General features: G+C 45.2%; 2 protein-coding genes across 2 annotated transcripts; both read right to left on the bottom strand.

Annotated features, from left to right (window-relative positions):
* Window positions 1–19,633: 19,633 nt before the first annotated feature.
* LOC148184518 (uncharacterized) lies at window positions 19,634–24,041 on the bottom strand. The gene is made up of 7 exons (XM_088054643.1): window positions 23,990–24,041; window positions 22,504–22,755; window positions 21,368–21,445; window positions 21,207–21,275; window positions 20,434–20,565; window positions 19,955–20,102; window positions 19,634–19,780 (listed from the first exon to the last, which is right to left on the bottom strand). The coding sequence occupies exons 1-7, from the start codon at window positions 24,039–24,041 to the stop codon at window positions 19,735–19,737; spliced, it is 777 nt and encodes a 258-aa protein (XP_087910769.1). The 3' UTR covers window positions 19,634–19,734.
* A 5,565-nt stretch (window positions 24,042–29,606) lies between these two features.
* Window positions 29,607–39,410, bottom strand: LOC148184517 (uncharacterized). Its single transcript, XM_088054642.1, has 5 exons — window positions 39,290–39,410; window positions 31,421–31,513; window positions 30,660–30,785; window positions 30,185–30,332; window positions 29,607–29,997 (listed from the first exon to the last, which is right to left on the bottom strand). The coding sequence occupies exons 1-5, from the start codon at window positions 39,408–39,410 to the stop codon at window positions 29,607–29,609; spliced, it is 879 nt and encodes a 292-aa protein (XP_087910768.1).
* Between the last annotated feature and the right edge of the window lie 32,123 nt (window positions 39,411–71,533).

Here is a 71,533-nt window from a genome sequence, read left to right as displayed (position 1 = left end):
CAAGGCCTGCAACCGCATTGGGACTGCTGAGCATGTAGCCATAGTACAATCCCAGACCCTCGGGCATGGGGTTGCAGAAGCCCTAGAAGCCATGCAATTCCCTTTTGAAGAGCCTCGGCAACATCCACAAGGTCCAAGCACATGTTTTCAATGCAGTAAACAAGGACATTTTAGAAAGGATTGTCCACTGAGTGGGGGGAGGACGGTATGCGGTTCCCAGTAGAGGTCAACATTGGGTTGCCAAAATTATCTCAAAGGCAACTACCCCAGACCACAGCCAAAAAACTACTGATGGAGGCAACCTTGCTCAATGACACAAGTGCTCAAGCCGACAATGCCAACCACTGCAGCCCAGGCAATCACCAGCAACCACATGGCACAGACCTCCAATGCCTCATCTCCCAGTTACCAACCTCCTTACCACCAGGGGCCAAACTGGAATTGGTAAGTGCACAATCTGTTACATTAACTGACTATTTTGCTCACACCTTACCAACTGGACAGTTCAGCCCTAAAGTCTGGCCCCATGAGTTATTAATTATGGGAAACTGTCGAGCCCAGATGGAGGGTGTTACCGCTGAAGATGAATAGATCACGCGGACACAGATCGAGGTGTGGTGAAGAAAGAGCAGAGTTTATTTTTCCTTCCAGGATTTATAGGCTTCCTACCATGGCCAGGGATTGGATGGTCAAGATAACACTTTCTCACTGCACTGGCCATGAGAGATGCCCATCACAAGACGTGTAACAGAAAGAATGTACACATATCTATGTTTACAGTTACTGTCCTGGGAAAGTCCTTAGAAAACTATGTTAGCAAGCTCAGAAGCTGAGTTTTCAGGGTGACATCTCACCCTTTTTGGTTTAACAAAAAGAAAATAAAAAAAAGAAAAATGAACAAAGCAACTAACAACATTATAAACAACCAAAAAATAAATAATAGAAAAATACAATACTCCATACAATCAGAAGGCTGTAATTTCAGGGTGATATCTCACCCTTTCGTTATTACAAAAAAGCCAAAAAAAATCAGAAAAACAACAAAACCCCAAAAAAATCAATGAAACAAATGTCCAGCATCAACACCTGCTTGTGGATGGCTCTCAATTTGGTCACAGAGGCAGAATCCATGGCCAAATTGAAAGGTGCCTGGGAAAACCTATGAAATGCTATGACAGCAGTCTGTAATTCTATCAATTGGGCTGATCCAGCCTCATGACTCTCTAAAAAGAAACCCAAAAAACAAACCAGCGACATCAATGGAAAGATTAATGTAATAAACTTGAGGAGCAGAAACTGCTCACAGAACCTCCTCCAGCATCTACTGTGCCTGTGGGGTCAGTTTCAGAGGTGACTTTAAAATCAGAGTCCCCCTTTAATAGACCAAACAAGGGAGACAGTTCTGTCGTGGTCAGTCTCATATAAGGACACAACCATGTGAAAGTCCATTAATATCTGGACACCATTCATGCAGTGTCTGCACTGAATGCAAAAAAAATAAAATAATTGCACCTCCAAATGCAGGACTGTTTGTCCCAAAATCATTTTTGACCCTCAAATAATTTCAGGGAGGTTGTAGAGACGAGCAGCAGGAAACTGCTCGCAAACTTCAGAGAGGGCTGGAGCCCCATATCATCAGCAAATGCCGGCAAATTTTGCATGCCTTATGGCAAAATCTCCATTGATATCTCTGTGTGGGCTCAGTATTAATGACAGCTGGCACCAAAAAGACAAATTTCGGTCTGTCATTGGGATGCAAAGGAATTGCAAAAACAATGCTTCAGATCCACAATGAGGACTAGCCAATCAGCAGGAAGCATGGCAGGTGAAGGCATGCTAGCCTGCAACATCCCCATGCTTTCCATCATAGCAGTAACTTTCTGGAGGTCTTGCAATAACCTCCATTTCTCAGACTTCTTCTTGATACAGAAAATTATAGCAACCCCCATTTCCCAGACTTCTTCTTGATACAGAAAACAGGAATGTCCCAGGGACTGGTTGAAACTCCAGATCACTGTGATCCAACTGTTCTTGCATCAAGTCACGGAGGGTGTCTAGCCTATCATGAGAGAAGACAACAGAAATGCTGAACAAAGAGTCGGTCTGAAGTTCTTCTTTCTGTTGAATGTGCCAGCATTGGGTCCAGGGGTCACTCCGGGGGCCTGTCAGCACACCTGACAATCGTGATGTCCATGCCAGTGTCAAAACCCACGGAAGCTAATCTCTGACAGCATCTCACCAAGGATGGACCGGGTGCAGACTCGTTCAGGATGATCCCTGCCTGTCAGAACAGCAGTCCGTGAACCCAGGGAGGTCCAGGGAACCCGAAGCCACCATCTCCCCACAGCTGGGTCTCAGCTCTGCAAACATAAAACTCAAAAGGCACAAGGTGAGCAAATCCAGGTCCCACAGGGATAGGAACAGGAGGGGTGAGTGTGGAACCCATGGCAGAAATGCACCCCAGGAAATCCGAATCAACGTCCCCTAGGTGAAAAATGGTGCCTTGGGCAGTGACATTCAACCACGCCGCAAGAAGAGCACTCAAGCCCTCACCCACTGGATCAAAGCATTCGGAAGCACATGGAATGCCTGATACACTCAGCTGCAGAGTCATCTGACAAGAGGACAAGGTCCACAGGCCAGCCGAAGAGGCTCCAGCAGCCTGGGACCCCTGGCCCGTCAAGGTCACTGGCTCCGTCCCCGCAGCATCACCTCCCGAGCCAGTGGTAAACAGCTCAGGACCTTGCTCTGCCACAGCTGCAGGAGGCAATGGGGGAGGGCCAGCTCCAGCCGCAGGCTCGGGTGATGCCTGGGAACCTGAGGCGGGGGGGGTTGGAGGCAGCTCGGCACAGCCCGCTCCCGGCATGGGGGGGTGTCGTGGTTTTAAATCAATAACTAAGAAAATTACTTATTTCTTGCTGTGAGATATGGATTAGAACAAGAGCAAAATAGGCATAAAACTTAAAAGGGAAAAAAAAGAAAGTTTATTGACAAACTACAATAAGAACACCAGAATAAACTTCCAGAAAAACCTTTTCATCCCCTGTCTACCCACTATTCCCTTGTTCACATGACAAAAGAGACAAAACCTTTGGAACTTTGATGGTTAAAACAGTCCCAATTCTTGCTACAGTCTTTTCACCAGTCTTTATAGAGAAACAGAAGTTTCTTCCTGTTAATTTATGGAGTTTCTCACAAGAAAAACTATTTTTCTTATAGTTTTCCATTGCTCTAATGTTAGCTGCCCAGAGCTGCTGTTATTAGAGCCCACTCCTCCCATTTCCACATCCCAAGTGTGTATGGGCCATGAGTCTAGGGATGGGATTTTTAAGGATAAGTTATTCAAAGGCAAAAAGTCTTCTTCATCTGTTTCCGTGAGCTTCACCAGAAAACAGTTTTCTCATTGCCTCTCAAGGCTTCAAATCTTCCAGCACTTCACTGTACCATAATTACTCTACTTTTTACTCAAAATTTACACTTTGAACACTCTATTCCTCCCTATATACTGTCATGAATTAAAGGAGCGTTTTCAAGACCTTATTGTCCATTTCCATAGTTTTAACAGAAAGATATTTCAGCTTAATTAAAGCATCTTCTTAATTCTCTACCTTTTCTTTTCTTTCCTGTCACTAGTAGTTTATAAAGTCTCTTTTCATGTTGATCACTCTCTTTTCTCTGTCTGGATAAAAAGATCAATCCGCAAGTCTCATCTGGGAAATGAAAGAGTTAAAATCTTGCCCAGGCTGTTGTAGGTAGTTCTGTGGCCTCGGCCGGTGCAGGAGCTGGAGCCGTCTGCGATGGAAAGTGCCTCATGGCTGCTCTGGAGAGTGTAGGCGCCGCGCCCAGCCCGCTGCAGGCCCAGAGCCCTTCTCCTTCTTCACTCAGCAGTCTCCAGTGAATCCAGCCACAGCAAAAAACCTGCAGCCGAGCCAGAGATCGGCTCGGCCCGGCCCGGCCGGAGCCGGGAGAAAACCCCCTCCACAGGGCCCGCATCCCCCGGCCGGGAGACGCTGGGCCCAGCCCAGTCCCCGCCCGGCCGCATGGCCTGGGCAGGGAGCGGGAAGCCTGGGGCTCTGCCGCCCTTCCCAGCCAGGAAAACAAAGAGAACCAAGAAAGCTCTGGTTTTACACTTTAAGGTAGGGTTCACAAGTTGATCCCACTTTTCAATGGCCTAAACTGCTGTCAATTCTCAGCAATGACCGATAATTGGTCAGGAGAAAAGACGCCAGGCAGATCCCAGCAACTTAAACTTTCTTAAAGGTAAAGTAACTCCATGACAGGGGGGCAGCGCTGAGACCCACCCCTAACAGTGGTTCCTCAGGGGCGAAAGGTCCAAGAAGCAGTGCCGGCTGCCCCTGCAGGGGAACAGCGTGCGTGGCTGCCGGCGTGGGGCCTGGGCCTGGCCCGTCCCCCACCACGGGGCAAGGCATGGCCCAGCCACAGCAGGGACACGGGATAGACCCTGAGGCATCCCCCAGGGCCGGCGCCGGCCCCTGTTCAAGCACCCCCCCATCGGTCTGTGCCGGGAGGGCACGCGGAGGCGGCGACCCCACCCCGGGCTTCCACCGCCGGGGTGCGGGCCGAGGCGGGGCTACACCCCTCGGGTCCGTGGTGCCCCTGATGGCCCTTTGGCAAGGCTCCAAGGCCGCCTCAGGCTTACACCGCCGCGGCACTGGCCGAGGCGGGGTCACGCCCACCGATCCCGTGGCGCCCCCGTTCAACCTGCTGGGGGCCCCGGCGATCCCGGGGGAGCTGACCTCGGGACCCGACCTCAGAAAGCCGCACCTTCGCCAGGTCCCGAGCAGCTGGAGCAGCCAGCTCATATGGGGCTCATAACCAACCAGCAGAGCCTCGAGCAGGGAATCACCTAAAGCCTCCCAAGCCGACTGCGAAAAAATTGCTTCAACCACAGGGAAGAACCCCTCTATTCTGCCATACTCACACAGTCGCTGAAAGTCAGCATATGAAACATCAATCCCTCTTTGATCAGACACCACATGCCATATTTCCAGAACCAGGCCCTCCGTAAGAGAAAGCCCAAAACCATTCATAGCCACAGGCTAGACAGTACCCTGCAACACACGTCGGGGTTCACCAGATGTTACCGCTGAAGATGAATAGATCACGCGGACACAGATCGAGGTGTGGTGAAGAAAGAGCAGAGTTTATTTTTCCTTCCAGGATTTATAGGCTTCCTACCATGGCCAGGGATTGGATGGTCAGGATAACACTTTCTCACTGCACTGGCCATGAGAGATGCCCATCACAAGACGTGTAACAGAAAGAATGTACACATATCTATGTTTACAGTTACTGTCCTGGGAAAGTCCTTAGAAAACTATGTTAGCAAGCTCAGAAGCTGAGTTTTCAGGGCGACAGGAGGGTTTCTTTATTTTACCATCAGTGCTCTCAGTAATCTTCCAGCAAGAGATTACAGTATTGGCAATGTCTCCTGATCCACCCAGATTTACACCCCAGGGATTAATCATTGCACAGGCCATACTGCCCCCGGAACATGACATCGACAACACCTCTGAAGTAATGTGGACACAAGTAATCAGCCACGATAGACCAAAGATCACCTGGAATTAACCATGAAAAAGTTATTTTAACAGGTCTCATAGACATAGTGGCAGATGTCACTGTTATATTGCAGTCCAGGTGGCCTCCTAACTGGGCTCTTACAACAGCCACAAGGATACTATCTGGAATCGGGGGAGACAGCAACAGTTTCCAGAGTGTGGATTTAATCAAAATTAAAGGACCAAACAATTGCATCGCCACAAGACCCTTTGTGGTCAGGACTAAAACAAACACACCCATAGTTCTGTGGGGTAGAAACAGTCTAATGCAATGGGGGATACGCCTAGAGATAGATTTTTGACTGGGGCCATTGAGAAGCACAGCCTTCTCAAATTAACCTGGAAATATATATAACCCTGTATGGGTGGATGAATGGCCCCTCCCAGAATAGAATTTGGCTGTGCTAAAATTCTCTAGTCACAGAACAACTTGAGAAAGGACACTCAACTGTTGCAGTGTGTTTATTTTAATAGTTTGTTAATTTATGGTTGTACAGTTAATGGTTTGTTCCTATGTTCCCCAATGTTTCTCCCAGATATGGTTTGACCCTAAGCTGTATCCTCCCCTATGCTGCCTATCATTGTGACCCAACCTCTTATTCTCGAACCTTCCCTGCCTGTCACTACAACCCTGCCCTTTCTTAACCTGTCAATCCCCAGATGGGCCAATCCCTGATGGTACCACCCCTCTGGAAATCCGACACCCCATTGGCCTATGTGACCTGTTCTCTCCTCCCCCTTATCCATATTGGTTTCTGTATTGTAAATCCCGGCTCATGTTCCTCACCTGTATGTATATGATTTGTTAAAATTTTGTACCCACCCCCTGAAACCTCCTGGTATTTAATCCCAAGCACAGAAGTGCACAGGCCTCTTTGTCCCTGTCCAGTTCAGGAAATAAATCTGCTCCCAGAATGCCATACAGAAAGCCTCCTCCTCATCCTTTGCCTCTCCTGTGCACTGACAGCTTCACGTGCTGTAGAGCAGTAGCTCTAAGGTTCAGCTCCTGCTGCTTAATTCAGGAGCTGTTCCCCACACTGGGCATGGTGCCCTGGACTGAGCTGGCTGAAACTCCAGCACTGCATCACTTAACACTGACCACCAGTCCTGGAATACCCCCAAAGTTAATTAATAATGTGGGATAGAGCTAAAATGCAATACATAGATAATAAGCCATCAGCTCTATGGGATGTTTCGCCTCACCATCCTGCATATAAAAGTGAAAATCTGTGGTGTAATTACACCTCTCCCATAACCTCGTGGTCCTGTAGGTACCCACTTCAGTTTAGACACTGGTTTTAGATAGATTTTAGGTAACCAAACAGGGTTGTGTTTCTCATTTGCGGGGAGAGAGCATGGCTCAGTATTCCTTCCCATATTAAGGGTAGACCCTGTAGCTTGGGGAGACTTACTTTGCTGGCACCTGATGTGAAAATGATTATCGACAGAAAGAAAAGGGAAAAAGATCCACACATTATTTCAAAGCTGATTGCAAAGATGACATTACATACTGGAGTAAGAGCAAGAGAATAGCAGCCTCCCTGTTATTACTGTGGGTGGCTGCAGCCAAAGCCCTAGGACAACTGGATCATCTCAGGTGCCTGCTAAGTAAGCAAACCAATGCTATCTCCCTTGCCCTGCGTGGCTTGCTCATAGATGTCAAAACCATCAGATATGCCACCTTGTCACAGGGCAGCAATAGATTTTCTCCTTCTGGCACATGGGCATGGCTGTGAGGACTTTCAGTGGATGTGCTGTATGAACCTCTCCAGCCACAGAGAGTCAATACACAAGAGCATCCAGGTGCTGAGGAATGGATTAAAAAAGCTTCAAATAGAAGATGACTGGTTCAACAGACATTTCAAAAGTAGGGGACTGAAGGGTTGGGTGTTGTCAATAGTTAAAACAGGGTTATTAATTGTTATGGTTGTTGTTGTACTGCTGGTTGTTCCTTGTTTTTTGGATGTTTTTAGAGACTTTTGCAGAGGTCTCTCAACTCCATTTTTACCATTAAGTGAGAGATTTCATTCTTGGTTAAGGGGGAGATGTGGGAGTCAGCCCTGCTGGGACACAGGGCCAAAAAGACTTCACCCCTGAATCACCAGACTTTAAGTTCAAGCCTTGGGAAGCACTTCTCTAAGGCCTTCCGGCAGTTAATACATTAATCAAGTCACCCTGTATAAGGTTATGTTTCTAGAATGTTCCCAGTTATCTCTCCTGATTGGTCATTATTTGTTGCAGTGTTTTGCACATTTCTAACCCCAGTTTGTGACTGGACCCATGCCCTCAGACTCCGCCCTCAGACCTACCCTATATATTGTTGTGTCCGCCCCAAGTCCTGGTCTTTGGAGTTTGTCCCTATACTGTGCACAATTTATGGGCATCATCCCTATTTTATTTCTCATTTAAGTGTTTCTTTTTCGTGCACTCCATTGTACCCACTCCTTTTTTTTGGGCCTTGGTTCCCTGAAGTCAGAGAACCCTAAGGTTTTAAAGGGTTGTCGCAGCCACTCTCACTGTGACAAAGCAGCTTGCTGAGCATACATACAGCAAATAATTGCAGAGATGCACTGCCTTTTAGGTTCAACAATTCCTACTATTTAAATTCCTGAGTCTGCTGAATTTAGAAGCATAGAAAACATTTAAGCTTGGGTCTGCCATTGTTAAAAATTAAAAAATAGTTGGGTATGGAATATTAGAATGTTACTTAAGTATGTCTTAAATATGTTTAATGTATAAAAAAACCTCTACTTTTAAAAAAGTCTAATGCGTTTTGTATTTATCAAAGTAGATGCAACTGTGATGGGTTTGTGAAAAATCAAACCAGGATCTGGATCCCACGAATATGGCTTTCTTAGGGATGAAGTATTCTAACAGCATTAGGAAAAAATTGCTTTTCTGCCCACTGAGGAGGGATGTTTATCTAAACAGTGGTCGCAAAATATATGTTAAAATTATAGTACATGTGATTTATAAGAAAACTCAGTTACTGAGGCTTCTTACCTGAGCAGCTTTCCAAAAAAGAAAGTGGCTATGGGGATGCTAATTTTCAAGTCTTTGAAATTTTGAGTAACAAAAATGCCTGATGTCTGCTCCAGAGCAGTGCCTGGGGACACATGTCAGGCTCTCAGGACAGAGGCAGCACACTGTCACTGGTAAGAGGTCTTGAAGGTTACAATGATGACGGAGCAGCCACGGATCAAAGCAGGAGTGTCAGGACCCTTCTAGCTTCAGCTTCAGAGGGAAGCTGTGGCTCTCTCTGTGTCCTGCAGGGTGGCACTGCTGATCTGCATCAGCATTGATGCTGTCCCTACACCCTTTGCAAAAATTGCTTCAAGTAATCAATTTCATTCTCTGCTCAGAGATGCAGGAAGCAGGTGCAGTTATAGAAAAACCTATGGGAAAATCAAAATGCTTTTCAAAAGCTTATAGACAGGGAAAATACTGCCTCTTAATCTGGTGGGTATTGTCAATATCATTTTGAATTGTAGCATGAATATTACAGCTAAAAAGAATAGATGGAGTTGCTGTCAGGAAAGCTTATGGAAATAATTGCTGGCATTACTGCGAAGTGATTGATGTCTGTGATTTAGTGTGTTTTTCATGCCACTCTAACACTAGTGGTTCTGGATAAATTCGTTTCCTCAAATACATGAGAGAAATAACATTCTTTGTTCAGTTACAGAAGGTGGTATTATAGCTAAAGCCTGTGCTTAAACCTCAGAGCATGTCTGAACAAAGGCTGCCCTCAGTTGTCTTAGGAGGATGAAACTGCAACCAAGAATGTAGGTAGTAGGAATAGAGCAGAGACCTAGCAAACTACAAAACATGATGGGTCTGGATAAGGGAAGTATTTAAGAACCAGTGTGTTGGAGTTGATGCTGATGAAACAGTCAAGGATGACACCCTAAGGCCATGGGAAAACCCTTCATAGTAAAGGCTAATCCCATAATCCCCTCTGATTCAAATATGTTAACTAGAAAGTTTTGTGTTCTTTGTGTTGTGATTGGTTAAGTTTTGCTGCAAAATTTTGAATATTCCTAACCACCTTTCCCCATTGGACCCTTTCCCTAAACCCCTTCCTTGCTCCTCCTCTTATCCAAGCTTATATATATCCCCATGACACTGTGGACCCTGCCTTTTTGCCACTGCTCCCAAGTGTGCTAAAAGCCTCCTTGTACCGCTTTTCCAAAGTTAGTTCAGCTTAGTGTTTGTTGTTTTCCTATTTTTAAACCATTTTGTTTCGGACAATTGAGTCAGGCTGCCTCTCTGCACCCAGTTGCCGAATCTCATGAAGCCACTGGTCTCAACATCCCGGCTGAGACCAGCTGGAGGCTTCCCCAGTGAGATTAGGTATCCCCTGCACCAGCTCACTCCTGCTCCAGCATTACCATGTCTGTGCTGAGCAGCTGTTCCTGGTACCCATCTGGGCATTACTGGCCAAGGTTTTTGGGCAGCCAGTCTCTTAGGCTTCCTTCCTCCAGCCTCTAAAATGTTTTGGTGACCCTTTGCTGGACTCTCTCTGGTTTGTATCTCACACAGTGCGGGATTAAAATTCAACACCCTGCTCCAGATTCAGACCTACAAGTCCTGGGCAGAGGGGAATTGAGCACTTGTCCTCAGGGTAGCCTTTATCACTGTGTGGGCACACTACTGAATCTAGCTTCCCTGGTCTTCCAGGACCTCAGGTCCCCTTTGCAGACCTGCTCCCAAACCAGTCACCTGTCCTGCACATGTACACAGAGTGCTTCCTGCTGGAGGCAGGACTTTTCATCAGGAGGTTTCTGAATCACCTGTTAGCCCAATGAATGGGCTAACGATACTCTCACCTGCAGTATTTCTAGCTGTCCTTGCACAAGAAGCCTACAGTCTCTGGGAACACCACCCTGCATGTGACAGCATGCAGGATCAGTCACCTGATGGGAGAAAAAGTCTTTTCCTGAAGGCTGAAATCAATCAAACCATTTGCTCCATCAAAAGAACATTGAACAATACTAGTCTTAGAGTCTCAAAATTAATTCCTCCATAGTATGCAAACTAGTGGTAGATGAGAGCTCTAAGTATGAAATTCTGATATAATTCCAGAAATAGATTTCACCCAGCTCTGTGAAGTGTTTCATTGTGAAGTAATCCTGATGACAATGCAGAAAAACATACTCTATTCATTAAATTATTTAATACTACTCTTTACAAAGGGATAATATTAATCACACTTTTCTCACATAAGAATAAAGGAACTTATGTCGTCACATAATAACTGAGGACCAAGGGTCGTACTCTCAATCTGTAGTGTTCTGTTAATAAAGGAATATAATTTTGGTGGGGCATCTCTCATGTCTTCCCCACAAACTTGAATTATGAATACAGCTCATGCCCAATACCATGAGACACACATTCCAGAAATGTGAACATAAAAGGGCTATTCATCAAGAACAAAACCACGCCTTTTTCTCTATTTGAATCAAATCATCTTTTGTAGAAGGTTTTTACACAAGTTCCCTAAATATAACTAGAAACACCAGTTACTTAGAACTTTCTCTCATAAGACTGGTGGTGTTAACAGCCAATTCCCTGAGAAATTCAGCTGGCTTCATCTTAAATTTTGTGAAGATTTAAAACAGTGTCCATACCTTTAGTTCATACGAAAGAAATAGGTTAAATCTGATATGCATATGTGCTGTACACTAAATTCAGTGGGATAAATTAAATTTTTTCTTGAATCTGAATAATGAGGATTTAAGTAAATGAGTTACCTGAGAATCCTCTGTTAAGACTATGATCTTCACACATCACACGTCTAGACTTTAGGTAGTATAGCATAAGGATGCACTGACACAGGTACACATTAAGCTTCTTTGAGAAACCACAAGGTATTTGTAAGAAAAGAAATGCAAATTACAAGTTTAACTAAACAACAATATTAAAAGAATCTTGTGGGGTTTTTTTTTTCCAAAATTAGAGACTCAAATTTTGTGAAAATATGTATTATTGAAAGCAAAGAAACCAGCTATGTGATTACTGCTACATTCCTCTAAAAAAAGAGAGGAAACGGAGTACAATCAATATGTGGCTGAATAATGTACTTGAATTCAAGCATTTTTAGTCTTATGTTGAAAGGAATTGCTGCTGAGCCAATATCAATACCCTCCTTTTCAGCTGAGACTTGAACTGCTTTTAGTCTCACTATAACAAACAAAAAATTTCTACCTAGTATTTATGTTTTCCAACTTGATTTTTACCACAGGAACTGAGCTGATATAAATCAGCTGGTGTACATACACATATTTTGACCTTCCCACTATTCTCTGATCACTTGTTCCAGTCACAAGTAGCTAATAACATAGAAATAAACTGAAAAATAAATGATTGGCAGGACTGTCACTCTATTAGGAACGGCGAAATGAACGACACAGACTCTCTCAGGAGTCCATCAGGAGAATTTCCCTCGGTTTATTGCTTCAGATCTTTTTTATAGACCGATACATGGAAAGTGCAGAAAAGAAACTCTTATTGGTTAGTAAACTAACACATCACCATCATTGGTTAGTGGGGCTCACCACCCCTCGACCTTCTCCTGCAAGAAAACAAGGAACAGACAAACAGCACCTGCAAGGCTGTCTTCTGTCTCTGAGGATTGTTTTAAATCCTCCTCATAATTTCCCAGGCCACTTTCTCAGGCAAGACTGAGAAAGCTATGTGGCCTGTAATTTACACAGGCACTGTGCTTCTCTGTTTCACAGTTACCATCCATACAGGACATACTGTTGTAAAGATTTTTTGGGGTGTCTTAGTATGCTCAAAGGGTTAAATAGTTTGAGAGCACCAATTGAAAAGGATGCATTAGAAACTGTTGCCACACTACCCGAAAAGATGAATGGCAGGCAATTAAAATCAACAACCACAGAAAATTCTGGCTAACATTCAATAACCTGATACTGATATTTCCACAGTGCCTATTGTCTTTGGGTGTCCCTGCTGCCACCTGAGGAACATCCTCAAGCCTAACATGCTGAGCCAGGTCCTGTTTTACTTTTCTCCCAGTGGTACCTTCCATGCATCTCTGGTCTATAAGCATTCCAGTTTCCTTCCAAAGCACAGCAGTTTCTTTCCTGCTCTCTATTCTGTGCACCACCTTGAACATTGGCCTGATTTGTAATTTGCTGAGCAGAAGATTGTGAAGTAAGAGAGCTGTGCTTCAGCTGGACCATGTGAGATCCTACACTCAGAGGTGCAGCTATATGCAGGAATCCTATCCTAATTCTAATCACCTTCTGGGCATATAAATTTACCCCATATTTGAGCGCACAGGGTTGCATACACCAGGAGAAATGAATGTTGGAAGTCCACAGAATTTCAGTGGTTATGGCACAATGTGCAGTGAAATCCATGAAGTCTGATCTTGTATTCTTACTGAAAATGCTTCTTGGGTATTTCTGTGTATTTATATGTTGCTAATTTGGTTTTGTTTTGTGCATATCAGAGTTGAATGAAGATAACCGGATATTGGAATATCAGTGTTGTCACAGTATTCTCTGCAATGGCAAGAAAGCTCAGGTTGCTCCCATGTGGGACTTGCAATATACCCAGAGGTTGTCAAGCTTCCTATTACCTGAGTGCAGGCAGAAGTCGGCACAACAATTAGGGCATCACTCCTCAGAATAGATATAATTTTCCTGACACCTCTGAAATAAGTAGGGAGCCTACATTTGAAAACTGTCTCCAATTAGATACTGAATTCAGAAAAAATTAGCTGTCCTTGAAAAACTGTGAGAAGGTTCAGTCTTATTCCAAAATAAGAGTACTTTGTTCATTTGAAGTGGGTCAATCTATGCCAGAAGGACATACCCCTTTTCTGGGAAAAAAGAACCAACACACTGGATTTATACTCTGGAATAAAGTACTGTAAAACAGTCCCAGAGTAAATTCAAATAAGATAACCCTTCAATGACAATGTACTGTAAGATAAACAGTGTATTTACAAAACAGAGGTGCAATTACCTAAATCTCTGAATTAACTTTTTATTTCTTCCTGGATTATTGTTTGACACAGTGTGAGCACAAGGCCTCTGTGAAACATACATCCTAGCCTCAGCAAGCTGTGGGCCATGCTTGCACAGTACTGTAGCTGCAGCACATTCCAAAGAGATGCACTAGCACAGTGTTTGTACCTTGACAGCACTGTATGGTTACAGCTCACACTGTTCATTCCAGCCAGCAGCAAGCCATAACAAGGAGTGCGTAACAACGCAGCCTCATCTCCTCTGAGGTACCAGAGCACTGGACTCACACAAATCCTTAAATCTACTCCCAGTCACATTGATAAAAAGCTGGAACCAGCTCCTAAATTGAGCACAGATGTAACCTGAACCCACTAAAATATGTTCCTGCTGTCTCAAGTCAAGACAGGATTGGGATCCTCTGACTCACTTATGTAGATTAAATAATTGTTAGAAAGTACCTCCTGTATTTGTTCCCAAGGTTTCCAAAGACAGGTTTTCATTGCACAACTATTCCAACTATTCAAGGATACTTAAGTAAGATGTTGTTGAGTATCTAGAGACCCCAAGTCCCTATATAGAGTCAGAGAGATCACCAGACAGCATTATTGCATTGTTCCTAAGAATTTGGTTTATAATATTTAATTCTTTTGTTTGTTTTAGCTCTTTGAGACAGACTGAAAGTCTTGTGTAAAAAAGTGCTCACTTTATACTCCCAGCTTATACTCTGCCTTTGTCTGGATACTGGCAATATTCTGTTCTGCTCATTGCTATCAATCACACACAGAGGTCACAGTGCAGTTCCCTTAGCAAACTGCCCCACAGTTTGGAGAATAGCAAGATGTTCCTGTACAGACTATTTATTTTAAAGTTTAGGAAATGAGAGTGCATTTCTGCAAAATATGTAATAAATTCATTGGTATTAGTCCTTTAATATGCCTAGTGTACTGTAGAATCTGACTACAACTTCAGACCCTTCAAGTACCGTGTGTGAGAAGGATCATCTAACTCAGTAGCATTCACATGCCAGAAATTTAGCATGTAAGCCTTTGCAAAATGAGCCTTATTTTTCCTTTAGAAATTATGAAGGATATAAACACATATAAATATGTAGCTATAATAATTCATTAAATATTAAATTTGTTTCTTATTCAGTTGAAGTATTGTAGTCAGGCTGATGCTGAAGCTCTAGGTTTATTTGATTGTATTGACAACTGACAGTATGGCTGATTTCAATCTCAGAAAGTGAGGACTGCAATTCATCTAATACTGTGCTCACCACTTCCTCTCTGGATAGAACAAGAAACACCCTTTGCTTACTTTGGGGTTGGAGCAGTGATTTTCCCCTTTTTAGCGAATTGCTACAAGCCTGTGATTCAGCTATTGGCGAACTCAATCTACAGCATAATGAAGAATATCCCTAACTTAAACTTGATTTCATCATTAAACAAAAAAGAATTAGCAGTATAATTTTCAATCAAAAAAACAGTCACGAGTCAATACCAGTGACAGGAGAAAAGGCTGCTATTTACTTTGATTATTTAGTCTGTTTACTTTAATTCAAGAACCAAATGCATTTTTATTGATCTGTGCATAGATACCTTTTCCAGTAACTGTCATTCTCCTCTTCCTTCCTTCCAACTCCGCTTCCAAGGGGTTTGGCCAGAATGAAGAGAGGCATATGTCATATCCTTCATACCCTGGTTGTTTTCCAGTTCTGACAGCTGCATTTTTCTCACTTTCTTTCATTACCTGTGCTTGTCCAAGCTGCATCTTCCCTGGGTTTTCCAGACTTTATAGTCTCCTTTCCCTTCTCTGACTGCTCATCACATCTCTGTTTCTTCAGTATCAGTCATTTATATAAAAGTCTTTGGATCGGCCATGTACAGTTAGTCTACCATCTAACAAATAGATGTATCATCTACAGTGATTGGACATGCAATGTCTTTTCCTGGCTCATAATGTATTTGTTTTTCAGACATTATGAAGCACTCATGATATCTTTGCATTTATTAACACTAATAATTTCTCCTCCATGTCCTTTTTTGTGTGGCTGTCTTGTTGCCTCAGATGAGGCGAGGCGACCCGGTTCGTGAAAGACACGATGGCTAACGTACAGGCCTGTCAGGCTAATCACATGCAAACACCAATGTGGTGGACGGTGAAAAGCGTTTATTTCTGGCTTGCGTGGCTTTATATAGCCGTGTTATGCTTACGCCATCACCGCGCTGTTATGGGTTAGCGAACTTTGGAGAAAAAGGGGCCCTACCTTCCCGTACATCACGAGATCTTCCCATCGGTTTTTCCCTATCTAACCACATCACTGTCTCTTTACTTTCTGCACATTTTTAAAGCCTAGCTCATATATCATCTCTTTATGTAGGTGAATCTTGGTTCCTCTATATCAAATTCTCTGTACCCAGATTTATCTTTTTTTTTTTGCAGCACCTACTGTTCTCAGCAAGACATGGGAGTAACTTGAGAAAGATGCTGTTCAAACAAAAAGCAGGAAGATAGATCTTAAATCAGTTAAATCAGTTAAAGTGCAGTTGTTTAACTGTAAGGTAAGAAACAGAGGTGGATAAAAGTAAGTGGGAGTGTTTGGATTGGATGAGAGTGGGTGACTCTGCACAGTAATACAGGCATCACAGTGAAACAAAACTTTAAGAGATTTTTCTGTACTCACTTCCTTTCTTATGTTACTTTAGGTAATCAGTGATCTTCCCTGTGTCTCAGGATTGTCCATTCCTTCCTACCCTCATGGTGTCTTCTTTAATTTCTCTAACAAAAACAGATTGTGTAAACTCTTGCTGCTGTTTCTTTCATTTTATTATGAAGAATCAAAGACTCTTTTTCCTACTACATCGCTAAAACATGGGAAGTGGAGCTGAAAAATCTATCACGTGAAAGTAAGTGTATTAACTGAAAAATAAATGTAGAAATGTTCTACCTGAATAGCTCTTTTACAAATTCTAGGTCCTACTCTTTTGATGATCATCAGTTTCATACACCAAACAGTGAACAGTGTACTGCCCTTGAAAAGAGCTTCTGAGTTTCTGGGCCATGCAACCGTTCTGCTGGCTGATAGGGAATAATAAAAACTGAAACCTGAAGTGGAAACAGGATCTGGAGGCTGGTCTGAACATGTTTTACTGTGGTGCTTCTCTTGCAACAACTGTATCCTTAGAATTTAAAAGGGAAACAAATCAGATGTATTTAAATGCATGTCTGAGTCTCTTAGTTCAGAATCACCTCTCATAGAAATACCAGAATGACACTCTCACTGTTTGGTGCATAGGTAAAAAGTCAAGAAATTAATTCTCATTTCCAGAAAATCTGTGAGCTGTTTTTAAAAACTGTATCCTTCTTAAAAGTAAGCACCGAGTAACTTTTTTCTGGGATTTTTGGTGGTTTTTTCTCTTTATTCTGTGGAATCCAGAAAAAGACAGAACAAGTGGTTTTGGTTTTGGTCATTTCCCCCAAAACTAATCAAATGGGACAGGGGTGCAGAAAATCTTGGAAAATAATTTTAGATATGTGATAATTATTTCTTTCATTATCTTTAGGCATTACAATGGAAGGAGTATCTGACTTCTAAACTATGTATTAAAAATGTAGAATAGACTTGTTGGGACACTGTGACAGTAGACAGAATATCTCAAAGGAAGGGTCAAGAACCAGATATTCACAGGCCTAGAGTTCTTGCTCTCTTAACAGAATTCTACGTTCAATCCTCACTATTTCTTCATGACAATGAGGGAGAGTATCATTGCTGCCTCATTAGTTCTCTGCCTGCTGCAGAAATAATAGTGAATGTATTTGTCACTGAAAAAGAACAGAAAGCACTGAACTAAAGAGCTACTACCACTGTAGTGACACAAAGCCACACAGTCACAGAAAGTTTTGGGTTGGAGCGACCTGTACAGGTCACCTGGTTCAACCTGCTTTTGAAAAGGGGATGCTAATAAGCCTGAACAGTACACACAGAAGTCTTTGTATTTCACATTGCACTGCAAAAAACCAGTCCCAGCACTTGAGAAGGATCAACAGCAGTATGATAAGAGGTAATTCTATACTGTCTTTGCAATGCTCATATCAATTATTGTCACCTGCTTGCCTAAGCCTTTATCTAAAACTAAGAAGTTTAAACCATGAGTTGCATGTGTTCCACCAGGCTATTATTAGAGTTTTGAATTAGCTGTGAGTAAAACTTACTAAATCATTCCAACCAAATACAAACAAAAGGACTTTCTACTGCTTTTTCTTCCCACACAGGCAGATACATTACACAGTATGTTCATTCTGATTAGTAATATACTGTTTGCAATTTGAGAAGGATATGAATAAGACAAACTGGAAGACAGAAGGGAGAAAATAATTAGTCAACCCTTCTCATGAGGAAGAACTAAAGGAATATCCTGCCTAAAGAAGGATGTTTGTTTGTTTTGCATTTTGCTATTCTGCTATTTTGTTCTGACCTTTTAGGCACAGAGGTGCCCTATGACATTAGTAGTGGGAAAGAAAATGCATGCAGAAAACAGGCAAGAGGCCTGGTGGCTTATTGCCCTCTCAAGAGGACCCTTTCTTTTCTCAAGAAACCTCCTTGTTTCATGTCTTTGGGTCTGTAAATAAACTCATTACATGAATGTCAAAAATCAGTGTACCAGGCATCCAGTTTTGTTTTGTATCTTTATGTGTATAAGAGGATGGAGTGCACCCTCAGCATGTGGATGACACCAAGCTGAGTGGGAATGTTGATCTGCTGGGGAGCCGGAAGGTTCTGCAGAGGGATCTAGACAAGCTGCATCAATGGGCCACAGCCAGTGGTAAAAGATTCAAAAAGGTGTTCCAAAGGAATTCCAGGTCCTTGGGTAACAAACCCAAGCAGCACCGCAGGCTGGAGGCAGAGTGGTTGGAAAGATGCCCATCAGAAAAGGACTTGGGGGTGCTGGTCAACAGCAGCAGAATGTGAATCAGAGTGTGCCCAGGTGGCCAAGAAGGGCAGTGGAACCTGGCCTGGAGCAGCAATAGTCTGGCCAAATTACCAAAGCAGTGGTCATTCATCCCCCTGTGCTGTCAAGAGTTCAGAAGCTTCAAGGTTCCCTTTTTCCCTCTGGAGACTTTCAAAAATTCTGAAATAAAACTAGACAACAGCTGATTTTCTGCAAGGAAAAGGAATTCAATTTAAAAAGGAAAAGTAGATGTAAATTACAGAAGGAAATGATATTGTGAAGCAAATGACCACTGCCTCTGTAAGTGCTGATACCAAAAGGAATGGCAGAAGGCTCTTGTGCATCATAGTGGAGAGCAGCTTTTATGTTCTGGGGGTACTTCCAGATAAACCAGCATTCAGGAAAGACTGAATCCATGCATCCTCCTTCCATTGTCAGCAATCAGAGAAGATTTGCAAGAACACTATCCCCAGGAAGAAACCTCCAATACTGTGAAACTATTGAAACAATGAAAGGATTTTTGAATCAGGCATTAGAGCCTTCCCAGAGAGGGAAGTCAACCCTCATGGTCTCCCATAGTCACCTTTTACAAAGATGTAAACATTTTCTGTCTTCCTGCAAATTGATGAAATGAAGATTTTAAAGACGATCAAGGCAATCTAAAAGGTACCAGATGGTTTTGGTTTTCTAATTACTAAGTGCAACTTCGTACAGAGTGCAGCTTCTCAAGTTGCTACTTGAAGACCTCTGCCAGGCAATCCTATCCAGAGCCCAAAGAGAAATAAGAGTAACAGTGTTTGTCCATTCCTGCTTTTCCAAGAGACCCAGCGCATCACCCCCTCCATGAACCCAAGGCAAGACACACAAGTTCCATAATGTTGGTTTTTTGGATCTTAAAAACACAGACTGCATGGATTGACATACAGGAAATACAATAAATTTATAAAGATATATAGAAACACAGGTCACCTAGAACACCTGTGAAAAGGCACTGTCAGACAAATGGCACCTGCAACAGGCAGAGCTGAGGGGTCTGCACCCATGGTCTTGTACAGCTGGGTGAGCTCTGCCACAGAGATCTCTGGTGACAGCTGGCAACTGTTGTTGAACTTGTTCACTTGGACATTCTTGATACCTCCTGGGCATTCTCCTCACTCTGCTTTGCCATTAGTTTTACTCTAATCTTTGCTGTCCAAAAAATAATTAAGTGTGGGTATCTGTTGATGCTTCTTCGTCTCCCTGAATCCTCCTGTAGAAATAGATTGCCAAGAAGATTCCTCAGATATGAGATAAAAACACAGTTAAAGGACTGCATGGAGGTTTCTGTAGAGCACTGCAAGAAGCTGCCTTGACACTCCAGCATGTTGCAAGTACTTCAATGCCCACAGCAGTAGTAAATAACTCAAGGGAAAGGCCAACTCACGTGTCTCTCTTCAGAAGCTGACCCATGACTATGTACCCAACCACTCCTGCAAGCAGCAGTACAGCTGAAACTACTACAGATGCTAGGATGTAGTTCTTGCTGAGTTCCCACTGTCCAGCAGTCTTGGCTTTTTGCACAGTAGCTGACCCTGGAAGGAGAAAAGAAAATGCAAGAGACAATGTTTGTACTCTGCACTAGGGATAATCTCACAGTGTGCTTCAGATGCCCAAGGATTGTTGTCTTCAGAGATCGGTTCCTCTGGCTCTGGTGTCATAGCACCAGGGATCAAGGGAGATCCCATAAAGTTCTCTAAGAGAAGAGCCCAGTGTGTGCCAGTGAGCAGCACTGCCCCTATCTTTTCCTCTGGGCTGCAGGCCAGGACTGTGTGCTGGGCACCTGCAATTCATCCATGGAGAGCACTGCTGAGATACAGCAGAAATGATCCTATTTCCCAAAGCAAACATCTCCCAAGCACTCACTTCCTGAATGTCTCTCATGCTGAGCAAGTGTGCTGGTATCTCTTACTGCTTCTTTTTCTTCATCTGTGCTTGGCATGGTGTTATTTTCTCTCAAGGGAAAGGTCTCCTTCTCCACCATCTCATGATCTGTCTCTTTTGAAAGAACATGGAACATATTAAATAAAAGTCATTGTCCCTTACCAAGAGCATGGTACCATGGCCTGGCCAATTTGATAAGTGGCAGTGAGGAGCCCACTGTCCCCAAAGACAAGAGCAATCCACAACTGGATTTACTGCAATACAGCAAGAAATGCAGACCCAAACCACCCAAGACTCAGCTAACTGAATGACACACACAAGGAATTTCTTCAACTAAAGCCTCGTGCTTGAGGTGCAGCTTCAACCCATCCCTGACTCTTTGATCTGGATATGGCATCCATTTTGTGGGATGCCATTTCTGTCTCAGTACTGTGCTAAGTGTGAGGCAAACACAAATTCAACACAGGCCTTTTCCCAACATCTGGATGCCAGTGTCTGCACACAGCAGCTCTGGCCAGTAATGGTACAACTGCAGCAGCAGCAGCAGGAGGTGCCCCTGGTAATCATCTGGAACCACAACTGAGAGCAGACACTGTGCTCAACCATCTCTATGGCTCACGCTAGGAGGTGTGAAATGGAGTGTCCCTACAGCAAAACTCTGAATGCTTCTGGCTGTCCAGGATACAGCGCTTCCATATAGAAAGCAGAAGCTCAGCTTCCCAGGTCCCAGGTTTAACTGAGTGGGATATACTAACCAGATGCAGATTTCACCAATGTTCTTAGAAGCCCTCTTGGAACCACAGGTATCTTCTGGTAATCCCTCCCTATTAGATTTATAAAAGAACATTTAGATACAATGGTACATTTTTCATGGATAGCGCAAGGAAAAGGAGTGCTTATTCAACTGACTACTCACGCTTGAGATACCAGCTTGGAATCAGCATGGAATCTGGCTCTAGCTCAGGGGCTGAAAGAGCACTGTCTGTGTCCACAACTAGAAGCAAACACCCACAAGAAGTTACCATCAGATGCACTGCCCTTATGGTCACACCTCAAGACCTGAATGTGGAAGGTACTGACAGGGCATGCACAGGCAGGCCTGCATTCTCACAGCTGCAGGGAGGTCTGGCTGCCCTTGGAACACAGCTGGCAGCTCTCACATGAAGTGAAAAACCATGGCGTGCCCACAGGACCCATGGGCGGGTCAGCACTGGAGCCTGGCCAGGAGGCTGGATAATCAGAGCTCAGGGTGGATGACCAGTGCTGAGTGACTGATAACTCAGTGCCGAGGTTCTGGGCCTGAACTGCGCCTCCCCACCTCCCTGCTCCTTAGGAACCTCTCTCCATGCTGCACCCTGAAGCAGCTGCAGCCCCTCATACCTCCCCTGGTGAGTCTGCCCCACCGCCCACACCGTAGTGGCTTCCTGGCTCAGCCAAGCCCTGGCCCCACTACCACCAGCCAGGGCTATGTGCTGGCCCCTGCCTGCCTACCTGCTCCCTGCTCAGGTATTGGAGCACTCTGGGTGTTCTGGGCTTGCAGGGCCAGGAGAAAGAGGAGCAGGAGGTAGTGGGTCAGGACCATGACCCTGCCTGCTTGCAACATTCTGCCTCCACTGTCACTGCTGCTGCTGCTGCAGTGTTGCCCAGAGTTGCACTGAAGAGCCGAGTGGGGCTCTGGAACCTCACATCAAACGGGGCTCTGTGACCTCTTAACAAAGTGGTGTCCTGTATCATCAGCATTGGGCATTGCACCCCCCTACCAGTACACCCCAAAGTACACCTATGTTGCCTTTGCATTCAGGCACCATCTCTCTGTTCAGTTTCCTTGTTCTGCATTGGAACAGAAGGAACACAAGTAGAGAAGGGTGGATGTATTCTGGGAGGCAGCACTGTGCACGGGAATGCAGAGGCACTCATGTCTTATTCCTCAGAAATCCCCATCAAAAGCCTCATATGAAGTTGCCATTAAACAACCCAATTGCAAGTGCCTTTCTTTGGCACTACGCATTTATCTAGACAGTATTCTGGCAAGAAGCCTGCTTTTCCCAGTACTTCTGTGACGCTGCCCGCCGCGGCCTGTCACGCCTGGGCTGGCTCTGCTCACTGGCCGCTGGCAGCGCCAGGAGTGGGGAACGGTCTGGGAGCTGTTTTCCCCAGACCGAACCTTCAGAGCCTTTCTGCCACTCAAGGCTCTGCGGATCTCAGCATCGTGGGCTTCGGCGAGGAGATGGAGGAGACCCAGAGTCCAAGCAGCTTTCCAGGAACAGGATTTATTTAGGGAAAGGAGCGATGACAGGATGAGGGCTGGAAAGGCGCACAGGGACCCAAGGACTCTGAGCACCGAGCACTTCTGTGCAACTCAATTTAAAGGAAGGAGGGTACAAACTCAGTAACCAAGGAAAACACAGCTTGGGAGGAGTCAAAGGAGGGGTTTACAACATCTGGAACCAATGGGAGGAATACATGGGAGGGATGGCAGCTGCAACACCAATGGGGCTTCGAGCAAGGGATGAATGGCAGGGAACATGCTGGAACAGAGGGTTGGGTTTACATTGACCGACAGGGACTAGGGGCTGGCTAAAGGTGATGGACAAGGAAGGTTCAGGAAAAAGGGGAGGGGTTTACAAAACTGACAAGTGGGTAAAACCATTACAAATCATAGGGGGATAACAGCAGGAACAAACCATTCAAATTAACAACCAGAACAAACTAAACAGACTGCAACACTTCTGCTACAGCTTCATGACTTTTGCAGGCAGCACTGCTTCCCTCCACTGCTATGATGCAAAGGTGGGTGTGCAGTGCTCAGGCTTCTCCCAGATAAGCCTGGTTTTATTCCCTTTTCTCTTCCAATCCTGATTAAAGCTGTCTCAAAGAGCCCTGTTAACTCCTGAGCAAAGATCCTTTTTCCCTTTGAGGCAGGGAAATGTGCCATGTGCCACCATCAGGCCTGGTGTCCTGTACAGCAACCCACAGAAAAGAGACCAGGGTGACAGGTATTCAACTCTAGAACCTTCCTGTGTCTGGTTCATGGCAAGTGGAAGAAGTTAATACTTTGTGTGCCCCAGATCCCTCAGCAGTTCTCCAGAGGTCCTGACCTCCCTCTTGCTTGTCCTTGGACACCATGAGGTACTGCCATGGACACAAAGGTGTCAGTTCCCGCAGGTAAGAGTTAACACGAGTGGCCTTTTAGCTGAGCAGCTCTTCCAGGAAGGAAATACTCACAGACTTACGTGTGCCAGCCACCCCAGGCTCAGAATCTCTGCAAGGCCTTACAGAGCACCTTTGGTGGTATAAATGCCCAGGAAGCATCTGTTAAACCCCAGGTGTTTATAGCCACAAGCACAGAGGCATTGACAGCTTTCCTCCTCTGGGCTGTCTCCAAGGCTCATAAGCAGTCTCCAGCTGACAAGCTGCATAAACTTGGCCAATACCAACCTCTGGAATCAAGCACAGAACGCTACCCACCTTGAAGGCTGCAGTGCTAACGAGCAGAGGGTGCTACCAGGCTGGAGGGTCTCTTGGTCACATCTCCTACCCAGAACCCAGGCAGGCTGCCCAGTTGCCTCGGCGTTGGGTCTGCGCGCCATTCCTCCCCGAGGGGTGGCACCTATGAACACTGCCCTTCTGTGTTCCTTAACTCCCTACACACCCAGTCTCTCTCTTAATGCACTCCGCGGCATTGTGCTACTCGGCGGCTCATTGCCAGCTGTGGGACCACTGTCCCCAGACTGCCTGTGGTGCTCCTGAAGCCGCCTGCTGCGTGTGGCATGGCAGGAGGACAACACTGCCTGCTGGCATTTCCCACGGGGCTGTGAGGGGCAGGCATGGGGATGTGGGGCTGTGCCGGCCCCCCTGGCCTCTCTCTTCTTGGGTCACAGCTGCTTCCACTGGCTCGGAGCAGCCATGTCAGCTCCCTCAGAAGCAGCCGAGGCATTTTAGGTATCGTGACCCTGCATGTGTCCCTCAGCTCTCAGTTCATATCTGCATATGCAGGGCTGCACGTGTGGATATCTTTATGACAAGAGTTAGTGGGGCTTGATTCAAAAGTTGAGGCAAAGCTCTCTTCTGGAAAGAACCTTGGGCTGCCCTCTCAGGAGGTGGAAATCTCAGAAGCTGCTGAGAGGCCCATGAGAGACAGCCCAGAGGTGGAGCTGGAGCTGCTGTAGAGAGGAACGGGACAAGGGTGAGCAGCTCAGTGGTTCCTCTTCACCACTTCTAAGGGAATATAAGTGAACTAGTTGTAACATATTGATTAATTGTTATTGCTGGGTTATAAGTGAATAATTATTCAATATAAAATGTTCCTAATTAATATTTGTGGTTAGGGAGTGTGGGTTCTTGTGGGTTTATAAACGAAATGGGTGAGGTCCGGTGATTGGTGTGGGGGCACTCTAGTGGAGATGGTGGTGACCCAGGGCTGGTGGGATATTGCATGGTGTTAGGAAAGGTTCAGCTAAAAGAACACTCAAGAACATGACCTCCCAGGAGTGATGTCTGTGCTGGAAACAATCATTGGTGGAGAAGACAGCCAATCACTGATGCCCCAGAGGAATGATTGGTTAGGAGTGACCCCTCTTAAGAACCAATGAGAGCCCTGGAAATGGGCCAGTCAGAGAGTAGATTGTAAATGGACCAATCCTGGATGGGGGGTCTATAATATGGGCAGTAGGACTTCACTTGGAGTCTTCCCATGGAGTCTGATCTAAGGGAGAGTGTTTGGCATTGCTGTAGCAGAGTCCTGGCTTATCCTGGGCTCTTGCCTCTCTTGGTTAATAAAGGGTTTGACTTTGTTTTTCACCCAAAAAGTCCAAGCCCATTTATAACAGAATAGAATTTTCTTAGGAAAGTCTACCGCCTGAGCCAGAAGTATACAATTGATCAAAGCCCAGAGTTTCTTGGCTAGGTCAGAGATGGGGTTTTTCCTCACTCTGGCTCAGGGCCAGAAGGAGTAGAATTTGAGCTTAACAATTCACTTTTGGAACTCAGGTCTCTCAAACGAGTAAAGAAACAGGGAAGACTCTTCTGCTGGGTTATGTTCTGTGGGGATTTGTGAGCCCCCTATCCAGGAGAGTGGGAAATCCCCTTGGAGGGATGCCACTATAATTTAATGGTTGAGGCCTCTCTTACGCTGTCTCCCTGTTGATGACACATGTACCCCAGTTCTACCCTTCCCCCTGGCCTGTTGGCCAGCCCCTTTTCCCTCCCCCTGGGCAGTCTCATCCCTGCCTCCTTTCCTCGGACCTTCCCCTATCCCTAGAATCTTCTCTCATCCTCGGTTCTCCATTGGCCTGAGTTCTCTAATCCCTCCCCTACCTTGGACTGATTGGCTCTAACACCCTGGACCCGCCTCTGTACCACCCCCTGGCCCTAAACTCATTGGTCCCAGTTGTTCTCCACCCCCAGTACAAAGTATGTTGCACAGCTCTTATTCTGGGTCTTTTGTTCCTGGACCCTTAACGAGTCAGAAGAAATAAACTTTCCTTGTGGAGCCCATACAAAGGCCCTTCTTGACTCCTTGCCACTGCCTCCAACTGCATCTATCTGTCTGCATGTCTGTGTGGGTGTGTGGTGCTGTCCGAAGTGGCTTTCCCAGAGACGCTTCTGGGAAGGTTGTGGCACCCTACCATTGACCCCATGCCGCAACAGTGTTCCGTAGTTTATTTCTGTGAAGGGAACTCCAGAGAACAAGACAAAAGGTTTGGGGTCTGGGGTGCTTCTTTTAACAGGGGCTTCTTTGAAGGGTGGGAACATTAGAGAGAACCAATTATTTTTCATAGCTAGCACATTTACAAACTTTCTACAAATCAAGGTTAAACACACTAAGATACGAAATAACAGACGGACATTCCCTCGAATAAGAAACTTATTACTGTGCGTGGGATGTACAAAGTAAACCTGGAAGCGCAGGAGGGAAGGGGTGGGGCAAAGATACACACTCAGTCTTCTTTAGATGGAACACAGGAACCGGAAAATGCACAGAAACTGGAGGCAGTGACTACAGGTCAGGGACCAGGAGAACAAAGCCGTGAGCTCCCGCATGCCAGAGAGTGGGCTCTGGCCTTTACTACCCCTGCGCCTTCCCGGGCCGTTTCTGCTGGGCTCAGAGGAAACCGTAACAATCTGCTCCAAGTCAGGAAGTATCTAGGAATTCCTTGTCAGTTCCAGCGAAAGCGCGGAGTTAATTTGGCTGCGGGGAAACAGCAGCGGTGCTTCTTCCCCACCCCCCCTCCTCCCCCTCCCCTCCTCCCCCTCCCCTCCCTCTCTCGCCTTTCTCGTGCCGGGGCTAGAGAAACCCGGAGCGGCTGGAAATGACAGCGGCGCCCTCCCTCCACTCCATCGGGCTCCCCGCTGCCGGAGGGGGCGGGGTGTGGGGTGGGATCGGCACGACGCCTGGCGGCTGCAAGGCTCAAAGACAGAGATCTGACGAAGAAAAACTCCAGTAACCACAGTAAAATCATCCCCCAGCAGGAAACCGAGAGAGAGAGAGAAGGAGGGGGGAAGAGAAGCCAATGCTTGGGGGAGGGTGCATTCCAGGCTAACAGCTACAAACATAAACTAACCATCTATAACTTACTAACATTCTAACAACCTTTACCGCAACATCCAATAACTCCCAAAACCCCACAGTGTCCAGAGATGTCTTTAAGCATTTCTCTGCTAATTGCTGCTGGAAATATCCTTCCCACACACTGCAGGTGACAGCCTCAGAGAGCTGTGCCATGTTTCTTGGACAACACCTCTGCTGCACTCACACCTCCAGCTTTGGCTGTAGATGGCCAAGTAGGAGTAGGCACGGGGAAAAGCCTGCAGGACCACAGTGAATCGGACTCATGGGCCCAGAACATCCCTGCTATCCTGGTTTCTTGGAGTGCCTTCCTTTCTTCATTTGAGATGAACACTTTGTCACTTCTTCCCACCTGGAAGACCTCCTTCACAATCCTACATTCCATCACTTTGGAAACTGAGCAGAAAATACCCAGGTGTAAGTTGAATAGAACAGAGGGCGCAATGGAACTGATAAAGGAGCCTAATATCTTACGCCTAATCAAACAGAAACCATGGGAGAGACAGACACAGATAACTACTCCCCAGGGCAGAAGTGACCAAGAGGTATTTTGTGAAACTTTGTAATTATTACCAGGTAACTGATACCATGAAGAATGTATAACCAATGAGAAACCTTTACCAAAAATAGAACCCCATATAAGTATCGTGCAAGTAAAACCCTATATAAATGCCTTGTATATTCAATAGAATTGGCTTCCGATCTTAACTCGGATACCCCTATCTCTTGAACTGCTCATACAGGTGTGTGGAGGAGTTATACAAGAAAAAGAAAGTCCTCCAAAAGGCTTCTTCCTTGGAGATCTGTTCCTTAAGACAAGACAAAACTACGTAGAGTCATGGTGACTAAGCTGTGGATCCCTTCCTGCTTCAGGACCCCATGTTATCTCCCTGTAAACCATTGGTCCTTTTACCAATTCTCCCCTTCCCTATAAAAACCCCAGCTTTTGCCCTGTTCAGTGGAAGTTTGTCACTGGCCCCTGTAAGAGATACTTCGGGGTGTGGACGGTCCGGGACACGGCAGAGACCTCTGTAGTTGAGTTAGATGTTAGTAGTTTATTTCAGGGTGTGGGAGAGAGAGCCCTGCTAGGAGCCAGCAGATGAAGCTCAAACCAGGCTCAGAGGGAACAATACAAAAGGTGGTAAAATATGAATACATGAGTTCAAGACTTAAGATAGCTAAGAAAGAGAGTAACAGACAGAAGTGAGAGAGCCGGGAAAAAAGAGGCCGAGCTCTCTTTTACAATTACTTATATAACCTATACCTTTGAATATTCTATTCCTTTACTAACCAATCTTTCTAAGTATACTAATACAGTAACATTTGTGTGTGGCCTATAGAAATCGCTGCTTTTGCATATTTTTAGTTATCTCAGGGGTACTTTGGACTTTTCCTTATAAGGCTGGGGAGCGGGGTCTCAGCTAAGTTTTATTGGGGGAAAGAATGTGTTCTGGCATACCAGATTGGTTTCTTTGAATTATTCAAACCGTGCTTTCATTTGTATTTCTTCTTTAGCCTTTCCGGCTAAGAAGTCATATTTATAATTCCTTTCTAATTCTACCTTCCCAACAGCCCCCTTTGCTGAAGCCTGCCAATAAAGGAGTCTGTGGAATGCTACACAGCCCCCCATCTGTTGTCTGCATGTCAGCTGGGGTAACCCGTGAGCAGAGCTGGGCTGATCTGAGCTGATCACTGAGCTGAAATCACATCTAAAAGAGCTGATCACTTGATGCCTCAGACCGTGCTCATAGGGGTTACCCCTTGGGAAACCACCCAAGACTCCTGGACAGCCGTTCTTTGTGGGACCTCTGTCTGGGGTAGTTGGTGGCAGCTGGGGGTCAGAAATACCCTCAGAACCAGCCACCAACACAGGTGTATATTGCCTCCATCTTAATCTCCCTGAACCAAAAGTTAAGTCAAGTCTGAAAACAGTAATTAAAGAGCTCTACACAGAATCTGCAACTGCCCCACTTAAAAAAAACACCAGAGCACGCTTCCTTTGCTTTGTTCCACCTAATGGCTTTTTTCCATTGTGTGTGGGAGAAGACTGTAATTTTTATTATAATTATTGTCTCTGTTGACAACTTAATTTTTAATACCATTCATTCCTGTGACTAATACCACATTTCTTCCCCTCTGTGTCTCACCCAGTCTGGCTCCAGATTTCTGCTCCTTGATCCTCTCTGAGCTACGTGGGGGGAGACTACCACATCCCCCATGACGTAAGTCACCATGTCAAGTCTCCTTGATGTGCTCAGCACTATTCAGCCATCCTTCCCAGAACATCCTTCCCTCTCTGCCCAGAACATCCTGTTTCAAAGCAGCATCCCAAATGAGCTCGTAGAGAAGTTTGTGGACCTCATGCTTCACCAGCATGTCCCTATTCTGGTGCAGGAAAGCCTTGTTGATGGCCATTGCTGGGAAAACAGGCTGAGGCTGGCACAAACATGTCCTGTACTGCAGTGCAAGTGCAGGTGCAGTGCAGCTTCTTGCACAGCTCCAGCCCTGCTCCCAGCTCTGTGCATTCCACCCCAATAGAAACAGCTGCAACAGGCAAAAACTTAATTGCTTTTGGAAATACATTTATTTATGTGTTATCACTAAAAAAATCATCATCCTCTAATATAAAGTATTCCTGCTGGTGCTGGTAGCAGGGACACCAGGATGGTGTGGGCTGAGGTGAGTCCAGGGAAATCCAGTGGTCCTGTGAAGAGGCACCATCAGCCAGAGCACAGAAGGGACATGTGGGCAGAGGTGAGGGGTCTGCACCCATGCTCTTGTACAGCTGGGCAAGCTCTGCTGCAAAGACCTCAGGAAACAGGTGGCAGCTGTCCCTGAACCTGTTGACTTGGGCTCTCCCACCCCTTCCTGATCCTTCTCCTGACTCTGCTTCACCTATACCTCCAGGCTGACCATGGCTTTCCCAGGAAGAGTCAGTGTAGACTTCTCCTGGTGCTTCTTTGTCTTCCCGAGTCTTCCTGTAGAAACAGATTTCCAAGAAGACTCCTCATAGATAAGAATGTTATGATAGATTTTATGATAGGAAAAATATGTTATGATAGAGGTTTCTGCAGAGGAGAAACAGAACAGTTCTGCCAGGAACTGCCTTGGCACTCCAGCACAGTGCAAACATTTAATTGCCAATGGCAACAATAAATAACTCACATGTCTCTTTTCAGCAGCTGATACAGGCCTATATACCCAGACATTGCCCCAAGCAGAATCAAAGCTAAGGCTGTTACTGTCCCTAGGATGTAGTACTTGCTGGGGTCACAGTATCCAGCAGTCTTGGCTTTTTGCACAGTAGCTGACCCTGGAAGGAGAAAAGAAAATGCAAGAGACAATGTTTGTACTCTGCACTAGGGATAATCTCACAGTGTGCTTCAGATGCCCAAGGATTGTTGTCTTCAGAGATCGGTTCCTCTGGCTCTGGTGTCATAGCACCAGGGATCAAGGGAGATACCATAAAGTTCTCTAAGAGAAGAGCCCAGTGTGTATCAGGGAGCAGCACTGCCCCTATCTTTTCCTCTGGGCTGCAGGCCAGGACTGTGTGCTGGGCACCTGCAGTTCATCCATGGCTGTACTGGGATACAGGAGAAATGCTGCTCTTTGCCCAAAACAGCACCTCCCAAGCACTCACCTGAATCTTCCTCAGACTCAGCAAGCATGCTGGTGTCCCGTATTGGTTCTGTTTCGTCACCTGAGCCTGGCACACTGTCACTTTCTTCCACAGGAAGTGTCTCCAGCACAGACTCAGAATCTGCCTCTTCAGAAAAAATAGGAGACACCACTAGGTCTTACTAGGAGCACGGTATCATGACCTGGACATTCTGGTAAGTGGCAGTGAGGAGCCCACAGTCCCCAAAGACAAGAGGAATCCACAGGCAGATTTTTTGCAATACAGCAAGAAATGCAGACCCAAGCCACCTAAGATTTAATCAACCAAATCCCACACAAGGAATCCCTTCAGGTTCACCTTCACAGTTGGGGTCCAGCTTTAAGCCATACCTGAATGCGGCAGGGGCAGCCAACATTTCATGGATATCATTTCTGCCTCAGTGCTGAGCTAAGTTTGAGGCAAACACAAATTCAACACAGGCCTTTTCCCAACATCTGGATGCCAGTGTCTGCACACAGCAGCTCTGGCCAGTAATGGTACAACTGCAACAGCAGCAGCAGGAGGTGCCCCTGGTAATCATCTGGAACCACAACTGAGAGCAGACACTGTGCTCAACCATCTCTATGGCTCACACTAGGAGGTGTGAAATGGAGTGTCCCTACAGCAAAACTCTGAATGCTTCTGGCTGTCCAGGATACAGCATTTCCATATAGAAAGCAGATTCTTTCTATATGGAGAAAAACTTCCCATGTCCCAGGTTTAACTGAGTGGGATACACTAACCAGATGAGGCTTCATCCAAGGCTGTCAGGAGCTCCTCTGAAACTTCAGGGACTCCTTCAGGGAATTCTTCGGGGACCTTGTCATCATTCTTCCCTAGGTTAGAATTATAAAAGAAGGTTAACCTATGAAGGTGCATTTCCCATGAGTAACGTAGGATAATGGAGTGTTCAATATTGTAAGGCAGTAGAGACTGACTACTCACGCTTGAGATACCAGCTTGGAATCAGCATGGAATCTGGCTCTAGCTCAGGGGCTGAAAGAGCACTGTCTGTGTCCACAACTAGAGGCAAACAGCCACAAGAAGTTACCATCAGATGCACTGCCCTCATGGTCACACCTCAAGACCTGAATGTGGAAGGTACTGACAGGGCATGCACAGGCAGGCCTGCATTCTCACAGCTGCAGGGAGGTCTGGCTGCCCTTGGAACACAGCTGGCAGCTCTCACATGAAGTGAAAAACCATGGCGTGCCCACAGGACCCATGGGCGGGTCAGCACTGGAGCCTGGCCAGGAGGCTGGATAATCAGAGCTCAGGGTGGATGACCAGTGCTGAGTGACTGATAACTCAGTGCCGAGGTTCTGGGCCTGAACTGCGCCTCCCCACCTCCCTGCTCCTTAGGAACCTCTCTCCATGCTGCACCCTGAAGCAGCTGCAGCCCCTCATACCTCCCCTGGTGAGTCTGCCCCACCGCCCACACCGTAGTGGCTTCCTGGCTCAGCCAAGCCCTGGCCCCACTACCACCAGCCAGGGCTATGTGCTGGCCCCTGCCTGCCTACCTGCTCCCTGCTCAGGTATTGGAGCACTCTGGGTGTTCTGGGCTTGCAGGGCCAGGAGAAAGAGGAGCAGGAGGTAGTGGGTCAGGACCATGACCCTGCCTGCTTGCAACATTCTGCCTCCACTGTCACTGCTGCTGCTGCTGCAGTGTTGCCCAGAGTTGCACTGAAGAGCCGAGTGGGGCTCTGGAACCTCACATCAAACGGGGCTCTGTGACCTCGTAACAACGTGGTGTCTGTGAACTCCCCAATGGATGCCCGTGTTGCCGGTCAATTCTGGCAGCTTTTCTCTATTGTTTTTCATTATTCTGCACAGGCCTGGATGGAGCACAAGTAGAGAAGGGTGGATGTATTCTGGGAGGCAGCACTGTGCACGGGAATGCAGAGGCACTCGTGTCTTATTCCTCAGAAATCCCCATCAAAAGCCTCATATGAAGGTGCCATTAAAAAACCCAATTGCAAGTGCCTTTCTTTGGCACTACACGTTTGTCTAGACAGTATTCTGGCAAGAAGCCTGCTTTTCCCAGTACTTCTGCTACAGCTTCGTGACCTTTGCAGGCAGCACTGCTTCCCTCCACTGCTATGATGCAAAGGTGGGTGTGCAGTGCTCAGGCTTTTCCCAGGTGAGCCTGGTTTTATTCCCTTTTCTCTTCCAATCCTGATTAAAGCTGTCTCAAAGAGCCTTGCTAACTCCTGAGCAAAGATCCTTTTTCCCTTTGAGGCAGGGAAATGTGCCATGTGCCACCATGAGGCCTGGTGTCCTGTACAGCAACCCACAGATAAAGCCCCAGACTTAGCTGGGAAGACCAGGGTGACAGGTATTCAACTCTAGAACCTTCCTGTGTCTGGTTCATGGCAAGTGGAAGAAGTTAATACTTTGTGTGCCCCAGATCCCTCAGCAGTTCTCCAGAGGTCCTGACTTCCCTCTTGCTTGTCCTTGGACACCATGAGGTACTGCCATGGACACAAAGGTGTCAGTTCCCGCAGGTAAGAGTTAACACGAGTGGCCTTTTAGCTGAGCAGCTCTTCCAGGAAGGAAATACTCACAGACTTACGTGTGCCAGCCACCCCAGGCTCAGAATCTCTGCAAGGCCTTACAGAGCACCTTTGGTGGTATAAATGCCCAGGAAGCATCTGTTAAACCCCAGGTGTTTATAGCCACAAGCACAGAGGCATTGACAGCTTTCCTCCTCTGGGCTGTCTCCAAGGCTCATAAGCAGTCTCCAGCTGACAAGCTGCATAAACTTGGCCAATACCAACCTCTGGAATCAAGCACAGAACGCTACCCACCTTGAAGGCTGCAGTGCGTAACGAGCAGAGGGTGCTACCAGGCTGGAGGGTCTCTTGGTCACATCTCCTACCCAGAACCCAGGCAGGCTGCCCAGTTGCCTCGGCGTTGGGTCTGCGCGCCATTCCTCCCCGAGGGGTGGCACCTATGAACACTGCCCTTCTGTGTTCCTTAACTCCCTACACACCCAGTCTCTCTCTTAATGCACTCCGCGGCATTGTGCTACTCGGCGGCTCATTGCCAGCTGTGGGACCACTGTCCCCAGACTGCCTGTGGTGCTCCTGAAGCCGCCTGCTGCGTGTGGCATGGCAGGAGGACAACACTGCCTGCTGGCATTTCCCACGGGGCCGTGAGGGGCAGGCATGGGGATGTGGGGCTGTGCTGGCCCCACCGGCCTCGCTTCTCGGGCCACAGCTGCTTCCACTGGCTTGGAGTGGCCCCGCTCCAGCCCAGGGGCCGAGGCCTGTGTCCCGGGCCTGATTCGCCACTGTCGTGCCGCTGCAGGAGAGCTCCCCACCATGTTCCAGCTGCAGTTCGCCTGGGAGTCTGAGCTGAGCGTTAAGGGAGAGGAGCCAGGAAGTGACGACAGAAGTTTTCGGTACATGGAGCAGAACAAAGAAACAATGAGAGCAAAAGCGGTGCAGGGAATGGGACCAGAGGTGCAAGAAGAGGCAGCAGGGACAGAGAAGGAGAGGTAGAATGAGCAGGAGGGACCGAGAAAGTCTGGGCGGGGACAGCATGGAGACTGTTAGATAAGCTTTGGAGGTGTTAAGAATAATTAGAAAATTGTTAGCCGTTATTACGGTTACTGTTTGTAAACCCCTTACCTTGTACCCCTGTCCCAAATTGCTGTACCCCGTGCTTCTTGTTCCTTGTTCAGCCAGGCCATGCCCCCACTGCTCCTAGACTCCCACATGGCAACATTGTACCCCTTCCCCAAGTTGTTGGACCTTGTTCTGTTGGGCCCTGAGGAGGAGGATGACATAAGGACTTTTATGTAAACGAGAGAAAGCAGAGGCTCATGGGACGCACACAGACTGATAAAAAACCCCGAGACAAGGAGCCACACAAAAAGGAAGGAATAAAAACAGTACCATTGAACGAGGAAGACCCAGAGGAGTCCCCTGACTTCCCTCCAGAGGCTGACATAACTACGAGGGGACTTGACTAGGATGACACCGTAGACTACAAGGCCAAGAAAAGGAGTGTTCTTGGGGACTCCCATGAGGAAGGAAGGTCCAGCTCTGCCCTAGTGACAAAGCTGCACGGATCCTCCTCTTCTGCGGTGTCCAGTGGGAGCAGTGGTGGTGTGCATGACCCGTTGGGCCCTTACCCCAGAGCTGTACTGTTCAATAAAGGCTTATTTAAAAAGGAGCTGGTCTCCTGGCCCATTCATAGCAGAGGGGCAGCAAGCCTGAGAGGGAGTAGAAAAGAACCGGTATATAGTGAGAAACCAAGGCACTGGCAGCTGGACAGAGCAACATGCAAGAAGAAAGCCAGGGGTGGGTTTTGCTGCACCCCATTGAATCCAGAGGTATTTTCCTGCTGCAGTGCCTTGTGGGCATGTCAGCTCCCTCAGAAGCAACCGAGGCATTTTAGAAATTGCACTGCAGGGCATGACCCTGCGTGTGTTGCTCAGCTCTCAGTTCATATCTGCATATGCAGGGCTGCACGTGTGGATGTCTGTATGACAAGAGTTAGTGGGGCTTGATTCAAAGGTTGAGGCAAAGCTCTCTTCTGGAAAGAGCCTTGGGCTGCCCTCTCAGGAGGTGGAAATCTCGGAGGCTGCTGAGAGGCCCATGAGAGACAGCCCAGAGGTGGAGCTGGAGCTGCTGTAGAGAGGAAAGAGACAAGGGTGAGCAGCTCACTGGTTCCTCTTCACCACTTCTAAGGGAATTGAATTGTCTTAGGACAGTCTACCACCTGAGCCAAAATTATACAATAACTCCCAAAACCCCACAGTGTCCAGAGATGTCTTTAAGCATTTCTCTGCTAATTGCTGCTGGAAATATCCTTCCCACACACTGCAGGTGACAGCCTCAGAGAGCTGTGCCATGTTTCTTGGACAACACCTCTGCTGCACTCACACCTCCAGCTTTGGCTGTAGATGGCCAAGTAGGAGTAGGCACGGGGAAAAGCCTGCAGGACTACAGTGAATCGGACTCATGGGCCCAGGACAGCAGTTCCCTGCTATCCTGGCTTCTTGGAGTGCCTTCCTTTCTTCATCTGAGATGAACACTCTATCACTTCTTCCCACCTGGAAGGCCTCATTCTTCACAATCTTACATTGCATCACTTTAAAAATCTACCAGGAAATACCAAAGTGTATTTTGTCTCATTCTTTTCCCCCTGAACCAAGTGTTGAGTCAAATCCTAAAATAGCAATTAAAACACCACATGAAATCCTGCAACTGCTCCACTTACACAAGCAACTTCTTGTACTTTGCTACAATAGTGGTTTCCCTACAGTGAAGCTGGATACCAGACACCTACCAAAGCCATTCTGTTTATACCTGTTCTCAGCTGGACAGGGGAGAGGAAATATTACAGAAGTTCCTGGATTGTGAAAAGGACTAGGGGAGCGCACTGAAAACCATCATGAGCAAGATTTGACTTGGGTATATTAAGCAAATTTTATTAGTACCTCAATTATAGCAGGATAATGAAAAGTAAAATGAATCTTAAAATACACCTTTCCCCCCTTTCCCCTCCCTAGCTTTATCTCTGCGCCCCAGTGATGTAGGGACATAGGGCATGGGGATTACAGTCAGTTCATCACACAATTGTTCTTGCAGCTGCTCAGGGAAGAGTCTTTCCTCTGCACCAGCCTGAGGTTTCTCCCACAGGAGACAGCTCCCGTATTTTTCTCCAACTTGAGTCTATCCCATCAGCAAATGTTCTCCAGAAATTGCTGCATTGTGGGGCACTCTTCCATGGGGAACAGTCCTTCAGGCAACATCACAGCTGAGCTCATGGACAAGCCTTTGCATGCCAGGTGAAGCCTCTCACTGGTCTCACCCAGGACGTTGGGACTGGTGGCTTCACATGATTTGGCATCTTGGGGCAGAAAGACAGACTGTAGTGAAGTTGTCTGAAACTTAAAGCTTTAACAATACAAAAAAAACCAAACACTAAACCACACAGGGTATATGGTGCAAACTGGGAAAGAAAAATCTCCAGGTCCAGGGTCTGACAGGTATATGTAAACTTGGATAAGGGCAGGAGTTAGGGAGGACTTTAACGGAAGGATCCAATATGGGAGGGAAATTAGGAATATTAAAATTTTTGCAGCAAAACATAGCCAACCATATCACAGAGAACAAAGAACTTTCTAGCTAGATTAATATAACTGAAACAGGAGGAATTACAGGGGCAAAACTTGTTCACCCTCACATACAGGGATTTTCCCATGGCCTCAAGCCATCATCTAGCTATCTCTTTATTACATTCAACCCCAACAATTAGTAACTCAATCACAGCAGGATAATGAAAAGTAAAATAAATCTTAAAATACACCTTTGCCCCCTTCCCTAGCTCTATCTCTGCCCCGCAGTGGTGTAGGGATACAGGGCATGGGGATTACAGTCAGTTCATCACACAATTGTTCTTGCAGCTGCTCAGGGAAGAGTCTTCCCTCTCTACCAGCCTGGGGTATCTCCCACAGGAGACAGCCCCTATATTTCTCTCCAACTTGACTCCATCCTGTGAGCCAATGTTCTCCAGAAATTGCTGCATTTTGAGTCACTCTCCATGGGGCAGTCCTTCAGGCAGCATCATAACTGAGCTCATGGACAAGCCTTTGCACATCTCACCAGCATGTCCCTGTTCTGGTGCAGGAAAGCCTTGATGGCCTAGGAAAGCAGGCTGAGACTGGCACAATCAAGTCCCGCACTGCAGTGCATACCCCTGACAGCTCGTCTCACAGCTCCAGCCCTGCTCCCAGATCTGTGCATCCTACCCCAACAGAAACAGCCACAACAGGCAAGAATTTATTGCTTTCGGAATTAAGGTTATTTATATATTACCACTGAAATAATTACTATTTTCTAGTAACGTAAAGTATTACTGCAGGTACTGGCAGTAGTGACATCAGGATGATGTGGGCTGAGGTGTGAGTCCAGGAAAATCCACTGGTCGCCTGAAGAGGCACTGTCAGCCATGGGAGCGATGGGTGGAGGTGACAGGTCTGTGCCAAGGTACTTGTACTGGTGGGTGAGCACTGCTGCAAAGGTTCGAGAAGACTCCTCACAGATATGAATTAAAAGCACAGTTAAAGGATTGCACTGCAGAGGTTTCCATAGAGCACCGCTAGGAGGTGCCTTGGCACTATAGCATAGCATAAATATATTATTGCCCACAGAAAGGATACATTACTAAAGGGAAAGCCCACTCACGTGTGTCTGCTCAGCCAGTATGACATGACACCAATCCATATGCCAAGCAGCAGCACAGCCAAGGCTGCTGCTGTCCCTAGGATATAGTTCTTGCTCAGCTCACAGAGTCCAGCAGTCTCAGCTTTTTGCACAGTAGCTGACCCAGTAGCTGGAAGGAGAAAAGACAATGCAAGAGACAATGTTTGTACTCTGCACTAGGGATAATCTCACAGTGTGCTTCAGATGCCCAAGGACTGTTGTCTTCACAGATCGGTTCCTCTGGCTCTGGTGTCATAGCACCAGGGATCAAGGGAGATCCCATAAAGTTCTCTAAGAGAAGAGCCCAGTGTGTGCCAGTGAGCAGCACTGCCCCTATCTTTTCCTCCGGGCTGCAGGCCAGGACTGTGTGCTGGGCACCTGCAATTCATCCATGGAGAGCACTGCTGAGATACAGCAGAAATGATCCTATTTCCCAAAGCAAACATCTCCCAAGCACTCACTTCCTGAATGTCTCTCATGCTGAGCAAGTGTGCTGGTATCTCTTACTGCTTCTTTTTCTTCATCTGTGCTTGGCATGGTGTTATTTTCTCTCAAGGGAAAGGTCTCCTTCTCCACCATCTCATGATCTGTCTCTTTTGAAAGAACATGGAACATATTAAATAAAAGTCATTGTCCCTTACCAAGAGCATGGTACCATGGCCTGGCCAATTTGATAAGTGGCAGTGAGGAGCCCACTGTCCCCAAAGACAAGAGGAATCCACAACTGGATTTACTGCAATACAGCAAGAAATGCAGACCTAAACCACCCAAGACTCAGCTAACTGAATGACACACACAAGGAATTTCTTCAACTAAAGCCTCGTGCTTGAGGTGCAGCTTCAACCCATCCCTGACTCTTTGATCTGGATATGGCATCCATTTTGTGGGATGCCATTTCTGTCTCAGTACTGTGCTAAGTGTGAGGCAAACACAAATTCAGCACAGGCCTTTTCCCAACATCTGGATGCCAGTGTCTGCACACAGCAGCTCTGGCCAGTAATGGTACAACTGCAGCAGCAGCAGCAGGAGGTGCCCCTGGTAATCATCTGGAACCACAACTGAGAGCAGACACTGTGCTCAACCATCTCTATGGCTCACACTAGGAGGTGTGAAATGGAGTGTCCCTACAGCAAAACTCTGAGCACTTCTGGCTGTCCAGGATACAGCGCTTCCATATAGAAAGCAGAAGCTCAGCTTCCCAGGTCCCAGATTTAACTGAGTGGGATACACTAACCAGATGCAGATTTCACCAATGTTCTTAGAAGCCCTCTTGGAACCACAGGTATCTTCTGATAATCCCTCCCTATTAGATTTATAAAAGAACATGTAGATACAAAGGTACATTTTCCATGAATAGCGCAAGGAAAAGGAGTGCTTATTCAACTGACTACTCACGTTTGAGATACCAGCTTGGAATCAGCATGGAATCTACTTCAGGAGCTGGAGGTGAATCCTCTCTGTCCTCAACTAGAAGCAAACACCCACAAGAAGTTACCATCAGATGCACTGCCCTCATGGTCACACCTCAAGACCTGAATGTGGAAGGTACTGACAGGGCATGCACAGGCAGGCCTGCATTCTCACAGCTGCAGGGAGGTCTGGCTGCCCTTGGAACACAGCTGGCAGCTTGCACATGAACTTCCCAGACAGTGGTGGCTTCCTGGCTCAGCCAAGCCCCAGTCCTGGCCCCACTACCACCAGCCAGGGCTATGTGCTGGCCCCTGCCTGCCTACCTGCTCCCTGCTCAGGTATTTGAGCACTCTGGGTGTTCTGAGCTTGCAGGGCCAGGAGAAAGAGGAGCAGGAGGTAGTGGGTCAGGACCATGACCCTGCCTGCTTGCAGCATTCTGCCTCCACTGTCACTGCTGCTGCTGCAGTGTTGCCCAGAGTGGCATTAAAGAGCCGAGTGGGGCTCTGGAACTTCACATCAAACGGGGCTCTGTGATCTCATGACGAGGTGGAATCTTAACTCAGCTCAACATCTGATCCTTAGTCCTCTGCTGGTGCTCCCCAATGTATGCCCATATTGGCTGTCAACTCCTGGACCTCACCTCTATTCATTTCCCTCATTCTGCACAGGCCTTCATGGAGCACAAGTAGAGAATGGTGCAGGTATTTTGGGAGGCAGCACTGTTAAAAGGAATGTAATGTTCTTATCTTGCCCCCCAGAAATCCCTATCAAAAGCCCCATATTGTGGTGGTGCATTTTGTTAATATAAGTTTTACATACGGTTTGTCCCAGTTACTTGCCCCCCCTGAAGGGGAATGGTTCTACCCCAGGTTATCTCCCCCTTTTCTTAATGTCACTCACCTCAAGACCCTTCCCTATTTTCCAGAATATTCTGTGCCAGTCTGTCCCTTGACCAATCACCCTAAGTTCCCAGCTACTCATCATTGTAACCCAATTCCTTATTCCAGGCCCATCCCTATCAATCCCACGTGATACATACCCTTCATTCTAGAAAACTCCCTGTCAATCTCCAAATGCTGGAAACCCTATTGGGTAATAAAAGTTTCTCCCTCTCCCGTGTAACCCTATTGGTTTGTGGCTTCCAGGACCCCACCTCATTCTCCTCTCCTAAGGTTCCCCAGTTGGCTGAAGTTTCGTACCCTCCCTTTTATCCTCTCCTGCGTATAAACTGCTGTACCTCTGTGTTTTGGCTTCTTTGGTCCCTGACCAAAGACCCCTCTAAGAATAAACTCTCTGTATTTCATACCGAAGACCCCTCTCTTTCTTTTGCCCTGATCCTTGATGCACCCCCTACCACCTTGAGCTGTAGGGAATTGTGCCTTAGCCCACATTTTCCCACAAGCTGCCCCCTGGATTGCCTGGCTCTCTGGGGGCAGCCCACTCTTGTCACAGTGCCAGGAGATGGCTGGAAAGGAAAACGTCTGGTGCTGCAACACCATATGAAGGCTGCATTAAAAAACCCAACTGCAAGTGTCTTTCTTTGGTACTATTTTTGTCTAGCAGCATTGTGGCAGGTGTTGCTTTCCACTGACGGAAACTGAGAAGAGTTCTTTAAGAATTAGATGGTCAAGAACAAAATTAAGGCAAACAAGGCAAACGTTGTATTTGAGAATTGTTTCTTGGTAACAAAAAGGAGTTACCCAGATGAAGGAGGGCTGGACATTTTGGTAATTTTGTCTGTTCTGTGAAAGGTGTACTAATGATTGTATTTAAGCCTGTACATTTATTCTTACTTCAGAAATCTAGCTGACAATATTCAACAATATGGTGTGGATGTACTGTGTTTTATATAATGCAACACCTACTGTAAACAAGATTCTGTGTATTCTATGGCATAGATATTTAACCTAAGAATTCCCATTCAAATGTTTGAACTTCAGCTGAACATTCAGGAGGCGCTGGTGAGGACGTTGTATCTATCCTATCTCAATGATAAATCTGCTATGCTAACTCCCTTTTTTAACACTCTATAGTGTTAATATCTATATGGACAATGGAGCTCACTATCACAAGAAATCACTAAAATGGTTGATTCAGTGCTAACACAAGAAACTGATGTAGGAATCCAGAACTGGAGAGACATTTCTCTGTTCATCCTGTTCTCCAAAAAAGTATCAATCCTATTTGCTATTGACAGAAAGGCTTCCAAATATCGCTGGGTAAACCAGGATTTATAAAAAATTAAGTATAAAATAGTGGAATGTTTAGTATGTCACTGAGGTGAAAAATACAGAATTTAGAGGGGTTTAATACATGGAGTAAAGATGGAGGAAAAAAAGTGTGGTTTTTAGCTCTTCTTCTTCTCCAGGATTCTGCAGTTTTTGGGAGCACGAAGAATGATTGGTTGAAAGTTAGTTGCAGTTTTAGTTATGTAAGTAGATATAGAAAACTGATTTGTTAAAACACAAAAACAATACACATGTCTGTAGTTAATAGGATGAAAATAGATATAAAGATGAAGCAGCCGCGTGGTTTGGGGCCATTCTTTACCATCAGAGCAAAATGAGCCAGGTTGCAGTGAATTAAGCTTGTGCAGATAGTCTGGAGAGACCTGCCAAGTTTTGTAATAACCTTCTAATAAACGTGAGAAACAAGATCCTAACGAGCTTGGGAGTTTTCTTCAAACCCAGAGAACTGAGATAAGCGGGACTCCCCATGAGGGAGGATCCCAAAGGAGCTCAGCCCAAAGGGGACTGAGAAATCTGTGAGGAAAGAAAAATACAGAGGAAGAATAGAAGAAGAGAAAGAAGAAAAAGAGTAAGAGAAGTTACAACTGATACCCATATATAGCTATATTAGAAAGTATGATTATGCTTCAAAGTATTGAATATATAAAGGAGTAGTGATTTACCTGGGGTAACAATAACTGGAGACAAGTGTCAGATAAAGGAGTCTCTACATTTCTCAGTTTAAACTAGTCTGAGAGATAAGAATGAGATTCATTCAGGTTATAATGCTTCCTTTGCTTGAGATTCTTGCAGTGTTTTGGCACGTTCACTGTTTCCTACAAATATAAGCAGAAAAATAAACTTGATGTTTGAATCAGTTCCTGAATGGCAAGTTAAAAATGAAGAAAAATCTTTATTCCTTTAAGGTAATGGGATATTGTCTAGAAGTTTAGTGTAGACCTATCTGAGGCAGACAATTTAGTCTAAATCAGCCCTTCTAGGTTCAATGTATTTAAGACTAGTATCAATAAAAGCTAATTCAGAGTTAAATGAGGAATTTCCCATGTTCCATGGACACTGTTTTAACAGCAGTATAGATAAAGTGTAAGTAATTAGTTTCAAGGGCAGTTTCTTGCAAAGCATTTCTAATAAAACAGTTGAAGCAGAAAATCCCCTGGTCAAGGAGATACTTGAAGGTGAGAAAAAACTAGGATGGTTAATGCTTTGATTTAATGTCATTGAAGGAAAGGTTAATACTATGATTATTACTGTTAACTTCTTCTTACCCTTCTATTTATTAATTTTATTTATTTCTTTGTGGTTGAGGTCTGGAATTGCTCTTTCTGTTCCTGTCAAAGATGATGGTTTTGTTATGAAATATTCCCAGTGTATAAAGTACTTCAGAGAGTTAGTTTTTTTTCTTCTTGTTTCACCTTCCTTTTGATTAGTGCTGCTCTAAGTCTGATCGGGTAATTCTCTAGAAAAAGAAAAAGGAAGTATCTATTATGCAGTATCTGCCTTTAAACTCCCTCGTCTAAAGTGACTATTAAAATGTACTGATTTGAGGATCAATCAACATGTCTTTTGGTCTTCTCTGACTCATGCTCTTACTCTTCAGAATGCTTTGAAAAATGAATTATATATTGATGAAGAAGCCTGTGCAGCCTTGGACTGCAATTAGATGCACTTAATGGAACAGAAAGAACACCCTGCTGTCACGTTAAAAGACTAAGTACTTAGTTTTTGTTTTAAATCTGTGAGTCAAAGGATTTCAGTTGCAGATCAGATGCTATAATTCAGATGAGGTGTTATTTATTTTTTTTTATTTCAAAGGCATAGTAGTTTGCTCTTTGTGAATTACAAGAACAGCAAGTTTTGGATTGCTTTTTGGTAACTATATTATTATTTGGTGACCTATTTTGGAAAATTAAATGCTCTTTTTATTGCCATCTTCTCCTAATTTCTCACCTACAATGGCTTCAGGGCTTCACCTCTTCTAAAGACCTCAGTTCTGCAAGGTGCTGGGCAACCTGGAGCTCTTGTGTAATCTGAAATAAAGCCTGAGTCTTAGTGCCATGTCTTTGTGTTTGCAAGTAGTAAGTTAGCTTGCAGGGCTCTGAATACTGTGGGAAAGAGCCTAAGTCATCATTCACGCCTGGTATTGTGATACTATCGAGCACACTGCCTAATCAGGCTGTTTCCTTCATGGTTTTCAGGTATGTACAGTGAGCTGCAATGATTTTCAGGTATTCTTCAGCCATAGAAAGCATTTGCCTAACCTGGTTGCAACAATAAGCAGCCCCTTTATGAAGATGCTATTCAACTTGAACTTCAACTCAGAGGAATATTTTCATTCCTGGTACCTGAATGCAGTTTTGCAGACCTTCACAGGAAATAGTCTGTTCTGATGTGGCCTATTTACTTCATAAAATAGGAAGCCACAGTGGTTTTATATATATTTGTCTGTACCTAATCTTATGTAAGAGCCTGCCAGTGGTTTCATTTTGTTACATTTTCTTTTCTAGGTGAGGTGCCAGAAATTGGGCCCAGAAGCTGAGGTTCTCAGTTTGCTGACAGAAGGAACTCTTGTTAGAAATAAGGACATTATTAGAAAAGAGAGAAAAAATGAGAGGCTGGATAAAATGGAATGGGAAAAGAATCAGAGAACTAATTTGTTACTGAGATTTGGTGCCTGCAGCACCTACAGTATGCCAGCTACCAGTCACAGGTGAATCAGATAGGGTGTGCCATCTGCAATATGGTAAATTGCTTTTTAAGTGGCTCCCCAGAAGCTATTTGAAAACTGGCAGACTATGAAGGACTTACTGCTCATGAACTATTTCAAACCTTTCAACTGGTCAGACTTGCCTTCTCCTCCCATATTTTCAGGTCAGGTAGAGCTGTTTAGAGGGTGGGGTGTGTTTAATGAGAAAACACAAAGCACAAACCAAATGTAAACTATAAAAACCAGTTGGTTTTGTTCCATCCAAAACATGTACAAGGAGGTGGCTCTTCTTCACTCAGGGAAAATGAAGCATCATTTAGCAAGGTCCTACCAAGTGCTGTTAGATGCCTACCAAGGAGCTGACAAAACACTTGAGGAAAGGGTGTCCTTAGATACTTTTAACTACTTAGAACTCCTCAGTATCACAAGTACATAAAACTCCAAATTATATGAAATCCAGTCCTACGCTGTGTCATTAGCTATCTAGAAAGTCTTGACATATATTGGCCTATACTCTTGCATTTCTCCAGTCCAGACCTTCACTTTGACTACCACACAGAAAAAAATAGGAAAAGTTTTGGGAGTGCCTTTTCAAAGTGGGGGAAGAACTACAAAAGTCAGTGAATGGGCAAGGATACCACTGCTTTATGTGCTACATAATACAAATGTCTCATCTTCCAGAGTATATCTCCAGAGAAACTTGAAGACTCACAGTGAAGAATGCATTATCCATGACTGTTTTTTTCACACCAGCTATTTGTACAGAAACATCTGTCATGAACAGCAATTGCAACAAAACTAAGACTTAACCTGAGCAGTAGATTCCAAGAGTAAACTGTAAGGCACCCAAGCAAACTGGCAAAATATTGTGGAAACATTCCAGTGTGACCATTCAGGACGTGCTCTGGGGCCCACACTCATGGTGCCAGAGACTTTCACTGCTGGGACCCTTTCGCCATGGGAGGCTCCCATGACCCTGTTGTGGTGTGTCTGTATTTTGTTTACAAATGGTTTGTTCTCTTCCCCTCTGTGTTGTTAAGTTATACATTCTTACCCTAGATGTCTATCTTACCCTAGATCCATCTCCTTCTCCTCCCACCACCTATCAATTCTTCCTTATACCAGCCCCTTATTCTAGAAAGTCTCTTGTCAAGTCCTCCTTTTGTGCCCACCCCATTCGGGAAATCCCCTAATACTTGGCATCTCATTGATTTGTTTTAATTGTTCCCTCCCCTTGTGTTGTCTTACTGGTTTGTGAGCTGTACATCCCATCATGTGATCCTCCCCAGTGTACTCCTTATTGGTTGAAAATTTTACCCTCCCCCTGAGACCTCCTCTGCATTTAAATCCTTGCACAGTTTTGTTTAGTGTCTTTTGTACCTGGACCCTTCCTGATAATAAACCCTTCGGGAAAATCTTGTAACCTTTACTAAGTTTGAGAAGTTAATTAAAGCTGTTATTACTTAAGTGTTAATTGAGGTTGATATTACATGATACAAAAGTTACAAGAAATAAATGTTAATTATGTCTGATTATAATGTAAGGTTACCAAGTTGTTGGTAAATATTAATGTTTATTGCTTATTCAGGTTGAGACTGGGTTGGGGTCCAGTGGTTTGAATATGGTGGGTTAGCAAGGAATATCGGGGGTTGTGGGGGCTTGGTATAGTAGAAGAAAAGAACATTCAGGAATGTGAGGTAATAAAAGTCATGTCACTACCTTGAGCAATGATTGGAAGAAGCATCCACCAATCACACAACGCATTGAGAAAATGATTGGACCAGGATGAATGCCATTAGATACCAATCAAGACCTGGGAAAGAGACCAATCCTGAAGAAGATTCAAAACCAGACCAATCAAGGACTAGGGGAAGGGTATAAATTAAGCTGGCTAATGCAATCAGGGGTTTTATGTAGTTTTTTTTCTCTTGGGACCTTTCAGTTGTATGTGGTGTTACTGGGCTTGCAGTGTGGGGCACGCAAGCTTAGCTTGGTCTCTGGCCACATTTTTAATGAACAAGCTGGACTTCTCTCTTTCATCATAAGCCTCAGGTCTCCTTCTAAACAATTCTGGGGTCTCGTATAGCCAGCACCCTAAAGTGGTCCCAGGGTAAGACAAGACCGGGGTGACGCATCCAACTTTATTTGCTGCCTGATCTTGGGACTATGTCAGGATCGTTGTCAGATTCGCTGGCTATACCCAAGGCTGCGGACAGTACTATAACCCGTAGTTTAAGGACCCTCTGAGAAGAGAGTGAGGCTCCCAATATGCTGGTGTCAGAAGTGGGGCTTAAGGTAAAAGGGGGGTGTGAAGTGAGTGAGGGTGAGATGGAGGCTGTTAGTACAGACTCCTGAAGCAAGTGTGGACCCCTTAGTACTGAGTTTTCAGACTCCTGCAAGGGGGCTGGATGGGAACGGGGGAAGCGAAAGGTAACTGTGTGAACCCTAGGGAACTCCAGGGAGGGGGAGATGGGGAGTACTCTCTCTCCAGCTGCCCTTACTCACTAAAGCTCCTGCTCCTCCCAAAAGAGAGGCTCCAAGGGGTGGGTCCAGCCTTATCTCTGAGTTAGAAATCCAAGGGACTCATAGGGAAGCCTTTTTATGTTCTTCCCTGAACTAGGAGTCCAGGGAATTTGTAGGGGGAGGCTGAATTATACCTGAAGGGTGGTTCCTCAGAAACGGATCATAGCAAGTCCGCTGTCTGGGGAACTAGGACTCTAGAGTAGGAAGAAAAGACACCTACCTGGGTACCACCAAAGAAAAAGGGGGCCCCCAGATAGGTGACCCCTCTTTTTGACAGGGGGAGGGTATCTACTCTAGGGGAAAGGTAGGGGCCCACAAGTTAGAAATCCACAGGGTTCATAGGGGAAGTTTTCATAGGAACCCTTCCCTGAAGTAGGAACCTAAGGGATTTGTAGGGGGACGCTCATACCCTACGGCAAGGTGACTCCAAAGGCCCGAATTAGAAACCCCAGGGGAGTTTGTAGGGGGAGATCCACTTCCCCAATCTAGGAACCCAAAAAGGGGTTTACAGGGAGGAGCCACTGTCTGTGAGAGGGTCTTCCCAGTCATTAGGATTGGGAGGAATGGTTTAGAACCTGTCTGGATAGGGAATTAATCCATTAAATTAAAGATTAAATTATTTAAGTTTTTGCTTTCACTGACTTGTAAGCTATTTACTTACTGTTAAAGTAATTAATTAATACCAAATACTTAGTTCATTTGTGTATCAAGTTGACCATTGAATTTTTATTGAATTGCTTGTTTACTGGGGTTTGATACATTGAGTTGTGTGTCATCAATTAAAGTTTTAATTTCTTATTAGCTTAATCTCTTGTTTCCTAAGCTTTATCAACTATATTGTCCTTTAGCAATTACTTGTTTATTAGTGATCGATACACTGAGTTATTACATTGAGTTGCTTGCCAGCAATTAAAAGATTTAGTTTACTTGCTTATTAATTAATCTTGATTAATTAAATTATCCTTTAGTGAGATTTTTAATTATATATTTATTCTTATGGGATTGCTTATTATCAGTAAAAGTCAGCAGTTCTCATTATATTTGGTTGTCACTGGTTTCGAAATCATGGGCACCTGAGGAGTGAGGTTCTGGGGTAAGGGTTAGCCAAGAGTCCCCTGACCACTCCTCAGGACAGAGACGGAGGAGTCTGCTGTTTTGTAAGCTCTCTGTTGTTGAAGGCGCCATCTTGGGGGAAATACGGTGAAGAGCGGCAGCCATTTTGTAAGAGATTAAATCCTTCTTTGAGGAAGAAAGTCCCTTATTATTAATCCCAGCTAAAACCTGTCCTTTTCATTACATTTCCCCACAAATGTTGTATCTAAAAATCTGTCATCTCCAATCCATTTCTCCTACGTTATCTTTATTTTCTTAATTCACCATCTTATTATGTATACTCTGCAGTCTCACTTTAGGGATTCTGCCATTTTGTTTCCTAAGTTCTGCCATCTTTATTTTTTCCTGTGTTTCATCTTTTTTAGCCATCTTTACTTTTCCCACGCACCCTTTATAGCATTTCTGTTTTTCCTATGCCATCTTTCCTTATTTCGCCATCTTATTCTATAAACTCCGCCATATTATTTTATAGAATCCATCATCTTAATTTATAAATTAAGCCATCTTTGTTTTACACTTCCTTTCTGCTATTTCTGTTTTTCTCGCGCTAACTCTCCTTTATTCCACCATCTTATTTTATAAACTCAGCCATATTATTTTATAGACTGCATCATTTTAATTTATAAATTAAGCCATCTTTGTTTGTTTTACACTCCTTTCTGCCATGTCTGGTTTTTCCCCCACTATTTTTCCCTTATTCTGCCATCTCATTTAAAACCCCGCCAGATTATTTCTTAGAATCTGTCATTTTATGCTACCCTTCCACCATCTTATGTTGCAGTGTATTGTTGTTCATTATATTTGATTCAATTACATTCTTTATTGTTAAGTTGTACCCCCCCCCAGGTTAATACTTTGGTCCCAGTTGTACCCTCCTACCCCAGTTGCCAATCCACCCTGATACCTGCCCCTTGTTCCCGAATGTTCCCTGGTCCCCCTCCCATTAAGTTGTCAATCCTCCCTTGTGTCAACCCCTGCCTGGACTGCCCCCTTTGGAATTCCCCTATTCCTCCGAGCCCCATTGGCCCATGTGCCCCACTCTCCTCCCCTTGTTTTCTCCATTTGTTTATGTATTATGTAACCCCGCCTTGTGCTCCTCCCCTAAGTCTTCACTGTTGGTTTATTATTTGTAACTCCCCTTGCTCCTCCCCCACACATAAGTTGCTGTACCCCCATATCTTTTGTCTTTCTTCCCTGGAACCTTCAAGAGAATAAATCCCTTTGGAAGCCACATGGAAGACCTCTCCCTCATCCTTGCTCCTGCCCTTGATGCTGTACAGCCAGTGCCGTAGAGCATAAGCCCTAAGCTGCCCTGCTTTCCAGGAGCAGCCCACTCTTGGCTCGGTGCCAGGAGCTGGCTGGGGAAAAAATCTGGCACCATGTCAATCTTGTGCCATTTTTGTTTTTCCCAAACTTCCTTCTAGTTATCTTTATTTTTCCCAAGCTATCATCATTTAAGGGTATGCCATTTTACATTATAAATATTAACATCTTTACATTTACCTGCTAAAACTCATTTTTTCCCTCTTCTCGTGAAGCAGTCAATTATCTGAGTAGCTGGGCCATGGAACAGTGTGGTAGTAAACTAATGGGCAGGTCAGAAAGAAGAAAGACTCTGTCAAAAGATATCCCTCCAAATAGTCCCTTGGGAGAGATGGTAGATTGATGGGATAGGGCCACCACTTTAAACAGTCTGGATAAAACAAAAATGACTGAATATTGTCTACAGATTTGTCCAAAAGAAAGTATCACAGAAGGCCCTATATATTGGCTATGGTACGGGTCTAAAGAAGAATGGATGTACCTGGCACTGAACAAGCATATTGATTTAAAGATAACTCAAAGGGAAGAAGAAATAAAATATGCGGCATGTTGGTTAGAGAAAATAGGAATGGGAAAAAATAAGTAAAGTTGTTTAAGGTGTCTCAGGAACAAGATGAGTGTAAAGGAGAAAAATCTAGAGAAAAATGGGATCCTTTGGATCAGCTTCCTCCACCACCTGCTCCAGCTATACCTACAGTACACTCTCCTCCCTCACTTTCAGCAACTCAGTCCCAACCTGCATCCTTGCCTGCTTGCTCTGTTCAATCCCAAATTATATCTGAACCCAAATATCTACCCCTTTAGAAAACACAACTGCTACCAGCTTTAATTCTCCCTCTGTTCCCTTAACACCACACCCTTTTCCCCTCCCTTTGGAACCTACAGCACCCCAGATCCAACCTATATCTTTACCAAAATATCCTTTTCAACCCCAACTCTCTACTACACCACTACGTCCACCCATACCTGCACCTGTAGAGTCTATTCATTCTGTTTTCCCCACGAAGGATATTTCATCTTTGGCTCCCTTAAATCCCTACTTCATGGAACCCACACCAAAACTTCAAATTTTTTTGTGTGGGTTTCCCTCACACAACCTTCAACTACTCTAGTAGCTGCACCTGGTTCCTCAAACCTGCAGCCCACCTCTCAAAATATACCGAGGCTCATACTGGCCCCAAATACATTCCAGAATATTCTCTCATATTTTCCTCATATATCCCAATCTGTAAATGGTACCTTAGAAGTACAGAATAGAAAAGAAACAAAAGATTCAGTGTTATTGGATCCATTGAGAGTAGGAGAAAATTGTTGTTGTAAAACCATGGGAGTAAGTGGACGAGAAAAACAGGATGAGGGTTTAGAAGGTCATGCTTACAATACAAGATTACAGGCAAGAAAGAACCAAAATAATGGGAAAAAATTTGAGAGGTTGTTGCCATTAAGGGAAGAACCTATGGGAGGAACTCAGGGAGGAACTGGTTTTGTAAACATTTCACTTACAGCTTCTGAAGAATGAAACTTCAAGAAAGAAATACAAAGTCTATTGGAAGATGCAATAGGCATTTCTAATCAATTGTATCAATTCCTAGGCCCAAATATTTATACCTGGGAAGAATTAAATTCAGTTTTAGGAATACTCTTCTCCCCCAAGGAAAATCAATTAATCTGGGCAGCTGGCATGCAGATTTGGGAATGAGAAAACGGAGCTGGCCCAAGGGGTGAAGAGAAAATGCCCCATAATCCACCTAACTGGGACCCAAATGAGGAAGAGGGGAGGAGAGACGTGAGGGACTATAGGTCATTAATTATTAAAGGAATAAAGGAAGCTGTACCCAGAATCACAAATGCAAAATTGGCCTTTGGTAACCAACAAGAAAAGGATGAAACCCCAAGCACCTGGTTAGAAAGGTTAAAAAGAATTTTTCAGTTATATTCCAGCGTAGATCCAGAGAGTCCAGACGGGCAGGTATTAGTTAAAGTTCAATTTGTAACAAGAGCTTGGATGGACATCAGAAGAAAAATGGAAAAACCAGATGATTGGCAAAAGAAAGTCTAAAATGCACTATTAAGGGAAGCACAAAAAAGTATATCTGAGGAGAGAGGAGGAAAAGACAAAGACCAAAGCAAAGATTATAGTGGCAGTTGCAAGGGAAAGTATTGGAACTGGAAAAGATGGAACAGCTGAGGAGCCAGCAAAGGATAGAAAAAGGGAACCAATGGGAGATGAAAGAGGAGACCAAAAGAAAGGAACGAAACTGAAGAATGGAGGTCACCATGGGTGAACATAACCTGTTACTATTGTAATGAAAAGGGACGCACCCAGCAATTTTGTAGAAGGTGACAACTGGATGAGAGGGGATTGCTAGGGAACAGGATGTTTTGGAAAGACTATTAAGAGGTGATGATTAGCGGTGTCAGGGGCTCTATGCTCTGAGGGAAGAATTTGAACACCAGAAAGAGCCCCTGGTAAAGCTGGAAATAGGCCCTCAGAGCAACGAATTTTTAGTAGAACGAATATTTTTAGTAGACACTGGGACAGACAGATCAAGCATAACTGAGATTCCAGAAGGATATGAAATAAGTAATCACAAATGTACAGTTAAGGTGCTGAGAACAACCCATTTGAAACATCCATAATAGAAAAGGTCCAGTTAAGAGGAAATTTTCAAGAAGGGTGTGTTCATTTGTTATATATGCCTGATTTGGAAAGTAATTTTTTAGGTCAAGACTTAAAAGTTCAATTAGGAATAGGGGTAATACCTGAGGGAGGATGTATGGTGGTTAAAATTATGGTATTAAGAGAAGGGGATGAAAAAGGGATAAATCCAGTGGTATGGGCAGAGAAGGGCAATCATGGACTGTTAAATACACCCCCTGTGGAAATTAAAGTGAAACCCAATACACTGTCAATAAGAGTCAAGCAATATCCCTTGTCGGCAGAAAGCTGACAAGGGTTATTAACACCAATAATTAAAGAATTGGTTGAAGAAGGAATTTTGGAACCATGTATGTCCCCACACAATACCCCAATACTGGCAGTTAAAAAGCTAGATGGCATATACAGACTTGTTCAAGATGTAAGGGAAGTAAGTAAAAAATCACTCGTTATCCTATAGTAGCTAACCCATAGACCTTGCTAAGTAAGATACCATTTGAACATGAGTGGTTTAGTGTGATAGATTTAAAAGATACCTTTTGGTCCTGCCCTTCGGCTGAAAGCAGTCAAGAATGGTTTGCTTTTGAATGGTGGAATGAAGAAACTGGAGGTAAACAACAATTACAATGGACAAGATTGCCCCAGGGGTTTGCGGAGTCACCAAATTTGTTTGGTCAAGCCCTAGAGAAGTTGATGGAAGGGTTTACACCGGAAGGGAACGTAAGTCTTACAGTATGTGGATGACTTATTGATCTCAGAGAAATTAGAAAAGTAAGTCCAAGAAACCATAGTTAAAACTATTGAATTTTCTGGCAGAGTTTAAAAGTATCCAAAAAAAAGTTACAGTTACAGAGGTAAAATATTTAGGCCATTTAATTGGTAAAGGATATAAAAAACTAGACTCTAATTGGATATGGGGAATAATACCATTACCAGCACCCAAAACTAAAACAGATATAAGAAAATTATTAGGATTAATTGGGTATTATAAATTATGGATAGAAGAACATACAAAGTTGGTCAAATTTTTGTACGATAAATTAATAGGGGAAGAGCCAGTAACCTGGAATGATGATGACGAAAACAAATTAAAGAAATTGAAAGAAGAATTAGTAACTGCCCCAGTACTCGGTACTTCTCGTTCATCAAAAAATCTCAGGCCTTGTTCGTAACAGTGGCGATTTGTGGAGGCACAGGAGACAAAGGCAGTGATGGTGTGGAAGGAGGCCTCTAAGGTATGAACTCAAAGCATGAAAGGAAGGTGTTCCCCTTCATAAAGACAGCAAGAAAAAGCTTTTCCCGTAGTTCTTTGCACCCCCATATTACTTTACTCCAGGTATATGTACCCATTTAGCCTTGAGCTGTCATTCCCCTTTTTACCTTACATGTCCTCTCCCTAGAAAGTCCTCCCTTCCCTGTTTCTCCATTAGCCCTAGTTTGTTGCAATCTTCTGCCCCTCTGATCCCATTGGCTCTCCCTCTCCTTGTCTCTGCCTATGCACCATTTTACGCTATTGCTATTGGACCCTGACCCTCAGATCCACCCCCTCAAGCCCATATATATCTCTGGACCCTCCATTGCTCCCTGTCTTTGTTCCTGGACCCCTTCAGTGTGTGGCTGCAATAAACTCCACTGGAACTCTATACAAAGACCCTTCCTGTCTCTCCGCTGTCATTCAGCTATATGTGGCGTGTCTGTGTGTGTGTGTGCATGAGTGTGACTGTGGCCTACCTAGATGCTTTCCTCTCCGGAGGCACTTTTGGGAAGGTAGCATCACCCGACCACCTCCATCTGATGCTACAGCGACTCCTCCATTATCTGTGGAAGATTAATGAAATCATTGAAGACGTGGGGTCTCTTCAACCAGGCATGCCTTCCCCTTCAATGTTTCCCCAAAATTGGAATCTGGCTGTGATTGACATAAAATGTTATTTTTCAAATTCCCCTACATCTAGCCGATGCCCCACAGTTTGCCTTCTCGGTTCCTTCTGTGAACTGGGAAGCTCCCATGAGGCGCTACCACTGGTGGGTGATGCTGCAAGTGGTGATGAACAGCCTGACCATCTGCCCAATGGTATGTTGCCAAAATACGGTCTGTGCCAAAGAGGGGGAGGCCATCATCCTACATTACATGGATGATGTGCTTGTGTGTGCCCCCAATAACCAAATGCTGCAATCGGCACTGGGCCTGACTATCAATGCCCTGGCTGTTGCAGGATTCTAGCTCCATCAGGAGGAGGTACAGCAGATGCCTTCTTGGAGGTATTTGGGCCTTGAAATCACTAACAAAACCATCATGCCACAGAGGCTGGTGATCAACGACATACCTTAGACTTTGAGGGATCTCCACCGGCTGTGTGGGTCCTTGAATTGGGTCAGGCCTTGGCTAAGTATTACAACTGAAGACCTAGCTCCCCTTTTCAATTTATTGAAAGTGGGAGAGGGGTTGGATTCCCCAAGGATCCTGACCCAGGAGACTGACAGGAGGCAACAGACATTGGAGAGAGTTCCATCAGTACTGTCTTCCAGGCAAGCCCATTGCTGCCAGCCAGACCTCCATTTTAATTCCATCATTCTGGGGAAGCTGTCACACCTCCATGGGCTGATTTTTCAATGGGATAAGGGCCAGGGAGGCCTGCTCTTGATCACAGAGTGGGTATTCCTTGGTCACCAGTTTTCCAAGAGTATTACAAAGCGACAAGAGCTGATGGCCCCCAGCTGATTGGAAAATGGCATGGCTGTGTATGTTAGCAGGGTGTGATTTCACATGTATTCACTTACCGATAAGATTAGCAACTGGGAGATTAACAAATGAAGTGCTGGAGCATTTGCTCAGTGCAAAGAGACTTCAATTTGCTCTAGATAGTTACCCAGGGCAAATTTTAATTCATAATCTGTCCCAGAAATTATTTAACGCAGCCTTCTATCGAATTCCAAAAGAAAAGCATAGCCATAAGCTCCTCAAAGCTCTGACAATTTCTACTGATGCATCTGGAGCATACCGTAAGTCAGTGATAATTTGGAAGGATCCTCATACTCAGCAGTGGGAGACTGATGTTGAAAAGGTTGAGGGTTCTCCTCAAGTAGCTGAGTTAGCCACTGTCATCAGGGCTTTTGAGAAGTTTATAGAGACACTCAGTTTGGTAACTGATTCGGCCTATGCAGCAAGGGTAGTATCTACAGCAGAACATTAGAGGAGGTCTCGAACCCAGTCATCTTTGAGTTGCTCTCAAAATTGATACATCTAGTCTCCCACCAAGTGCAGCCATATTATGTGATGCATGTGAGGTCACACACTGACCTTCTCAGCTTTATTGCCAAGGGTTATAGAAGAGCAAATACCCTAGCTGCCCCAGTGCAACTGGCCAACCTGCCCAACATCTTCTAGCAGGCCAGGCTAAACCATAAGCAATTCCAACAGAATGTCCCTGGTCTACTGCACCAATTCCATCTGTGGTGGGACCAGGCAAAGGCGATCATGGCCACATGCCCTAACTACCAAAAGTCATCTATACCATTTTTAGGCTTGGGTTGCCTAAACCCAAGAGGCTTTGGCAGTTGTTAAGTATGGCAGACTGATGTTACCCACATTCCCCAGTTTGGGAGAGTAAAATGTGTGCACGCATTGGTTGACACCTTGTCTGGTACTGTTTACTCCTCTGCCCACACAGGGGAGAAGGCCACTGATGCACAAAAGCATTTAATGCAGGCCTTCTCTGTGCTGGAGATCCCCAAAGTTATAAAGACTAATAATGGCCCAACACATACCTTCAGTGAATTTCTGCAGCAGTGGGGGTTCGAACATAAAACTGGCATCTCATATTCCCCCACTGGCCAGGCCATTGTGGAAATGCCCCATCACACCTTAAAGAGGACATTGGAGCAGCAAAGAGATGTCCGAGTCAACACACTGCATCTCAGGTTATGTAAAGCATAAATCACAATCAACTTTCTAAATGGTACATTTGAGAATTTAAATCCTCCAGTGCTGAGGCACGTCAGTCAACATCAACACCTCAAACTTTGACAGCAACCAGCAGTCCTGGTCAAGGATCCCTAAACGTGGGAGGTCTTGGGGCCTTTTGAGTTGATCACATGGGGGAGTGGATATGCGTGTGTCCATGCCCTCAGGACCAAAGTGGGTCTTGCAAAAAGGGGTAAAACCTTCTATCCCTACGAATATGAAAAAAAGAGGGATCAAATGTGGCTCCCCAAACCCTGAGCAAATCGAGAGATATAACAGTGGCTTCTCTTAGGAGGCGCTGGCTCAAGGGAAGCAGTAAACTTGAATCATCTCCGTATCTGGTTTTGAGATTGTGTAAGTTTTTCAGTTTTCCTACTTACATCTTATTTTTCTTTAAGAGAGCACTCTCCTGTCTTCCACCATAATGTTGAAGTATTTATGGCTCCTGGCTGTGTTAAACCAGTCCTCAGAGGCGTGGATCATCCTTCAGCCCAGGAAGAATGTGTGGATTACCCTGGCCAAAACACTTAAACAAGATCACCTTTGTCTGCCATCACCAGCCACATAGAACCCATTGTCTTCTTGTCTGGTGGGGATTCCCCTCAGACTGCCAAGAGTTACCAGGAGGACTAAAGAGTCTACATAAAAAACAGCCCACACTTACAAAAAAAGGAAGTCTAGTACCCATTTCTCCCCCAAAAAACTGCCTCATTCTGTGGAGGCAATGGGAAAAAAACCCCTGACACTCATGGAAGATGAGCCACACGAGTCTGACCTGTTGGGCTCTTCACATGTGCTGTACTGCACTCAGTTCTATGACCAACCTAAGGATAGATACATCAGTGTAAAACAGTTCAAGAAGCAGTACATGTGGGAGAAGTGAAGAGTTAGATTAACCGACCAGAAGATGGCATGCTGTACGAGGAGATAGGGCCCCTTCCTCCCCACCCCCTGTTAATGCTTATAGTTAAGCCCGTTATGCTTATAATGCCAGCTGCAGGTGGCAGTGCTGTAAGCAGGCAGAAATGACGCGGCAGGCTAGAAGATACAAAAAGCAAGGTAACTTCCTAATAAATGCCATTTGCCATCCACCACATTGGTGTTTGTGAACCTGTGGCCCGAGCAGGCTTGAGGTAGTCACCGTGTCGTTCCCAAACCAGGTCACCCAGCCAGTTTAATGGCTGCAAGTACACCACTTTGAATGGTTTGAACTAATCGTGCACATGCAAATAGCCTCCACAGAACGTCCAATGAAACTAGACCATAAGGAACTTCCTTATTTGTGGGGATTGGGCTTGGGCAGGAATCCCCTCTTGCCTTCACAGAGGCCCGTGTACTGGGGCAAGGTGACCTTGTTTGCACCCAGGAAAACCCAAATGATAAATTGGAGTCAAAAAACCATTTGGCCATTCAAAAGCAGAGTGCAGACCAATTGGATGAAAACAGTGATTCCAAAATTATTCACTGGTCTTATCTAAAAAGATCCGCTGTGTTGCTCTTTTTACCATGGGTAGCAGCAGCAAAGGCTCTAGGTGAACTGGACCACCTAGAGTATTGGGTCACCAAACAAGCTAATTTAACATCAGACACAGTCAGTGACCTCCTTGAGGATGAGGAAATAACCAGAAAAGCCACACTACACAATTGAATAGTGATTTTCTGCTGCTGGCACATGGCCATGGGTGCGAGAACTTTGAGGGAATGTGTTGTTTTAATTTGTCATCTGTTGTGGTGCATTTTCTTTCTTTAATAGTTTGTAATGGTTTGCTCCTACTTCTCCCCTATGTTGTTGGTTCAACCTAAGTTGTATCCTCTTACTCAGCTGTCCTTCTTACGCCAACCCTGCCCCTTATTCCAGTATGTTCCCTTCCTAGATGTCAATCCTTCCTCATGCCAACCCCTTGTTTGTACCTCCCCTGTAGAAATCCCTTCCCTCATTGTCTTGAGCATTGTATGCCCCACCTTATGCTCCTCCCCATTTCTCACCCTATTGGTTAAAAATTTCTTTCCGTCCTTGAGACCTCCCACTTATAAGATCCCCTGCACAACTCTGCTGAAGATCTTTCATCCCTGATCCTTTCCTGGAATAAAATTCCTTGGGGAATCACATTGAGAGATCCCTCCCAGATCTGATCCTCAATGCTGATACACCCAGTGTTGTTGAGAGCAGCCTTGCTGCCACAGCATTCAGCAGCCCTGCTCTACCGCCACTCGGACCGATTAAGGTTCTCGGGGGTTCTCGGGAGTGAAGCCCATAGTGCATCAGCAGCCTTGTGCAAGCTCACCTGATTTTTGGTTGCTGCGGCTCCCAGGAGTGATGAGACCCTCTAGCAGCAGGAGGACCTCTTCAGGATGGAGGACCTTCCCTGCAGTTTTCTGTTCCAGGGGCAATCACTGTGGTGAGTGTGGGGATGCAGCTACATTTTCCCCAGAGGGAGAGGGGCACAAGGCAAAAGGCTGCTAAGTTGGCTGCACAGGGTTACCCCATCAGCCCAGACTAGTCCCTGGGCCCTTTTGTTTCTAGTTTTCCTTCTGCTGCTGGGGAGGGCAAGTTAGTTGCTCTGCCAGCAAGATGGGTGCTTGGTTGTTGGCACAGCAGAGGGAAGTGTTTCACTAAGTTGTGGAAACCCTGTTGGGAGGAAAAATGAAGTTTTCTTGGGATTTGTGAAAATCCTTTGTTAGATAGCTGTTTTAATACTTTCTGCAAGTGTCCCCCAGAGAAGTAAAAACTGTAGCGTTCTGGAATTCAGTGGACGCAAAACTGATGTTTTTGACAAGGAAAGGAGATTCATCTGGGAACAAATTCTACACTTTATTAATTCAAGTCCATCAGTGGCGGGAGACCAAGAGATAGTGAAAGATAAAAGGGAAATGGAAAAGCAACCGACAGAGTTTTCCCCAGTTCTTCCTAAAGCCCTTCTTCCTTCATCCTCTTGTCCTTGTCCCTCTTCCCCTACACCAGGTAGGCTGAGGGGAGCAACCCACAAAGAAGCACAGGGTTGCCACTGACTCCCTGGCTCCCCACAACCTCCTTGGTACCCTTGCCCTGGCAGCAAGGCGTCTGCTGTCAGGGATCCATCTGCAAAACCTCAGACCACCTCCTTTTTCCCGTTTCAAGAGTCTTAAGTTGGCTCCCAAGGTAGTGTGTTCCCACCTGCTCAAGATGGTCCCCCAAGGGCACCAGATGATGGAGGCCACATAGCATGGCCCCCCACTTGTGTTTCTTCTCCCCTTCTGTCTGTTATAAATGCAAAGGCAAATTTGGGTTAAATAAAAAAACAATTTATTATAAAACAATTTTTATAAAAAATAAACAATGAGGAAAAACCACAATATAATAAACAGCGCAGCGCTGGGTGGACAGGGGTCTATACCCAAAGGTATAGGTGTTCCCAAATCCACGAAGGAGGGTAGACTGTCTGGGGTTTTTATAGGGATTTTGTGTCCTGAGGCCAAATTCCAGGCAGGCACCATTCACCAAGGGTCCTTGATTGTTGGATGAATTGATTTCCTGGCGTTGGAGAATAGAGTCAAATAGACGTCCGGGCAGAGTCTCCTCATATGTAAAGAAGTTCTGAGTGTTCCTTGATTTCATTTTCGGTTTGGGCTCTCAGAGTGAAGTATCCAAGTCCGGTGTGGAGTTGACAGATATCTCGGCTGGGCTTCCACTTATTGTCCGGCCTGTTTGCATCTTCAGTTGGGGTTTGCAGGGAGGGGTGCCCAGGTGTGGTGTGGAGTCGATAGCCATCTCGGCCTGGCTCCTTTCTTTGTTTAGCTTAATCATTCGTGTCCTGCTTTTTCTTTCAGGCTGATGAACGTCGCCTAGGGTCGTTACCGCCTGAATGGGTAGTTACTGCTGGGTTTGGGGAAATTCTTCAGCCACACTATATTTTATATACTTTTTACATTGTTATAAATCTAGTTATATACTTATTTATTCTTTCACGAATTTTTATCCAAGGTTACATTTATCACAGTCCCCCGCCTAATAATCCATCACATTAAAAATTCGTGTTATTTTATTCAATTCTATGGGGGAAGGACTATAATTTTCACTCACATTCATTTTCTTCCCAGTCCGTTAACGAATTCTCACAATATTCTTGTGACAGGTTATGTTTATTTTGTTTTCAGGGTCCATCCCTTCCTCATCTCTGTAGAAGCAGAACACTTGGTCGAATTGCAAACATACTCGGTCATCATCACTTTTTAACAAATCAAGAATTATCGGTTCATTATTAAAAGAGGCTTTTTCTTCATGTTTTAAATTTTTACCTTCTCAATACACTTTCCCCCCCTGGTACACATTTTTAAGTTTGCTTTATTGTAACATAAAGGGTTAACTTTATAATATGCTAAAAAGGTGGATTGTCTTTTTCTTCCTATCCAGACAGTTTTGTTACATTGGCTGCAGATTGGAATTGGAGGGAGCATTCCCACTTCTCTCCTATACCTGAAGTGGGTAGCTTTAGTTTTTTTTTCTCATAGGAGTTTTAGACTGTCCGTCCTTAAAACTTGCCCCTGAGTGGTAACACTAGACCTCCCCCTTTAATTCACAAAGATTATACTGAGTGCTGTTAGACAAACAACGTTCCGGAGGACAGTAGTTAACTATTCGTCTGGTATCTGTGGCAGTCTGACACTGCTCACACTTCCCCAGGAGACGCTCCCCCGGAGGTACCTCAGGAATCATTCCCTCGGCCAAGCACACGGCTAGACTCAGGACAGTCAGGATTCCCCACCGGTGTATCCCTCTGCCTTGCCCTTCGCCCATATAGAAATATACGGCGGGGATTACCATCTTCTCGGCAGCAAGGATATTCTTCAGGGGCCCTTGTAGTCCTTATGGCGTACCTTCTCTTGAAAGCAGCCCACCGAGACGACTTAATTGTGTCTGTCCTGCTCGGTACCTTGACTGTCTTTTGGCACTCAATTTCTAAAGTTTCTGCCTTGGAGTCTAGTTTACCTCTAATCCCCTTTTGAAAAAGCAGGTACCACTCAGGAGAGTTAAGTTCTAAAAACCCTGCCCGGGTGACAAGTATTAAGAAACGGCTAGTCAGCTCCTGTTCTTTAGTCAGACAATCGGTACACAATCCCTTAGGTTTGTACTCTCCCCAACAGTGGGTTACTCAAATTTGTTTACAATAAGCACATTTAAAATGTATAAATGGAAAACAATCACAGTTTGCGTTGATGTAACTTATCTGGTCTGCAGCTCTACGATTTTAGAACAATCATGTACTAATTTTTCTGAATAGAAACTGAGCAGGATTTTTGTGCAGTGGTTTTCAATTCCAAACCGGGTGAGCTGATTAAGATGGCTTCATATTTTAGAAGCCTGGAATCAGTCAGCCACTTCTCTGCTTTTTGCTGCAATATGTTTCTCACGTCGTGGGGAGTGTAAACTACCAGGGGAGGAAAAGTTATTTTCTTTGCTTCTCCCACTAACAGAGCCACTGCTACAATTGCTTGTAAACACGTAGGCCAACCCCGACTGATTGGATCTAAGATCTTTGAAGCCTATAGGCTTCCTTTTGTCTGCCCATTCCTGAGTCAGGACTCCCTGTGCTGTTTGTTTACTCACATTCACAAACAACTGGAATTCTTTATTCGTATCTGGTAGAGTTAGTACCGGGGTAGTCATAAGAACAGTTTTTAATTTCTGGAAATTAGACTCATCCTGTTCAGTCCACTTCAGCCTGTCAGTGTTTAATCTTTCATACAAAAACTTCACTTTTTCACTGAAACCCTCAATCCACTGCCTGCAATATCCCAAGAGCCCTAGAATTTGTCTAATTTGCCTTTTTGTTTTTGGTGCAGGCAATGCAAGGATGCCTGCTACTCTCTCCGGGTCTAATTTTTTCCCTTGAGATATCCAATGTCTGAGGTATTTTATTTCAGGCTCTGTGAATTGCAGCTTGGATTTTGATACTTTCAAACCTTTCTTTCCTAGAAAGTTTAACAAGGCAATCGTGCTTTTCCTCACACTCTCTTCAGTCGGTCCAGCTATTAGCAAGTCATCTACATACTGCAAAAGCTTTGTCCTGTCCTCAAGAGCAAATTGGGTTAACATTTGTTCTAAAGCTTGTCCGAAAAGGTTCGGAGACTCCACAAACCCCTGGGGGAGGACCGTCCACCTTAGCTGTTGCTTACGGTTTGTATCTGAGTCCTCCCACTGAAATGCAAAATAATCTCTACTCCTTTCATCCAGAGGGCAAGTCTAAAAAGCATCTTTCAAATCAATCACACTATACCACACATCTTCTGGTGTGAGTCTATTTAGTAAAGTATAGGGGTTGGCCACCACCGGGAATCTAGTCTGGGTCCTAGCGTTTACTGCTCGTAGGTCCTGGACCAATCGGAAGCTACCATCCGTCTTCCTTACAGCCAGGATGGGGGTGTTGTGTTGAGACATGCAAGGTTCTAAAGTTCCCCCTTTTAGGAGGTCATCAATTATTTGTTTCAACCCCCTTCTCCCTTCCATCGGGATGGGATATTGTTTAACTCTTATAGGGTCCTCAGAGTTCTCGATTTTTATTTCGATAGGTTTGATATCTAGCTTTCCTACCTCTCCTTTTGAATGCCATACTTCAGGGTTTATTTTCTCCTCATCCTTAGGAGTCAACTTAAATATTTTCACCACCAATTCAGAGTTTTTAATCATGATATTAATTCTTAAAGCGACAATCATGTCCCTTCCCAGCAAATTGTAATCTGCTTCTTCTACTAATAGCAAATTCCCTAAGCAAATTTTATTTTCAGATTCTATTTCCACATCTTTTATTATAGGTACTTCAAAGGGGTCTCCCTTTGCACCGATTACAAAAACTTTTTCTCTGCTAGCCACACATCCGTATGGCAATTTCTGCAGGGTACTTCTCTCTGCCCCAGTATCCACAAGAAAACTTACCTCCTGTCGTTGGGGTCCCACTTTTAACTTTATCAAGGGCTCCTTGTCCCCAAATTAAAGAGCCCCTGACACCCCTAGTCTTCCTGAAAAATTTTCTCATCTTTTATTTTTTGTTTACAATTCCACTGAATGTGTCCTACCTGTTTACAGTAGTAGCACTCAGGGGGCTCTCTCCGTGGGGCCGGGGCTGCCCGGTGAGAACCTCGACCTTTCCCGGGTAGTGTTTTAAACTTACCCTGCATCTGTTCTTGTTTCTGGACCTCTTTTACCGCAGTTACTAAAATTTTAGCTTGCAATTTCTGCTTCTCATCCTCTCTCCTCATGTATACTTTTTGAGCTTCCCTTAGGAGCTCCTGGAGACTTTTATCTTGCCACCCCTCGATCTTTTCTAATTTTCTCCTAATATCTTCCCAAGATTTAGCAACGAATTGTGTTTTTAACAGAACCTCCCCCACAGGAGAGTTCGGGTCAGTCCCAGAGTAAATCTGTAAACTTCGCCGTAATCTCTCGATCCATTCAGTGGGTGGTTCCTCTTTTCCTTGACATTCTCTAAAAACTTTGCTAATATTCTGGCCCCTAGGGACCGCTTCTCTTATACCTTGTACAATCATGCTCCTTAAATCCATCATGTTCCGTCTGCCTTCCTCCGTCTGTGCATTCCAGCTCGGGCTTACGCTAGGCCATTTCTGGTTACCTGGCGTCCCCTGTGGATTGCGTCTGTCCCAGTCTCTGATCCCGGCTTGTTTAATCATCTCCCTTTCCTCCTGATTAAACAATGATCTCAGGATTGCCATAAGATCGTCAAAGGTATAAATACTACTCCCTAAAAATTCATCTAACCTCTCAGCTATACCAAAAAGGGTCATCCAACAACCGCCCCATCTCTTTTTTAAATGCCCTTACATCTCCAGAGTTAAGGGGTACATTCACAAAACCGATCACTCCCGGGGCCGTCGGTACTTCCCTAAGAGGGAACAACCGGTGCCCCTCTTCACTCTCTCCCCATTCATTATCTATCATTCTCGCTCTCAAACGGGTTCTACTTGCGGGAGGGGAATTGGTGATTGTGGGTTGCCTCCCTGTTATCAATTGTGGGAATTCTGCCGCCACCCGGCTGAAGGGAGGAATCCCCTCCGTTGTATGGGAGGGTCCCGGTTGTGGCGGCTGGACCGGCAGGGACGGATAGGGTGATCCCCAGCCTTGTGCAGGAAAAACCTCCGAGGAGGTTGCTGTGGTTACGGTGTTTACAGGCGGGGAAAGGGGAAGGGCTGCCGGCATCGCTGCTGGCCCCGAGTCTCCTGCTTGAGACACACGTATCTCAGTGGGTTGGTCTCGGGGGCCCAAGGGTGCTGACGGCACCACTTGATCTGCAGAGGAAGGTCCCGCCGGTCCACGATATGGGGGTGGTAAGTGATCGAGGGGTTCCCAGGACTCAGCTCTCGACTCACGTTTTTCTTTTTGTTTTATTGGAAATAGCCCTACTCTGACATTTACCCAGAGCTTAGCATATTCCCTCTCCTCAGGATCTGAGGGGACCTTGTTCTCCACATAGGAGAATAACTTATTACACGTCCATTTTTCAAATGTGCCTAACACTGGCCAAGTGAGGTGACTTTTCAACTCCTGTCCTCCCCAAACCTCCATACAATAATGTATTAATTTCTCCTTTGATTTCCCCTTCCTCTGGGGACAATCTTCCCAGTGTTTTAGCATCCACCCCAAGGGACTCTCCAGTGGGATGTCTGGTGATTCCTCCCCCTGATCGGAGGAATCTTTCCCTGTGCTTCTTCCTTGAAGCTTACTCTTTTTCTGCCCCATACTTCGCAAATATATATTCTTACCTTTCTTCGACTTCTCCGGGAGTCGATATCTGTTTCTGCGTTGTGTACTTACTCTAGGAATCAAAATTTGCCGATACTCACCTTTCAGCGAGCTGAGCTGAGGTCTCTTGTAATCGGTACTTTTTGATCCTTTCCTGGACCTCTACCTGGGTCCGTTTACTAAAAGGGTTTACCAATTCTCGAGCTCGACAAGACGTATCCTTCCCCTTTTAGTCCCTTGCGATCAGTTCCCGAGACACCCTTTGGCCTCAGGTTTTACGAGTGTGTGTCGAGAGAAAAAAAAACTTTCACTCTGTATCGCTTCCTTCGCGGCCGGCCAATTCCCTCGCGGGAGGATGGAAACGCGGCCTTGAAGTCCGCACTCGCTTCGTGATCAGATCACGTCTCACACACTCGCCCGATCGCCCACTCAACCAGCAGTACTTACAGCTATTTTCCTGCGTGGGTGTCTTTGTGCACAATAGACGTTTTACGAGCAAAGCAAGCCGCGGCTTCCCGAAGGCTCCGTGCCTTCCCGAGCTCTCCGATCCGGATCCTTTTCCTTTTTATTGTGGTTTTTATCTCAGCCTAAATTTGGTTCGGATATCGGAATGAACTACGGGGGCTCTCAACTCACCAGGCCGCCAAAATCAGCGGGGGTACCCGTCCTGGGCAGTGAGATTCCCCGCAGTTTCTCCGATCCGAGTCACAGCACCAATCTGTTATAAATGCAAAGGCAAATTTGGGTTAAATAAAAAAACAATTTATTATAAAACAATTTTTATAAAAAATAAACAATGAGGAAAAACCACAATATAATAAACAGCGCAGCGCTGGGTGGACAGGGGTCTATACCCAAAGGTATAGGTGTTCCCAAATCCACGAAGGAGGGTAGACTGTCTGGGGTTTTTATAGGGATTTTGTGTCCTGAGGCCAAATTCCAGGCAGGCACCATTCACCAAGGGTCCTTGATTGTTGGATGAATTGATTTCCTGGCGTTGGAGAATAGAGTCAAATAGACGTCTGGGCAGAGTCTCCTCATATGTAAAGAAGTTCTGAGTGTTCCTTGATTTCATTTTCGGTTTGGGCTCTCAGAGTGAAGTATCCAAGTCCGGTGTGGAGTTGACAGATATCTCGGCTGGGCTTCCACTTATTGTCCGGCCCGTTTGCATCTTCAGTTGGGGTTTGCAGGGAGGGGTGCCCAGGTGTGGTGTGGAGTCGATAGCCATCTCGGCCTGGCTCCTTTCTTTGTTTAGCTTAATCATTCGTGTCCTGCTTTTTCTTTCAGGCTGATGAACGTCGCCTAGGGTCGTTACCGCCTGAATGGGTAGTTACTGCTGGGTTTGGGGAAATTCTTCGGCCACACTATATTTTATATACTTTTTACATTGTTATAAATCTAGTTATATACTTATTTATTCTTTCACGAATTTTTATCCAAGGTTACATTTATCACATGTCCTTGTGTCCCCGTTTCTTCCCATTCATCCAGCCCTTTCCTTTTCCCTCCCATCCTTCAGGTACCTCCCTTTCCTTTGCTTCGGGTGCTTCAGCTTGTCCCATTGCTCTGCCTGCTGTTCCTCCCTCCATGACATCATCATCAATCACCTCCTCCTCTGGTGGTTCTGTTCAAGTTTCCACCTGTTGAGGATTAGGTGTCCTTTTTTTTTTTTGTTTTGTCCTTCTGGCCTGCCCGGGGAATTTTTACCCATTATGTGCTGGGACAACCTAACTACCGGTACTTAGGGGTGATTGACAACGGACAAAGAGTAGCCGGGCCCGGGGGGGGGGGAAGGGGGCAGAAAAGGAGGGTGAGGACAGTTTTTTAGCTGGTTTTTTTCGGCTTCGGGGAAGGACGTTCCTGTGCTGGGTCGCGGAGCTGCTGCTGCTTCTCCTTCTCCCCTCTTTTTTGGCGGCCTCGCACCCCCGTGGCACTGTGGACGTGTGGCAGTGCCAGGCACCGCCGCGGAGCTGCTGATACACCTCATCCACCAGCCCAGGATCTCAGCTCGTCCCTGCTGTTTCCAGCCGACTGTTCCTCGGAGCCCTGCAGGAGCACCGGGAATGACTGCCCGAGGGGGTTTGTGAAAACAAAACCTCTCCCCCATCCCATCTCAGCCGAAAAAGCTGTCACGGGGTCCCTGGTTCTGTGTTCTTGTTATTGCTGTAGTTATTGTTTGTTTGTTTGCCTGGTTATACTAGTAAAGAACTGTTATTCCTATCCCCAGATCTCTGCCTGAAAGCCCCTTGATTTCAAAATTATAATAATTCGGAGGGAGGGGGTCTACATTCTTTCATCCCAAGGGGGGCTCCTGCTCTCCCTAGCAGACACCTGTCTTCTAGAACCAAGACACCACCCCTTGTTCATGCAGCTCCACCCACCCTTTTCTGACTTCCAGTTCCCACACCCCTCCTTCTGGTTCCCCCAATGTGGGGGGGACGGAAGTGACAGGTCCCAGGACTGGAACCCAGAACAGGAGGCCTGGCCTTTTGCTGCACCTGTTATCTATAATCATAAGGGAGAGTGCCCTGCATGGGAGCCCTTCTATCAAAACAAAAAGGAGCTTTGCAGGGCCCAGAGTTTGGTTGGAAAAGTGAGTATTTTAAAGGTTTACTAAAAGCTACATTTTCCTCAAACATTCTGCTGGTCCCTAAAAGATTTCTTTTCATGTTTTCTCATTCCCTCAGAGTATCTTCTATGGCAGCGAGCATGGAAGAGATAGCTTAGGAACCACCTTCCTGAGCTCCTGCAAAGCCTTGAATGCACTGTTGACGCAAATGGTAGTAACATCACCACAGATCGTATCAGCAGCGAAGGGGACTGGGATCAAGCACACAAGCAGACAGGGGGAATCCCTCAGTCTGTGTTAGATCGTGTGAAGGGAGCTGTCAAAAAGGCCTTTCAGATCATGCCAACCAAAGATCCCAGAGAAAGTTATATTTTTGTTAAGCAATCCCCTTCTGAGCTGTTTCTAGATTTTATCGATCAGCTTCATACAGTGGTAGAGAAGCAAATAGAAGATCAAGATCTGCAAGAGAAGATGATGCTAGAAGTAGCACAAAGTAACGCCAATGAAGTCTGCAAATGAATTATTCTGGGATTTCCTTTAGAGCCACCACCAAGCCTAGATCTTCTCATCAAAGTGTGTACAGAGAAAGCCATCATAGACTCAGAGGTCCAGCATAGAAGACCCGGGCCCAGAGACCAGATTGCAGCACTAGCCACCATTTCATCCTGAACACTAGGAAAGAAAGAGCCCCAAACATGACCTCACATCCACAATCATATCCAAAAGATGTTGTGATTGCCTTTTCATGGCAACAACGCAAAGAAAGTGGGAGACTCAAACTCTATGATTTCCCTAACTTAAGAACTCCTAGTTGATTATTTTGATGAGTTTTAATATTGTTTTCTTACTCATGTTATGTTACGTTACCAAAAAGACACTTTCCTGGTCCCCAAGATGAAGCCAAGATACCTGTGGCTTCTCCTTCTTCTAACCCAGTCTGTTGAAGCGTGGATTGTCCCCCAGCCTTGCAAAAACATTTGGGTGACCCTTGCTTATGTGCTCAAACAAGACTATCTTTGTCTATGGCTGCCACAGATAGCCCTCTGTCAACCTGCCTGGTAGGGATCCCATTTAAACCTGCAGAGTTCTCCCAAAGTTTAAGGGATGTCCAACAAAAAATAACCTAGGATCATCCCACCAGACCATTGCCTTGCTGCTGTGGCATTCAGCAGCCCTGCTCTCGGACCGATTAAAGTCAGGGGGCTGCCATTCTCGGTGCAATGCAGGAAAGGTCTAGCTGGGGATTCTCCAGCACCATGTCAGTCGTCAAAAAGCAAAAGCATCCATGCCTCCATCCAACAGATGCAAGAAATGATTGGCAACATCAAACAATAGGCTGAGGACTGGTTTGACATCTTGAAGGGCTGGGGACTGACAGGATGGGTGTCATCTGTTGTTAAAACCGTTCTATGGATTTTGTCACTTCATTATTTTTTTGGTTTTGGCATTCTTAGAAAGGTGTTAAATTAAAGTTTTGAAAGGGTAATCTCCTCCTCCTCCACTGTAGTCGCATCTGTGGAAGAAGGGTCTTGGTGGGTTGACACCCAAGTTTGAAATATTTTTTTAGTTCCCCTAAACTCTCCCTCTCTTTCTGTTCAAAACAAAAAAAGGGGAGATGCTGTGGTGCATTTGTATTTCATTTGCAAATGTTCCATTCCCCCCTGTGTTGTTAAGTTATACATTCTTACTCTAGATGCCTATTTTCCCTAGATCCACCTCCTTTTCCTCCCACCACCTGTCAACTCCCTCTCATACCAGCCCCTTCTGCACCCCGCAGCAGCTGCATCCCAGATAATAACTTCTGGGAGCAGCCCACTCCTTGACTCAGTGTTGGGAGCTGGCTGGGAGAATCTGACACTGCGTCACACGCAACCCAGCAGTCCCTCCTGGACTCCTATTCACCCCACCACAAAATTGTGGTAGTGCATTTTGTTATTGTCAGTATTATGGACTGTTTTGTGATTGGTTTGCCCCAAGTTGTTCACCCTGAATAAGACTGGTTCCTTCCTAGTTACCCCCACCTCCTTCCACTGTCACTTATTCCAAAACCCTTCCCCATGTTCCACAATGTTCAGTGCCAGTGTCCCCTTGAACAACTTGTCTCAGTTTCCCAACTGTCCATCAGTGTAACCCCTTATTCCAGGACCTTTCTGTCAATCCTACCTGGAACCTACACTTTGTGCTGTAAAGTTTCCCATCAGTCTCCCCTGTTGTAGTCCACAACCTCAGGATCACGTCCAGGGAAGCCGCAGGGTTCTGGGGCCCAGCATGGAACACCAACGAGACGGGCTCCCAGTTCATGAAACCATTTATTCAGCATGGGAACAAACTCAGATCCAGAACAGAGAGCCCCAAACAGAGGCCGAGCAGGGGTTTTTGAGGGCCAGAACTCTTGAGGGTTTCCACCTTTGAGGGTGGAGTTCAGGGACCACTAGAAAAACAAGGGAGAAACCCCCAGAGACTCAAACCCAATCAGAACTCCTGGGCTGCCCTTCACAAGGGGTTTGGGGTGGGACAATGCTTATCTGAAAGTAACTCTTTGCCTCCCCGAGGCACGTCACAACACTCCCCATGCCTGGGACCCCACTGTCTGTTTAAGCTGTATCCTCCACCTCTGTTCCCCCATTGGTTGATGAAATGTATACCCTGCTTGGAGAGGGGAAGAGGACTGTAAATGATCGGGGAAGGAATGTAAAGGATGTGGACCTATCACAGACAAAGGGGGTTATAAAGGTCGCACTGGGACTACACCCTGGGTCCTCTGGCAGAACTCAAGAGTCTAAAGGAGTATCTAGTGTATGGTACTGCCGTTCTTTTGTCTGACTTGTCAAGCAGGGCTCAGGCTTATCCTGGGCCTCCACCTTTGCTGGTGTTTTTCTTTTTAATGAACAAGCTGACTTTTGTTTCACCCAAAATGTCCAACCTCGTTTACAATACCTGTACAGAGGTGGCCCGTGTTGTTTAAAAACTAATTGGTGGGACAACCTTAACTTCCTAGAAAGAGGTTGGTAGAAAAAGATCTTACTTATTGGAGTAGGTGCATTAATGAGTGTCATTTTTCTCCCTTTCATTATATCTTGCTTCATTTGTATGATTACTAACATTGTTCAGAATTCCTTAGAGACATTAAGTGATGAAAAAATCGAGATCACGATGGTGCGAGAAAATAAACAGGAGAAAGACTTGGAAACTGCCAGAGAAACTTAGAAGAAATACCAGAAATTGTGGAAATTTTATCAATCTTATGAAAGCCCCATTTAATAATAAGTTTTGATGCAGCCAAAAGTCCTATCAAAGATTTAGAGGGGGGAGTTGTTATAGATAAGTTTGCTTTCATAGGTGAAGTTATAAATTGTTAATAATGTAATTAATAAATGTTAAAAAATTATGAATTGTTAATGATGCAATTAGAAAGAATTGTTAAGGTAAAGAATTGTTAAGAATTGTAAAGAACTGTTAAGGTAAATGTGATGATGTACTGGTATATAACCACTAGATGGGGGTGTACCAAGGATCCAATAGATTTAACAGGAGGAACCTTTTGGATTATTACCTCATGGAGAAGAAGGGATGACGCCAATGCCCTAAACTGTGACTGGAGAATGAGCCAACCAATAGAACTGTCATCTATAAAACCCCTCAATTTGCTTTTGCATGTGGGATTGTTTGAAGTTGCTGTTTAGAAGATGGTCATTGTAGAACTGGTCATTTTTTGTGTGCTCCAACTGAATGTTTGATAGTTCTGCCAATGAGATTGTCAATTGTCAAAAATATTATCCCTAGTTTTCACTAGGGATTATCCACTATCCCTAGTGGTCCCTTACTCACTTATTTCTTGCTATTGATACACTACTTGTAAGTTCAATAATCCCTTTTAAGTTGGTCACTTTCAAGGGCTTCAAAGCAAATCCCCTCACCAGCAGCATGCGGCATCTTACAAAGGATTTTTAGCCTGCTCCAGGGGACTTGCAGCTTGACGCCACGGCAACAATGCATACTAATGAAGAACCTTCCCACCAAAAAGTTCAGTTACCCCAACAACAGCAGACTGTTGGAGGGGAAGGTTTTACCAGCACCAGTCAACAGAAACTATAGGAGTGGGACTGCCAGCAACAAGCTGAGGGAACAGAGATTAGAAATGGATTATGAAGGAGCTACGAGATTCGCAGAACTTCCTTTTTAACTGTGGATTAGCTGCAGCAGAGACACTGCAGACTATGGTCTACTTCTCTTTTAGAGATTTTTTTATATATGAGTTTGAGTGCTGATCAGCTGCATTCACTGCAGTGCTGCTGAGTTCTTGCATTGGGACCAAACGCTAGTTCGGCCAGAGGATTTCTCAATCCTCAGACCCGGGACTTTTTTTATTTCCTTTCTTTTTTATTCCCTCACCC

Source organism: Pseudopodoces humilis, chromosome 4, assembly GCF_049639895.1.
Source record: "Pseudopodoces humilis isolate 2021_Gansu_Grassland_sample_001 chromosome 4, ASM4963989v1, whole genome shotgun sequence".
Taxonomy (NCBI): Eukaryota; Metazoa; Chordata; class Aves; order Passeriformes; family Paridae; genus Pseudopodoces; species Pseudopodoces humilis.
The sequence above is the reverse complement of the archived record's forward strand: the minus strand, read 5'-3'. Positions and strand labels throughout refer to the sequence as shown.

Excerpts from the sequence above, each read along its gene's own strand:
- LOC148184517 (XM_088054642.1), bottom strand. The coding sequence starts at position 39,410 with ATGAGGGCAGTGCATCTGATGGTAACTTCTTGTGGGTGTTTGCTTCTA. Across the intron at positions 30,786-31,420 it reads CTTGGATGAAGCCTCATCTG|AGGCAGATTCTGAGTCTGTG; the intron begins GTTAGTGTATCC and ends TTTTTTCTGAAG. Across the intron at positions 30,333-30,659 it reads TGAGTCTGAGGAAGATTCAG|GGTCAGCTACTGTGCAAAAA; the intron begins GTGAGTGCTTGG and ends TTCTCCTTCCAG.
- LOC148184518 (XM_088054643.1), bottom strand. The coding sequence starts at position 24,041 with ATGGCGCGCAGACCCAACGCCGAGGCAACTGGGCAGCCTGCCTGGGTT. Across the intron at positions 20,566-21,206 it reads ATTGGTGAAATCTGCATCTG|AGACAGATCATGAGATGGTG; the intron begins GTTAGTATATCC and ends TTCTTTCAAAAG. Across the intron at positions 20,103-20,433 it reads GCATGAGAGACATTCAGGAA|GGTCAGCTACTGTGCAAAAA; the intron begins GTGAGTGCTTGG and ends TTCTCCTTCCAG.